Source organism: Malaclemys terrapin, chromosome 2 (assembly GCF_027887155.1).
Source record: "Malaclemys terrapin pileata isolate rMalTer1 chromosome 2, rMalTer1.hap1, whole genome shotgun sequence".
NCBI classification, from domain to species: Eukaryota; Metazoa; Chordata; order Testudines; family Emydidae; genus Malaclemys; species Malaclemys terrapin.
Genome location: NC_071506.1, coordinates 24,958,794 through 25,030,882, shown reverse-complemented (window position 1 = coordinate 25,030,882; position 72,089 = coordinate 24,958,794). Strand labels below are relative to the sequence as shown.

At 42.0% G+C, this 72,089-nt stretch overlaps 1 protein-coding gene across 1 annotated transcript; it reads left to right on the top strand.

The window, feature by feature from the left end:
- The first annotated feature begins 35,276 nt into the window (after window positions 1-35,276).
- On the top strand, window positions 35,277-65,973 carry COLEC10 (collectin subfamily member 10). The gene is made up of 6 exons (XM_054020319.1): window positions 35,277-35,576; window positions 50,772-50,843; window positions 53,642-53,713; window positions 58,686-58,739; window positions 60,192-60,287; window positions 61,876-65,973. Exons 1-6 carry the CDS (start codon window positions 35,429-35,431, stop codon window positions 62,262-62,264), a joined length of 831 nt encoding a protein of 276 aa, XP_053876294.1. The 5' UTR covers window positions 35,277-35,428; the 3' UTR covers window positions 62,265-65,973.
- The last annotated feature ends 6,116 nt before the right edge of the window (window positions 65,974-72,089 follow it).

Genomic DNA, 72,089 nt, shown 5'->3' with positions numbered 1-72,089 from the left:
GAGCCCCCATGCAAGACCCAAACAGTCTTATTTATACAGATAAAAGGGCGTGAACTAAACAAAGGAACAAAGAGAGCAAAACTGTAAAATTTACCTGGGGCACAACATGCATATCTTACTTCCTTACTAACTCTTATCAATCTAAGGCTAATACTTCACCAATCGCCCTTACGTGGAGCAATTGTTCTATCTTAATGTCTGCTTTCCTGACAACTGGATCGCAGCATTTCTTATTTCTACTTAAAGGCACATACAGCATTCTTTAATTCATTCTATTTCTTTAATATAATTCATTTCACTTTCACAATCACCATCACTGTTAAAAATGTGTGGCTTATTTCTAATGTGAATTTGTCAGGCTTTAACTTCCAGACATTTGTTTTTGTTATCGCTTTGTGGACCGAACATTTCCATTCATTTCATAGATTTAGGATCTCCCCACAGGTACTGCTTATGAGGCTTTTTAATTGGAATCTAAGCATTTGTTCTACGAAATGGTCTTTCTTGTTATTGGTTGTGAATATAGTGCATCACAATGTACTTGCTGTTCTCTTGTGGGGCATGCGAACAGATGAAACAGTTGCACTAAGAGAGGAGCTCCCCTCACTCTCTGTCATTAAGGATGTGACTAATCCACTTTTTAAAATCGTGTCAACGCTGTACCAAATATTAGGCTGTACGTTTTGTTGGATGCTATATATGAATCTGAATAACACTGATCACATTTTAAAAATGCCTGGTTAATGGCTAGCTTATAACCTTATAAGGCACAGGCCAGTGAACAAACCATAACTGAGTGACACAGTGCATTCCCCCTGGCTTCAGGAAGGAAAGCAGTCTATGACTTTCCTTGGTCAGCAAGGCAATTCCCCTTCAGCACAGGCTAAACTTCACAATGGGGCGCCATTTCAGATTTTGGTTGTGGGGAGCAATTTTAACCGTATTCCTGGGGCTACTTAGGCACTTGAAAACTCTAGATTTTTGGCAGATAATTTAGCAATTAGCTGACAGGAGCCCTATATCTAATTCCTTTATAAAAGAAAGAAAATTAAATAAATACTAGACCCACTCAGCTCTAATAACAACATGTTCTGACATCTTGTGGCAAGTCACTTAAGGGACAATGGTTAGGTTTAAAATTTTAATCTATATTATTACTTTGTTACTAACTCTGTGGAGATAGAGACCCTGTCAGGACTCCTGGGTTATATCTCAGCTCCGAGAGGAGAGCGGGGTCTAGTGGGTTACAGAGGGGAGAGGATACATCTGGATTCTATATAAGAACATCAAAATGGCTATACTGGGTCAGACCAATGGTCCATCTAGCCCAGTATCCTGTCTTCCAACAGTGGCCAATGCCAGGTGCTCCAGAGGGAAAGAACAGAACAGGCAATCATCAAATGATTCATCCCTGTTGCCCATTCCCCACCTCTGGCAAACAGAGGTGAGGGACATGAAGAACATGGTGTCCCCCATGAATTTATCTAGTTCTGTTATTACTTTGCATTTATCAACATTGAATTTCTTCTGCCATTGTGTTGCCCAATCACCCAGTTTTGTGAGTTCTTTTTTTAACTCTTCGCAGTCTGCTTTGAACTTAACTTTCTTGAGTAATTTTGTATCATCTGCAAATTTTGCCACCTCACTGTGTACTCCTTTTTCCAGATCATTTATTAATATGTTGACTAGGACTGGTCCCAGTACAGATGGTTGAGGGATACCACTATTTACCTCTCTCCATTCTCACCTTTTATTCCTACCCCTTTGTTTCCTATCTTTTATCTGAAGTGCCTGACAATGCTTTCAGGATCATCTACAGATCCTTAATTTACTTTAATGATAAGTCTTTTGTTATCTTAATCACCCTGCCTCCATTTGTAAACAAACTCCCTGCCCCAAAGACTGTGCTGCTCCCAGCTTCCAAACTCATCACATATCACACTCAAGCTGTTGCAATTAAGAGCTCCATATGGGGCTAAGGTGAGTAGACCTCCCCTCTGAAACTTGGGGGGAGGGGACAGAGCCCTCCCCTGCCCCCCTAAATGGCACCCCACTGACCAGTGCATTACAGGAAGGGAGATTCAAGGCTCCCCACACATTCCTCAACCCTGCCTGCCTATCAGCCTGGTGGGGGAGTAGTGGCCCCCCAGGGCCTGCTCCTCTTTCAACACTACGTCCGGTGATAAATGTCAAAATCAATCTACAATTCAATTTCCAAGTCACTTCCCTTCTCCTCAGCCAGGTTTTGTGAGACTTCCTTGAGCCAGACATTGGACAGTCTCACTTAAAGATAGCCTGGGAGCTGCCCCATATGGCTTCCTGAAGCCATGGCATCAGATAAAATATGGTAAGAAAAGTTCACGCTTTCTAGTATTGCTTCATAGGCAAACAACATACACACCTGCTATGCAAGGATATGATTGTTACTTGCTCAGGAAGCTCATGGTTCATACCTCTTTGATGCCCTTCAGAGGCATGCATCAAATACGAATCAGGCAAAATTGCTAGTTAATTAACAAATAAATTCTACTTCAGGGAAGAATCACCAAAAATCTACCACCCATTTCAGTGGGATGCTAGCTGAAGTCACTAATCGGAAAGGAGCGTGTGCAGGAATAATGCAGCACATGTGGGGTGTGCAGATATTGAATATTCTATTATGTATGCGTGAAAGTGCTTTTGCTTTGTTCACTGTCGGTTTAAAAAGGCTAGAAGCTGATCCTGGAAGATGTTGAGCTTCTTTAACTCCCTTGGGTTAACCCAATGCCTCCAAAGCCTTTCCATTGACTTCAGTGGGAATCTTTCCATTGACTCTTGTGGACATTCAGTGAAGCCTCTTGAGGCTAATGGAAGTTGAGGCTGCACAGCACCTACCTGAAGCTCCACCACCTAACTCAGCTATGATGATTTCAGCTATGGTTTAGTGGTTGGGTAGGATGGACCTCCTATGTCACCCCTCTAAACTCCGATGGTCCCAAACTAGAGACCGTTTTGCCCCCAGCTTTAGTGGGAGCTGGATCAAGCTCCAACATGGTGAAATGCAGGAATTTTGATAAAACATCAGTGGAAGGAGTTTGGTTTAATAAGCCAAGAAATATTTCTGATGATGGGTTACAAGGGTATCTGGTATTGGCAAGTGTGATGGGGCTTAACCCCCATCACCTGAAGGCTAGCGAATGCACCCAATTAGTCATGCTTTGCAAGTGGGGAGGTGGCTTGCTAACTGGCTCCTGGCCAGAGGGGGCAGAGATAAGCCATAATTGGTAGACTGAAGGAGCTCAGTTGAGAGAGACAAGAGAGGAGATAGGTCTCTGTGGCTGAGAGAAGCCCACGATTACGGTACACAGACAGAGACATGGGAGCAGTGCACTACAGGGGCAATGTAGGCTCCTGCCAGGGAAGCCCTAAGATAGGGTTTGTAAAGATTTCAGCAGCCCAAGAGCATAGGTGAGCTATTCAGTTTCATTTGGATTTTTGTTAGGACTTGTTTGTGATACCCTGGAAGGAGTCTGAGTTTAGTTGACTTGGCCAGAGGGCTGAGACACAGAGGACATGGCACCAGAGGCAGGTGGCTGGCAGGAGATGCTGGAGATGAAGGTAGCAGCAATACCCCTAACCAACACAAGGGGGCGCTCTGAGGGTAAGTTAGCCTGGCCGCAGGAAGTCAAAAATAAAACATATCTGCAGAAATTCCAAAGATTTGAGGGAAAAATCCTCACCAATTTCTGTTTTCTCATGGCTATATGTTGGTGTAACCAGTGCTGTGACTCATTCTTATTACCAACAGGGCCATTTTGTTAGTAGTAGTATCTACTTAGAACCTTACAAAATGTTTTACTAAGAGATGGATGCAGTGAAATTTGAACAGAATAGATTTTTCCTATTGCAGGGAAAATGCCTATAAGCAAGAATACTACTGTTTTTAGTGATGTTTGTCAAAAATAGCTTGGTGTTTTGACTTTCCCATTCTGCCAGTAAATTCTATTTCTTTCCCTCCACGGATAGTCTAAATACAGTCACAGAACATATTGTACCTGTTACATAAGATGCAACATAAAATAGATTTTAAGCTGAAAAACTCTTTATACTTTCCATCATGCACCTTCAGAGTCTTATCCAGTGAAATGATCGCCAAATATCTGTATTCACACCAGTGAAATCTCTAAACCTAACACTATTGAAGGCATTTTAGGAAGACACCATGCAACAATGGTAAATCACATGTAAGGCTGTGGTCTGATGCTCTAGAAGGTAAGGAGCTCTCTGTTGGTGACTAGGAGGAAGAATGGCCAGGGAACTGCTTAATTTGCATAAGCGTTTTAGCCACAATTCCTCCAATGCGACTTTGGAAGTCACCATAACTGTACTCAAACTCAGAATTGGCTAGGTAGTGGAACTAAACAGCACAGACAAAGGGATCCAACTTCATAGGACTTTTTTAAGGGTCCTAGCTGCTGCGGGTTTTTTGTTTCCTGAGTATTCTGTGCTATTGAGAGGGCTTCATGATGAGAGCTAGCACAGCATGGCTCAATGCAATGCAATGCAATGCAATGCAATGCAAAGAGCATTCTTCAGTGAAGCTGCAGAGAGAAGTAGCAGAGCTGAGTGAAATCTGGTGAGGCCCTTCCTAACTAAAGCTGAAGTCACCTAAAGCTGGGTTAGGTGGTGGAACCTCAGGACAGGGACAAGCAGCACTTCACAAGAGACTGGAGAAAGGCCTGCCACAGTACACCTCTCAATTCTGGAACTGTGCCATTCACTGACACCAAACCATGAGTGAGGTTTAGTGGATGGTGAAGAGGGAAGTGACCTTGTGAACTGATATTTGCCTACTGGACATTTACACCATCAGTTGGGGAACAGAGTTAATGAACTGCCAGAATAAATGGACTGTTGCCATGGGGAAGTGTTTTATTACCATTCATATCGATATTATTATTGTTTTCCCAAGTTGATCCCTTTCCCCCCAAAAAGTTTTTCCTAGTTTCATACAAACTCATTGCTTATGAGTGGGGCAGCATTGCACGCTAAGGGTACCCAGAGAAGGTATTTAGTGATCTCAGTAATTCTAGGCGGGAGTTAGAGCTGTTGGTGTTTGTTCGTTTTTAAGTGGGATCTCTAGCTCTTTGAACCCAGGCCTTGCTGCTGCTGACAACACCTGGCATAAGGGTTTCACACAGAAAGTCACTTTCTTCCACCATTGAACGGACCTGTATTAGAATACAGAAAGCTCTCACTCTCCTTGCTTCTCTGCAGAACGTCTTCCTAAAATCTTCCCTAGCGACCTTGCCACTGATGCCTGGCTTTCTATAACAGATTTAGAGAAACAATACACACTGTCACAGAAGACATGCTGTATTGCTTAACTAGATATGGGATCAAGCCGCAAAATTCAGCTCGGGGTTCATATTTCAAATAACTCCAAGTTTGGGGATGTTTAGAGTCAGTGAATTACAAAGAGGTTTATTGCAAACTTTCAGAGGTATCAGAATCTGGATTTTCAACATATCCAAAGTTCAGGGGAGTTCATTGGAGATTTTTGTTTGGGATCCATCTCTAAATAGAACCAAAAATCTCCATTGCACTGACCCAAATCCACATCTTTGGAATCACAACCTCTTTATTACAGCACTGGACAGTGGAACAAAAACTAAAAGATAAACAGAAACAAAGAATCTGAACCTGTATTTCATGCTAGAGTGTAAATGGCACTTACTGGTGTACTGAAATGTACTAGTATGTGGTCTTTCTGATACTGTGTGTAATAAAAGCTAATGTGGATCAACTTACTCCCCTAACACCCTGCCATAATGTGTTATTGCTAATTCCCAAGGATTATAGCAGTCCCTGGAACTCCCTAGATGGCCCTGAATGTGTGCCAGAAAACAAACAAATAAATCTTAATTGTGCTCTGTGGTGATCCCTTCCTAGAATGGCCATGTGTCTGCACTGGATGTACTACAACTTCTCAGCCAATGGTTGCGCACCTAAGGCTATGTCTACACTATGGGCCTTGCAGCGGCACAGCTGTACTGCTGCAGCTGTGCCACTGTAAGGTCTCCTGTGTAGCCGCTCTATGTCAAGAGGAGAGAGATCTCCTGCCAGCGTAATTAAAACCCCCAGTGAGCAGTGATAGCTGTGTCGGCGGGAGACGCTCTCCTGCTGACATAGCACTGTCCACACCGTCACTTTTGTCTGTGAAACTTTTGTTGGTCAGGGGTGTGCTTTTTCAACCCCCTGACCAACAAAAGTTTTAACGACAAAAGTGCTAGTATAGACCAAGCCTAAGAAAACGGTATTGCGTGGAGGAGGAACTTCTGAGAAAACATCTTTCTAGCTTTTTTAGATTTGCTATGAGCTAGGTGAAACCTTATTAGTAGGTTAAGACCTCATTGAGATTGATAGGTGTGAACTCACCCTCCGATTAACACCTGTAAGGATATGCTTCATCCTAGGACAAAAGAAATATATGAACATGCCCAGGAGTTTGTTGCTAAGTAGTGCGGGGTGGGAGAGTGAGTGAGAGAGAGGCAAAAAGCAAGAAAGCCAAGCAGTAGCCTTAGAGCACAGTGTGAATCTAGAAAAAGCTAGAGAGAGATTTTGAAGAAACTGCTCTTTTTGTTCTTGGTTCCTCCTGCATTCAGACTTGGACTTGGTACATTCCTTATAAATAGGTGAGATTGTTTCAAAAAATAATACCTGACTGTCACCAATTTCAGCTACCAGCTGGAACATCCCCAGGGCCCCGAACTTTGACTGGCCACTCGGGATGAAAAGAGACAACACATTCAATATGGCCATGTCACAAATAGCAAGTTAAGTATTAAGGAAATTAGGGCTTGAGCTGGAGAAGATCTAATGATGTCTATTTTAAGGGGCTGGGAATTTGTCCTATAGTAAAAACACTGATCAAGGCATCTTGTGTTTGCCACTTAGCACATAACTTCAACACCAATTCAAATTTACCCAACAGTGGAATCATACTGATCCATAACCATACTGGTCTAGATAATTAGTCCTGCCTTGAGTGCAGGGGACTGGATTAGATGACCTCTCGAGGTCCCTTCCAGTTCTATGATTCTATAATCACTTTCTTCATGTACTGGCCAAAGCACTGATCCTGTTTGGATCCTCAGCGTTCTTTTGCAGAGGACTCCCTCAATAGGGATTCTGTTTACAGTTAAATTCCATCACATGAGACATAAATAAATCTCCTGTGCTTTATTGAAATTTAACAGTTGCTTTTTAAGGCAACCTCAGGCACAAGTTCCCACCTTTTCTAATTTTCTCCTTAATATTTCCTTACTGAAAAAGCGTCATTGTTGCCTTGGATTCAGATTTGTTTATGCTTGTTCTTTTTCCTATGTACTAGAGGGGAAAAAAAAAACAATTTTCAAAGTTCTTTTAGCATTTAGATTCCAGATGTTATTACTTCTGTGAGATCATTGCACATCCCCAGCCTTTTCACTTTGATGATATTCTTGTACATTATAATAAAGTCAACATGTATTTTGCAGAATGCACCAGTTCCAAACCCTGAAGGTTATAACAGTTCATGCTCTGGTTTGTATTTTACATCTGTTTTCTAAGAACTTTAGACAGAGTTGGGAAATGACACACGAGGCTATGTGGCGTGTTGACTATTTTTTTTAAATGACAGAAGAAGGTTCCAAATGAGACTTGACAGGTGTGAGAATTACTGTGAGTAGAATTCAGTACCTGAAAACAGTGGCTATATATTTTTGTATTGAATTTCCATTTCATTTTATTAAAAAGAAATGGCTGAAAAGAGAAATCACTGAGCCTAATTATTGTGGCTTAAGATGCATATATAAACAAAGACATTATTATATGTTAGATATAAAATGTGAATAATTTAGCCAACATAACCGATAGAGTTGAGCACATAAGTCACAGCATATAATTTACTCAAAGTAATGTTGTTTAAGGCGCTGTAGAAGTGCAAAGCGTTACATCACATTCCATTTGAGATACCTCACTATTCTGGAAAAATACTTAATCAGGACATCTCCACAGGAATTTAAGCCCAGTGTAATTTAGTAGTTGATTAATGGGAACGGTTTATTTCTTTAGCTACCATAGTCCAACCTCATGGTCTTACTCTTATGCTGTTGATCTATTGATCACAGCTATCTCTCACTTATTTGTTGTGATTAGAACTGGGGGAACTTTTTGCAATGAACAGTGTATTCAAGAAATTCGGGACCCTTTTGTTTTCATGAATGATCTGCAAACTGACTTTGATTTTCATTCACTTGTTTATTCAGCATTATTTGATGAATGGGTTGAGAGAACATATTTCACAGCCACTATTGCTTTGAGGGTTTACTATTCATGATGGATGAAATCTTGGCCCCATTTAAGTCATTGGGAGTTTTACCATTGACTTCAGTGGGGCCAGCATTTCACCCAATGTGCTTTACACAGTGTGTGATTGGTTAGATGATATTATTTCTGCTTCCTGATTGGATGATTCCAAAGCCCACATAGCTTTTAATGAGAACTATCTTAATGTAACGCTGACAGATCCTGGTCATCGGTGGGCAGGATCGAACCTGCGACCTCTGGAGCTTAGTGCATGAGCTAAAAGCCATATGGCTGTTAGCTAAGGCTGTAGTGTAGACTCATTAATCTCTCTCTCTAAGTGGTGTCAGTGCCACTAGATGGGACAGAAAACCACACACAGGAAGTGTGTGGGTTACATATTTCCCCTAGCTGAGGAAGCGCATCCAGAGCTTCAGAGACTTTCCAGTTGAAATCCCAGATGAGCTCCCACTTGTAACACCAACAGACACCGGTCGTCGGCGGGCAGGATAGAACCTGGGATCTTTAGAGCGTAGTGCATGAGCCTCTACTGCATGGGCGAAAAGCTGTTTGGCCGTTAGCTATCGCTGTGGAGCAGACTCCTTAATCTCTCTCTCTAAGGGCACATCTTCACTGGCAACGCTTGTGTAGTCGCAGCACAGTGCTGGGAGAGCTCTCCACGAGGGGCGTGGCTCCCAGTGCTGGTGCACGGTCTACACTGGCATTTTACAGCGCTGAAACTTGCTGCGTTCAGGGGGGGTGTTTTTTCACACCCCTGAGTAGGAAAGTTGCAGTGCTGTAAAGTGCCAGTGTAGACAAGCCCTTAGTGGTGTCTGCCACTAGATGGGAGAGAGCACCAGACCCAGGAAGTGTGTGGGTTACATTAACACCTCCGGCATAAGCAATCAGACCCTACACAGAGGTGCACACATAATGAATTTGCAACAGTTCCCTTTTCCGCTATTTGTGGGCTCCTCCTCTGGCTCCACTATTGAAAAAGGTGCCATTGCTACCACTTCTTCCCATTTTCTCCCTAGCCATGCGGTGGTTATGGTCTTGGACTGGGACTCAGGAGATTTGGATTCTGCTATAAGCTTCCTGTGTAGCTTGGGCAAGTCAAAGAGGTGTTAAATAAACTATGATTCCCCCCACCCTGGGGGCAACAAAGTAAGTAACTTTAAATGACACGAGGATGAGGGCTCACTAAAGGCTTGTTTTCCCATATAGTCTTTAATGACGACTGTACTATGCCGACAGGAGAGCTTCTCCCATCAGTGTAGTTAATCCACCTCCCCGAGAAGCAGTAGCTATGTCACCAGGAGAAATAAATATAAATTAAAAATTAAATAAATTAAAGAAACAACATAGTTATACTGATATAGCTCTGTAGTGTACACCTGGCCCAGGACAGGAAACATCTTGGATGCAGGGCTAGGGTCGTTTTAAAAAAAAGTTCTATTTTAGGAGAAAAATTTTAATTTGTATACACAATGGATTACAAAAATCTCGACTGTTTAAAAAAAGAAAGCCTCTCCAATCAAAGCGCAACATTGTGGGGACTCATTTACAAAAAAGTTTATGATACCCTAATTGCTGGAGCATTTATTTCTCCAACAATTTGGCTGACAGACTGTAGTCTTTCTATTATGATCCTGTCGTGCCAAAGTCAGAGGGCAGAGTCCTTGGGACAAGGGGGTTCACACGCACACACGCAGAGCCCATTATTAAATATTGGTTCCCCACATAGATATTTATAGACCGTAAGCAAGTCATTCTTTAACCTTCTCTTTGTTAAGCTAAATAGATTGAACTCTTTGAGTGCATCACTATAAGGCAGGTTTTCTAATCTTTTAATCATTCTTGTGGCTCTTCTCTGAACCATCGCCAATTTACCAACATCCTTCTTGAATTGTAGGCACCAGAATTGGACACAGTATTCCAGCAGCAGTCACACCAGTGCCAAATCCAGAGGTAAAATAACCTCCGTACTCCTATTAAAGATTCTCATTTATGAATCCAATTGTCCCATTAGCTTTTTTGGCCACAGCATCACAGTAGGCGCACATGTCCAGCTGATTATCCACCCCATGCCCAATAGGGCATCTAGAGTACTTAACTTATTGCTCATTCAGGGAAAGAATGTAAAATTTAGGCATAGCGTAAACTTTAGGAGAATGATTAATGTGCTTTGTTTTGCTTTCAGATGGTTACATTTTTGGAAGGTAGGTGGTGGAGTGAAGCCGCAGACAGCTTCCTTTCAGCAGCTAGGAAGAGAGAAAACCTAAAAAGCAGTAAGTAGTATGCCAAGCACACTCCAAGGCTTTTGGTGCACTGTAGCAGTGACATTAGCATGTGGCAGCCAGCGTGCTGAAGATTCACGCCCTAGCTTGCAGAGCAGTAACTTGCTGTGTAGATATGCCCTTGGCAGCAAAGTATCCATCCCAACAGGACCCAGGTATAGTAAACATGGGATTCTTCTTTTGGGTTTCTGAACATATACAGACATAGTAGCTCCCTGGATCTCTAACCTACAAAGGGTAAAATTTGCCCCAGTGCAGAGAATCCCATGCACTACTTACATCCTCATAATAGGTCTTAGGTGGGACTGAAGTTCTGCATAATCTTGTGCTGGCCTCCTGAGCAGGTGTGAATACACTCAGACTGAGGTACACTGGGTCTCCTTAACTCCTGGCAGACATAGATTGGGTTGCCGACTACTCTACAACAAATGGGAATTACAAACTACTGCAGTACAACCAACTTCCCTCCATACCCTGCTTGGAATCTGTATTCTCCTGTAGTTTGGCACTCATTCACCGTCTTACTATCCCATCACATGATTTTTGTGAAAATAATACCATTTCCATTACTGGGATCCAGTGACCAAGAGTATAAATTTAACAATCAGGCAGTTATTCCCTCTTTCATTATGGGATTTTCCCAGATTGTCTCAGCTATATTTAGTATTTATGTGTAATGAGTCACAGTGTCCACCTGTGGTGTCCATAAACAGAATTTGTAAATAGCACTGACTGATGTGACTCAAGTATTTAAAAAAATGAAAAAGTCCAGTTTTAGCATGAATTCAAATATTGTTGGCAGTTCCAAGAACCCTGTGTGTTTCGGGCTCCGGGTCTAAGGGGGTGGAATACTGGAAAACGCATGCTTTGGCCTGACTCTCAGTTCCGTCTGTGCTGGTGGCAGTAGTGATGATTATTTCATAATAGGGCAAACCCCTTTTTCAGAGGATATTGCAGTCTGTTTAATGTGTAACATGTGGATGAGGTCCTAGTGCACACACTCTGTTTTGATTAAATCTTATCTACACTCAAGTTATTCCTCTCAAGTCAGGGCAGCTGCACTGTGAAATAACACTTGAGTTGCTGTGTTCTTACGAGTGCTGCACTCACTCATGTGTGGTGCTACGTCTGCTGAGGGCATACCCCAGGGTTCTTTGTGCTGCAGTAAGATAAGCCACTCTATGAATTCTTTCCCAGTGAACTGTGGGAAAACTTGTCTTTTCTTTCAGGAGCACATGGGGGAAATTGTGAGAAAGCGACAAGCAGTACTTGAGCCTGCATTCACACAACAGAGTGGTCATTTTAGAAGCTGACAAGGTGTGCTGCCTCAGAGGTGTGTTAACTCCAGCTTAGCCTGTACCCCTTGATATCCAGCAATTCAGGTTAAAAGCACGACCACCCTCGAGTTAAGGGGCACCATGGCAGGTATAACTCAGGTTAATTTTGCATTGAAAACAAGCCCAAAGCAACTTCTGAAACCTGGATTTAGGCTCTTAAGTCACTTAGGCACTTTAAAATGTTTTATTCTTTGCTTATACCCCCTCTTGTAATCTTTGCCGAAAGTCAGCAAATAAACAACTGTCCCATATCTGCAAATGGGAATGAACATGGACCATTTATTCAGATACATGTGTTAGGAGAATCCATTTAAGCATATGGGTCCATATGTTAGAAGGATGTATTTGCACAACCAAAAATCATTACGGGAATAAGGTAAGGGGATATACTTGTTGAGAGCATAGAGCTTCTAGTGACAGTAATGGGAGTTCAGGCAAAGATTCAGGGAAGAATATGCCCCTTAATAAATGAAACTATATGAAATTTTCCTGATAATGCCAAAACTCACATGAAACTTGTTGGGTTTTGTGGTTAGTAACAAATTCAAAACTCAGATCATGTGTATCAGAAGATCTGCTCAGACTCACAAACCTTTTGAACCCATTCCAGTTTCAAGCAAATATGACACAGTGTGGGCTGGGGGGGTGGGAGGGAGGAGGGGCGAATAATTGCATCAAAATTCTGTAAAATGTACCAGAACTACATGTTTTCATTATGAAGCTAGAGGAAATGTGATGCTCTTGAAGCACTTTTACATTTTTTGGATTCACTTGAACCTGAAACTCAAAGCACAAACATCGGGAGGTGCAAAACAAACATAGATCAGGACCAAAAATAAACACGAAGTAATTTGCCTGAATCTCTGTGAGCTGAAACCACAAGTTTCACACAGGTCAAGGAGGGCCTGATTCTGCAAGGTGCTGAGTGCCCTCAGCTCTTAGAAGTCAATAGAACCAAGTCAAGAGGCACTTGACACTCACCAAGATCAGATCCGTAATGAATATCAGTAAGAGGGTGTTTCCCGTGAAACACTTTGATTAGGAGTAGAAACCAAAACGCCTACTCGCAGATAGTGACATTAAAAAAATCCCCAAGGAACTAGCAATTTGTAACACCATAATGAATGCAATGCAGGCAGCTGAGCTAGCCAATAACATGAGGCATATTAATCTGAAATTATAGCAGCATCTGATAGCACAGCAATAGCTATGGGTCCATCAACATTTCCATTATAAACAGCCATAAAACTCTGCTGAAGAGACAGATTTGGTGTACAGTTTCTCAGACTCAAAGTAGTTTTAAAACTTGCACTGAATTAATTTTTCATTTAAAAAAAATGTCTTTGTGGCATTAAGGAAAAAATTAAATCCAAGTTTATCAGAACAAATGTTGAATGTCTTTTAAAAAAAACCCATAACAAACGTTGCTTTTTTAAAAGAAAGTTGCAATGCTTATTATTCCATAATGGAAACCTAGAATCGTCTTATTTCAAAAATAACTTGCCAAGTATAGAATCATTGCTCATTCCTGATGAGAGCATTTGCTGAGAGCTCCTCTTCCAAACATATGTGGCTGATAATTTGCTGGAAATGTTAAAACAATACTTTAAAATTAAAATATAGTGATTGGCCTAAGTTAAGACATGTAGAGGTCTTGTCTGTTCTCTCTGCTGGATGAAGAATGAAAGTTCACGGGGTACTTTATTTGTAATCCTTACTGTGCGTGATATGTAACAAAAATTATTTGTATTGATTGGCATAGCAGAAACCTCAGAAGCTTTATCGACTGTTACTATTATGATAAGGCTGACAATGGGCTGGACGTTTTCCAAACACAAAAGGTGGCACAGTCCTTATCTAAATGAGCTTGAAAACTAACAGATACAACATATAGGAGTCACTTTATCAGCCATTAAAATGCAGCCAGACATCTCTGGGATCAAGCGGAGCCAGCCACCTCTAGAAACACAGCAGCTATTGTAACTATGCCAGCCACACAAATTGAGGGGAAGGAAGTAAAGAAGAAAGTGCCTTAGCCAATTAAAGCAACAAGAGGATGTATGCAATTATCCAGATGTAATATGGCCAGACATTGCTCTTCTTGTGAAATGTGACAGCTGATCTTTTATGATCAGATGGTAGTTAAGTCTCTGAACCTCAGTGTTAGGATTTACCTGGGAGGCACAACTCCGGAAGCACAGCAGGATATTATTTCACTACTGACTCAGTGAGTGAAGATGGTCACCTCTTCAGTCACCAATACCACTTCCTGCAACACTTAGTTTTTCCTTCCAGGGTTCCTGTGCATGTCTGATACTATGTAGATTATAGAGGGTCCTGTGGCACCTTTAAGACTAACAGATGTATTGTAGCATAAGCTTTCGTGGGTGAATGCCCACTTCATTCACCCACGAAAGCTTATGCTCCAATACATCTGTTAGTCTTAAAGGTGCCACAGGACCCTCTGTTGCTTTTTACAGATCCAGACTAACACAGCTACCCCTCTGATACGTAGATTATGAAATTCTAGGGAATCGAAGTATATCTAACATCTTGGTCCAAATTCATCCCTGGTGGAGCGTATTTGACTTTAGTAGATTTACAGCAGGGATGGATTTGGACTGTTTTATTTACTCTGATCCAAATAGAGCAAGCAATTATATAGAGCTCATTTGAAAATATTCTTCATTTTTGTTTGGTTATGTTAAAGTGATGTTGGTAGTGCCACAATCATTTAAGGGACGGTCAGTGCATTACGACCTTCTCTTTCAGAGGTTTATAATTCTGCTGTGTTTACTGTGCTAAGGTCTCAGCTCTAGAGCACATTCTTGGTATCAAATTTGGGGAACAATTGGGTCAACATTTGTTATATGGAAGGTTAAGGACATAAAGAAAAAGGAGTTAAGCCCTACACATATGCTTAATTTTCAGCAGTTGTGTATTTCTGTTGATTTCAATAGGATTACTCATATGCTTAAAATTAAGCAGGACCAGGCCTCAGTGGTTAATGGAGGTAGTTTCTACCTTATAAAGTCTCATACAATAATTTACATGGACATGGAATATATGCATGGAAGCCAGGCTGACAATGGACTCAGTGGCTATCTTAAAGAAGCTATTAAGACCCTAATTTCTTAGGTATCACAATGTAATAGCACTTCACACTTCCATAGAACCATTTGGGTGTTGAGATGTTTCCTAGATATCATTTAAATGAGCGTCCTTCTGCAAGGCACATGTTTTTGTCCATTGTTAAGATCAGGTGTAGAACGCTTCAAATTTTCTGTATCATTTATTTTTTTAAAATATTGGTTTGTGTCATGACTTGCAGAGGCAATTAGCATCCACACCTGTTGTTCAGTCTAATTATGGGAGCTGCAGGTGTGCAGCACCTCTGAAGTCAAGCTGCTAAGAGCTGATACCAGGATTAGCTCCTGCTTTTGCAAGGAGATGCAGTTACAAGGCACAATGATTCAGGGTAAGGACAGAGATTTGGAGTAAACCCTGAAATTATTGTCTATTGACACTTAAAGCTAGTTACTAAAGTAGTTTTTTTCAGTGAGAATAGTATGCTGTGAGCTATGTTCTTACTCATCAAAATTGTTTAAATCACCTCAGCAATTGTTGTAATATTGATCTTTACAGTAGATGTACAGTGTTACATATTGCTTGTATCTCAAGTGATTGTAGAGATTTTGGTACCTCAGTGTATAACTACTGGGGAGAGGACACAACTTTATAGGAGACTTCAGGATGAAACTGTCCAAGGAAAGGAGGGGAAAGCAGTTATCTATTGTGGTTATTGCTGAAGTACAAAACACCTCCCATTTAAAATTGTGTTACTAGTTTGCAATATCTTAACTATAAAGGGAAACTTGTGTGAGAGAATGATGGGGAAATGGAGGGGAAGACAATGAAGAAAAGATCTGCTGACATCTTGAATCTATTTGTCAGTGTTTACGTCGCCTTGACTGCAAATACCAAAACCCCACATCAAATATTCAAAGAAACTGCCTTACTCCAACAGATCCAGTAAGTTGTCTGCCAATGGAAAGCAAAGGGCAATATTTTTTCACAAGCAAGTGTGCCAACATTTTATCATTTCATCTACTGGGCTGTAAGCACTGGTAAACAATGGCTGTCATATTAAAAGGAGAGTTTATTTTCTATATCACATTCACAAGACCACATTTTGGCATTTGTCTGTACACTGAGTGGTCCATTTTCCCACAGCAATATCCAGAGTACAACCACCCCATGACTATTCATCCCACAAATATTTTCAACACACTATAAACTACCTATTTAGATGGTTTTAATATTTACTTCCTGAGTGGAATGGAGAAAACTTGATATGGAAAAGTCTGATCATTCAAGCCCTCTCAGAATGGAACATCCACCATTTCTGTGTTCAGAGGTGCTGGAACAATTTGTATAGTGGGGGTGCTGAGAGCCATGGAACCAAAATGTAAACCCTGTATATGATGGAAACCACTTCAAGCCAGGGGGTGCAGCAGCACCCCCAGCACCACTAGTTCCAGCACCTATGTCTGTGTCATGTTTTGAACTCACTGCATGGATGATTTTTACAGGTTTTAGTTATTATGCAGAACTGTTACATAAACGTGGCATGTGGAAACCTACTAAGAATAAAGAACAAATAGCAAGAGACGTGTCAGTTCCTCAAATACTGGTACAAAAAACTCTTATGGGGAAATTGCCCAACCAACAATCACTTTGACTTTCAGCAGGCTTTGGATCAAACCCTCAAGTGATAAAATCCTCCCCTGAAATGGTATCTAGTGCTCTCTCTCATGTCTGGCATGAGAAATTGGAAGTACCACCAGAATTATTAACAGAAATTCTTGGCAGATAATTTGAAGAAAAACAAACTGATTCAAGAAAATCAAACTTTTTGTGGACATAAAAGGCTGAATGTGTTGAATAAAATATTCACTATTAATAATTAAGTCTGCTGCCATGGTAAGGCTTGTAGGGACACATTATGTAAAAATGTTGAGCACAATCAGATGTTGACCTACATTTTTTTGTTTAAAACAAATGTTAAATGGCTGGGACTCTTATTGAAAACAGTTATTCTCAACAAAAGATTGACCTGTCACTAATATCATCATCAGTATCATCGATGGGTACAGTAGATATTAAAGGAAGAGTCATAAGGACTATGGGTGAATTTTTTCCTTCAGTAATGCACACACCAGTCCCATTGATGTCAATGGAAGAGCCATGTGTGTAATCAGTGGAAGAATTTGGGGTCCCTAGATATCAATGAGAGACTTGTTAGTCTTGCATACTCAGACCAATTTGATCTTAAGTGTGTTTTCAACTCCTCTTTTCTTTCATCCAATCCCTGGTGTTCTGGATGGAGAGAAGAGAGCATGCAAGAGGGAGTTCTTGGGACTGGCCCAGTAATTCACAGCAAAACACCTGAAAATTCTTCAGAGGTAGCCATAGGTGCTGGAACTAGGGGTGCTGGCTTGAAGTGGTTTCCATCATATACAGGGTTTATAGTTCAGTTCAATGCTCTCAGCACCCCCACTGTACAAATTTTTCCAGCACCCTGCAGGTAACTCTCCAAGAAAGGAAAGGCCATCCCAATACCAACTCCGTTATTATCAGCTAAATAAAGTGACTATTTCTGTTCAGGAAATGTCAAGAAAAGACATTAAGACAGAACAAATTGCGAATGGAAGGTTGTGGATTCATATTTGCTGTTGATATTCTACAGTTTGTGTAAGGAAGAGATAATAAAATCAGTCCAGATATGATATCAAGAGATGTGACCAGATTAAACATTAAAGGTCCCTGTTTCCTGGGGTTTCCACGGTGCCCTAAACAGGGCAGGTTAGAAAGTGTGTCCATGAATCCATCTTCCCCTGCATTCCATCAGGAGCAAGCTTCATTCTGCAAGAGGTGTAGCAGTGAGCAGGCAGAGGCTTTGCGCTCACAACCCCAGGAAGTATTATGGCACTGGGGCTCCTTTTATTATGGGCTATCAGCAATTTGCATAGTCTCTCCCTAAGACTGTAAACTCATCCAGGTAAGGACAGTATCTGCCCTCATCCTTTTCACAAGCTTTCTCTGTGTTGGAGCTAAGAAAGCCACCATGAAGCAGTGAAAATAAAGCCTCACTGTCTGGCCCCTTTATTATCTATTTCCCTTAGAAAGCAGAATCACAGTGGTTTCATGCCTTCCACACCCCCTCAAGAAGGCAGGATTTGTTTCAGAACCATACACCGCCCTGGAAATGTATCTTCTTGGGGTGAACCAAGAGAAGAAAGATCCGACAAGCTCACCAGGGATCGGTCAGACAAAGGCACTTGAGTGAACACAATAATCCCTAACTAATTTTGCCCCCACTTTTTTATTATTATTATCATTAGTAGATTAAGTTTCCAAAGCACTTGTCACCATAGTATCTAAGTATGCATATTTTCTCAAGCAACATGAGGCTGACAAGAGGGATACATTTTACAGCAATATCTTGTCAGGTCTCAAAGTCAGTTTTAAACAAACACTATTAGTTGTGAATGTGAGAAGTCCATATGCCTTTGGGCATTGTGTCAAAAAGCTTTTACTGATAAAGTCTGAATATACTCAGATCTAGTGAATGCAAAAAGTATTTTTATATTTACCCAGTTTTTGTACACTGATCAAGAGCAGGGCCTTTTCTCAACTATTTTACTGGGTCTTTTAACCTCTACTGATGCTGTAGTAATCATAGAATCATAGGACTGGAAGAGTCCTTGAGAGATCTTCTAGTCCAGTCCCCTGTACTCATGGCAGGACTAAGTATTATCTAGACCATCCCTGACAGGTGTTTGCCTAACCTGCTCTTTAAAATCTCCAATGATGGAGATTTCACAAGCCCTCTAGGCAATTTATTCCTGTGCTTAACCACCCTGACAGTTAGGAAGTTTTTCTGTAATGTCCAACCTAAACCTCCCTTGCTGCAATTTAAGCCCATTGCGTCTTTTCCTAGCCTCAGAGGTTTAGGAGAACAATTTTTCTCCTTCCTCCTTGTAAAAACCTTTTAGGTACTTGAAACCTGTTATCATGTCCCCTCTTAGTCTTCTCTTTTCCAGACTAAACAAACCAATGTTTTCAAGCTTCCCTCATAGGTCATGTTTTCTAGACCTTTAATCATTTTTGTTGATCTTCTCTAGACTTTCTCCAATTTGGCAACATCTTTCCTGAAATGGGACACCAGAACTGGATACAATATTCTAGTTGAGGTTTAATCAGCATGGAGAAGAGCGGAAGAATTACTTCTCGTGTCTTGCTTACAACACTCTTGCTAATACAGCCCCGAATTATGTTTGCTTTTTTTGCAACAGTGTTACACTGTTGACTCATATTTCGCTTGTGATCCACTATGACCCCCAGATCCCTTTCTGTAGTACTCCTTCCTAGGCAGTCATTTCCCATGTTGTATGTGTGCAACTGATTGTTCCTTCCTAAGTGGAGTACTTTGCATTTGTCCTTATTGAATTTCATCCTATTTACTTCAGACCATTTCTCCAGTTTGTCCAGATCATTTTGAATTTTAATCCTATCCTCCAAAGTACTTGCAGCCCCTCTCAGCTTGGTATTGTCCACAAACTTTATAAGTGTACTCTCTATGCCATTATTTAAATCATTGATGAAGATATTGAACCACACTGAGATCTGATCTCTGTGAGACTCCACTCGTTATGCCCTTCCAGCTTGACTGTGAACCACTAATAACTACTCTTTGGAAATGGTTTTCCAACCAGCTATGCACCTACCTTCTACATTGTATTTCTCTAGTTTATTGATGAGAAGGACATGCGAGACAGTATCAAAAGCCTTACAAAAGTCAAGATATACCACATCTACCCCTTTCTCCCTATCCACAAGGCTTGTTACCTTGTCAAAGAAAGCTATTAGGTTGGTATGACATGATTTGTTCTTGATAAATCCATGTTGACTATTACTTATCACCTTATTATCTTATCTAATTATCTTTGGAATCTCACCTGTCTTCCATGACTTTTCGAAGATAATCACTAATGGTTCAGATATCTCCTCAGTCAGCTCCTTGAGTATTCTAGAATGTATTTCATCAGGCCCTGGTGACTTTAAAACTTCTAACTTGTCAAAGTAATTTTTAACTTGTTCTTTCCCTATTTTAGCCTCTAATCCTACCTAATTTTCACTGGCATTCATTTAGGTAATTGCTACTAAAATGTTTTGGTGAAAACTGAAACAAAAATGTCATTTAACACTGCTGCCATTTCCACATTTTCTGTTATTGTTTCCCAACCCCCCACTGAGTAATAGGCCTACCCTGTCCTTGGTCTTCCTCTTGCTTCTAATATATTTGTAGAATGTTTTCCTGTTATCCTTTATGTCTCTAGTTAGTTTAATCTTGTTGTGTGCCTTGGCCTTTCTAATTTCGCCCCTGCATACTTGTGTTGTTCGTTTATATTCATCCTTTGTAATTTGACCTAGTTTCCACTTATTTCAGGATTCTTTTTTGAATTTCAGATAATTGAAGATGTCCTGGCTAAGCCAGGTGGCATCTTGCCATACTTCCTATGCAAACTACACAGTGGCATAGTTTGCTCTTTTGCCCTTAATAAAGTCTCTTTGAAAAACTGCGAACTCTCTTGAACTGTTTTTCCCTTTAGACTTGCTTCCCAAGGGATCTTACCTACCAACACCCTGAGTTTGCTAAAGTCTGCCTCTCTGAAATCCATTTTCTTTATTGTGCTGTTTTCCCTCCTATCATTCCTTAGAATCATGAAGTCTATCATTTCATGATCACTTTCACCCAAGCTGCCTTCCACTTTCAAATTCTCAACCAGTTCCTCCCTATTTGTCAAAATTAAATCTAGATCAGCCTCTCCCCTAGTGGCTTTCTCCACCTTCTGAAATAAAAAAAATTCTCCAATGCATTCCATGTGCTGGGCCCAAGAAGGTGGTGTAAGGAAGCCTGACCTCCCCCAAACCCCTACCCCACTGCTGCTCTTCCAGCAGCTATCAGCCTGATGCTTTGGTGGTAGCATGGGCCCAACCTTAGAATATCTGTGTTCAGTTGCTACATTGGCAGGCTGCCAACATTTTCCTGAGCAGTACAAGTGAGATGGGAAATTGTGATTTTCAGTGTTGTATGTCAGCAAAACCTTAGCAGAATTCATAGGACCAAAAAAAAAAAAAAAAAGGCACTTCTCTAACTCAAGGCCTACTAACAACAACAGAGGTGTTCAAGATTATCAAAAAAATCACAAGAATTTTTTATAATTGTAACTCTTTTGCCCATCTGAGTTGGCAGCAACAAGGGCCGGGTTCAGTATCTAGGGGTTCCATTTCAATAACACAAAAACCGGCTCGAGCCCCCACCCAGTGACCTGGGACAATTATATACCACCCCTCTGGTGCCTCTAAGCAGCAGTACTTCCCCTCTCGCAAGCACGGAGTCTGAGTGTAGAAAAATCCTTTTAATAAAAGAGGGAAACAATAGACAGCAGGTTTAAAAGAAACAAAAGGAAGTATTTCTTCACATAACGCACAGTCAACCTGTGGAACTCTTTGCCAAAGGATGTTGTGAAGGCCAAGACTATAACAGGGTTCAAAAAAGAACTAGAGAAGTTCATGGAGGATAGGTCCATCAATGGCTATTAGCCAGAATGGACAAGGATTCAAAACCATGCTCTGAAGTGTCCCTAGCTTCTGTTTGCCAGAAGCTGGAAATGGGTGACAGGGATTAGATCAATTGATGATTACCTGTTCTGTTCATTCCCTCTGAGGCACCTGGCATTGCCCACTGTCAGAAGACAGGATACTGGGCTAGATGGACTTTGGTGTGACCCAGTATGGCCGTTCTTATGTTCTTCCTGTTAACGCTACCATATTAGCATAAAGGTGGAATGGGGAAGTCACTTCTAGTCCAGTTAAAGTCAATAAGAGTTTTACTGTTGACTTCAATGTGAAAAAAATTCGGGAGCCCTGATCATCTTGGATATCTGGCCTCCCTGTATGAATCAGGATATTAGATATACAGTGGAAAGGCTGAATATCTGCCATGAATATTCCTAGAAAAAAGATCCTTATCCTCAACAATTGCCACACATTCTCTCTCAATGAGCTCTGATGAGGAAACATCCTTTCAAAATAAATGATTTTTCTTACTTGGTTCATCTTTGGGGATTACCAGACCTACGTCTCTCTTGACTCAACAGACCACCAAAAAGTTCAGAGAAGGGACCTTCCACATGACTCTTCTGCAAAAGATTTGGATTTTCCAAATGGCAGCTTACAGTTACACATTTCTTCCTTTTTCAGTCAGTCAGTACTGCAAAAATAATAGCAGAGAAAACAAGAGATTATGTTAATAGTTCCCAAATGACTACAAAGAACACATAGATGCAGATGACAACAGATTTTCTTATGAAGCCAAGAAGAGGTGCATTTTGATTTAGGAGAAAAACGTTTGTAACATTCCCATTTATAAAGATATATTGAAAAGTTTGTGTTCAAATAATTCTCTTTCAATTACTGGCAAAATTCATCAAGGCATCCAGCATAGAACATCTGATACAGGTTAGAGGGAATTTGCCTTGTGGAATTGGCTCAGAAGTTTAAAATCCTTTCAAGGAAACACATCTACATAACTATTGTTTCTTGTAAGATTAAAACAAACCAGACTGATGCTCTTCAACCATTCAAGAACATCTGTATAGTCAGCACTGACATTTTCCTTTCTGTGACAGAATTATTAGAATCCTTGCTTTTACTGACCACTTTAAAGTATAACCAAATCCATAAATATCACTCTCACTGACCAATTTTTGCTGGTCTTCAACAGGTTTCATCACATAATCAAATGCACAGGGCTATATTCCTGCTAAGACAATGATGGAACCAACTATATCTGCTCCCTTATTTGGGATGTTGCTAACATATAATGTGAGTTTTAATATTAAACACAACAGCTGCTCCTTGTGATTTCTCCCTAAGAAACTGGCTTCACTCCTGTGTTTCACATGGGCCTCAAGAGCTTCTGAACTAGACTTAACTCAGATTGATGAGCCATGTCAGAAGGAAAGCCCTGAAGGACAAAATCCTGTTGCCTGGCAAAAAAGTGTAGAACAGTCTTCATGAGAAACAATTCCAGATGATTCTCAGGATTTTTATTACATTATTTGCTATTTGTATTCAGTTTATTTCCAAAAACAAAATGAAAAATCATATCTAGGGCTTAACATTCACAAAGTGTTGTACAAATATTAATTAAGCTAATGATATCTTGGTGAATTTCATACATAATTATTATTTCCGTTAAACATATGGGGAAATTGACCCTTATTAAACTCTATAGGAATGTTCCATAGATATTAAACCAATTGGAATCTATAGAAATTGAAGTGAGTTCTATAGCTGTTAGTCTAAAAACATATCGAATTTAGCTGAGAACTACTGTCTTTTAACAGTATTTTTGCACTATCCTACAGAAATCTGTAGCAGGGGTATAATTTTCTATTATGTTTTATGTTTTAAAACACCCTTGGAAAAGTTAGCCTTTTCTATTAAATTCTATACAATTTTTTCCATTAGGGGAAATTCAAACACTGAGTTGCTCAAGGTCATAAAGCAATGTAAAGGAACCCCAGACCCAAGCACCCTGAAACTTTGAAAAAGTACAAATTCAGATGCAGATTCATAGATATTAAGGCTAGGTGGGACTATTGTTATCATCTAGTCTGACCTCCTGTATAACATAGGCCATAGAACTTCCCTGAATTAATTCCTGTTTGAACTAGAGCATATGTTTTAGAAAAGGATCCAACCTTGATTTAAAAATTTCCAGCGATGGAGAATCCACCACAACCTTGGTAAAAAGGTCCAATTGTTAATTACCTTCACTGTTAAAAATGTACACCTTATTTCTAATCTGAATTTGTCTAGCTTCAACTTCCAGCCACTGGATTTTGTTATACCTCTATCTCCTAGATTAAAGAGCTCTATTAATCAAATTTCTGTAGGTATTTATAAAGTATGATCACGTCACCTCTGAACCTTCTCTTTGATAAATTAAATAGACTGAGCTCCTTATGTTGCTCACCACTCCTTTACTCATTCTCTTGGCTCTTCTCTGAACCCTCTTCCAATTCATCAGCATCCTTCTTGAATGGACACAAACTGGACACAGTATTCAAGTAGCAGTTGCACCAGTGCCAAAAACAGAAGTTAAATAATCTCCTTACTCCTACGCAATATTCCCATGTTTATTCATCCAAATAGTTCATTACTCCTTTCAACCACAGCATTGCTCTGGGAGCTCATGTTCAGTCAGTTATCCACCATAACCCCCAAGTCCTTTTCAGAGTCACTGCTTCTCATTATAGAGAAGACCATCCTTGTAATCTCATCAAAAAATAATAGCAAGTCAAAAAATTATATCAAAGATCTCAAGATCTCGATCCAGCCCTTTTAACTGAGTCTCCTTGACTAAAAAGCAAAGGTGACTCAAATAAGAACAACCAAGGTCACTAAAGACAGCCAGACCCCATCTTGGCAGTCTCTTCACATTAAAGGTAATACCAAAGACACCAATACAGACAGTTGTGGAGTTGTCAAGTGCGCTATCTACTGCAGTGAACAAAATCTTTGGACCTCCGGACTATTATGCCAAGAGAAGTAGTAAGCAGAGATGGGTCACAATATGTTAGGGCAAGACCTTCCCCATCACAACACATTTTGATTTAGCTAGCAGTATAAAAATATCCTCTCTTTGAGGAAATGTGTCTGTGTAAGAATTGAATTTTTAAGTTTAAAGGGCAAAAAATATTTCATTCTTATTGACGAACAACCTGTGCCATCTTTCTGTGAGCATGTGGTGTGACCGGCTTCTAATACTCTATGGTTAAATTGCCCTCTGCCTCCCTAAAGACCCTCTACTTACTTATTACATTGATTTATATAGCACCAGCATATTCTAGCTAGTTTGCAGACAAACATGAAGACAATATGCTGGCCCTGAGAAGCTCACAGTCTAAATTCAGTTTAAGACCATGATCCTGCAAAATGATCCACACAGGTAGACCCCTGCACCTGCCTGGATTTGGGATTATATGATCATCATCTTCACCTCCTATCCTATATTGTTGTGTATTGTTGATGTGAACTGGTAAACAATGTGCTTTCCACCCCAGAGCTGGCTGGTGAGTAGTGCTTTGGGATCCTTGAGGATGAAAAGTGATGTATATGTTGTAATTGAGATATTATTCTGTATGGACTAATGGCACTTTGCAATTGGCCCTAAAATTATTGATAAAAAGCTGATTACCACTAAGAATGCCATTGATTCATTTATGTATTCATGCACACACACACATTATATATATATTTATACAGGATCCAATGACAGAGAGCTGAAGCTAGATAAATTCAAATTAGAAATAAGGCACATTTTATTTATTTCTTTATGAATACAATGAGGGTAAATAATCATTGGAACAATTTATCTAGGGATGTGACATGTTCTCCATCACTGGACGTCTTTAAATCAAGATGGGATGTTAAAATACCTTACAGCTCAACCAGAAGTTATGGGTTTGATGCAGGAATGATTTGGTGAAATTCTATGGTCTACGTTACACAGCAGGTCAGGCTAGATGATAATAATGATCCCTTCTTTCTTTAAAAAAAATCTATTAATATTTTCTGTAATTCCAGTAATGAATTTAGGCACCCCCCTGGCATTTTTTTTTTTTTACAATGCTTCTATTTGGCTGTGTGTGTCATTTGAAAGAACTAGTTGCAGACAATAATGGTTTATTGAAAGCAGGGAATTACTATTTGGAACAAAGTTTGTTTCTAAAAAGCGTGCCATATAGGTCTATATTCTTTGGAAACACAGAAGCTGTTCCCTGTGACACATACTATTTGCTGAAAATTTACGGTAGACTGACTCATGCAGGTTTATATTGTGCTCCATTTAAATACTATTTTTTGGTTAAGTGGTAGCTATTTCAGTGGTTACCTTTTGGTTTGATGGTTTGTTTTTTTACAGGGTAGAGAAAGTTTTCCCAAATTATAAGCCACTGCCAGTACTGCCTGAGGGAAAATGTCATCTTGACATTGATTTCTTTAGGGAATGAATCATGCAGCCATATAACTTAGCAGCACTGTCTGTCTAGATTTGTGATGGTTTTTTGTTTCTGTTAATACAAAGTTTGTCACTTGAAAATATGTGTGATGTCTGGTCTTATGTGTATTTATAGTTTACCCCATGTTTACTAACAATTCTACTATGTGTGTCATTCATGTCTGGTATATGCATCGTCAGTAGTTCCATTTCAATATAGAAACCCATAATTTCATTTGATATTTTGTCCATATGCATCATTTTTGTGGCTGCACTTTGTCTATGATGAGGTATTATAAGAATGCATGCTTAATCACGGAAACCATAATATGTTCCATATATAGTACTACATGGTTATTGTAAACTGTGTTTGACACACATTTATGATTTAGATCATTAATGGCTGTCTGCATCACCGATATGACCCATTGCATCACTTTTTAAGAAACCAATGACACTTCTTTACAGATTCCCTTTAGCTCAGCTAATTCAAGGAAAATCAGAAAACCAAATCTTTAATCAGGACAAATTCACATTCTAAATTGTGAATAGGATTTAAAGGATTTCTTGAGGCCAGAATCTGCTACCTTGAACTACCACTTAGGTGGCTGTTACTCTTAGGAGTAAGAGTTGTACAATCAGACCAGCATTAAACTCAGCATAACATATGTTTCTAGTCTATGTTTTAATCCTTTGCAATTGACTAATAGATGGATTGCGTCTTCTATTTATTTCTTTTAGATCAGTTGGTTTCTTTGTTTCCCCTCTTTGTTCTTAATTGCTTGTTTTTGTTCATCGTTATATAGAGAGTGCTTGGTGCTGTACAGACATATAGGAGATCAGCATGTGTTTGCAATCTCAGTTTAGGACTCTATTCAGCCAATCACATCTCATGCCCGTCACCCCTTAAAGCTCAGGATTCAATGACTTTCTCTGGTGCTGGCATGGTGTAGAATGTCAAGACACACTATCCCCACACCTGTGTATGAAAGAGGTCCATTCTAATGACCTCAGAGGGAGTCAGCCCAGGGTGGTACTGAGGGCACATTGACACTCATATTCAGGGAAAGTCTCTCAGGGATAAATGACTCATTCCACATCCTCCGTAAAGTGAAACACGTGCTTTCTGTGAATCCCTTTTGGTTTCACTCATTCCTTAGTTTAGAAATTGTTGTCATAGAGAAGAGACTGATTGCAGCAGAGGAGCTGGCACTAGCAGCATTAAGCAGGATGTTAATCTAAGTCCATCTTCAGTGTCCATCTGTGCCCTAGTGAAATTGGCTTACCACTTCTGAGTAGGCACTACGCCATCCTACCACATGGGTATTAGAATGGGTAGCCAAGCGATCATGTGCATACATTGACTGTGGGCAACAAGGGCAGGATTCCAAGCCCAGGAATGTGGACACAGCTGTATGTCTTGCTCATGTGGACATATTCAGTAGTTAATGAGCCATGTCAACAACACAGATAGATTCAGCCAAACTGCCTCCACCGCTGTACAAAGTGAGTTTTTTGCATCTCAGGGACCAGAATGTGTGTTGCACAAGGACTGGGGAGGAGAGGGAGAACAACAATCAGAGATTTCATGGTATTGCTTTACTCATTTTGTCACTTTCTGCCCCTGTGAATCACCATAATTCTTTGTGTGGGAAATAAGCATTTTAAAGGGAACATACCAGCTATGTGATGCAGCATTGTGTGTGCTTTTTATGGCACATACCTGCTATGCGCTGTGGATGGGAACTGGTTAATATTAGAAATGATCTATCATCAAGAACCCAGACCAAGGGTAGGCAACCTATGGCACGTGCACCAAAGGCGGCACTCAAGCTGATTTTCAGTGGCCCTCACACTGCCCGGGTCCTGGCCACCAGTCCAGAGGGCTCTGCATTTTAATTTAATTTTAAATGAAGCTTCTTAAACATTTTAAAAACCTTATTTACTTTATATACAACAATAGTTTAGTTATATATTAAAGACTTATAGAAAGAGCCCTTCTAAAAACATTAAAATGTATTACTGGCACGTGAAACCTTAAGTTAGCATGAATAAATGAAGACTCGGCACACCACTTCTGAAAGGTTGCCGACCCCTGACCCAGACCCTTGGAAGAATTCAGATCCTAATCTAGCTTTGAACTATGCAGCTCATGCCAAGTTCTAGTTACTACCCAGGGCTTCAGGTCTCTCCACCAGAAACAAGGAATTAAAATATATCTAAGTTAGGATAAAAACACATTAGCATGCAGTGCTTTGGATTAGGCAATATTGGTAAGATAGGTATAATTCCTAATGTAAAGTCCTAGGAGTGTGCCATGTTCTGGACCTTGAACTGAAAAAGAATGCGGCTCATATTAATAAAACATTGTTCCAGCTGGAGCTAGATAAGAAACATTTGAAGAAATTAAGATGTTGGATAAGATTTTACTTACGCTATCTCTCTCTGGAACTGATTTAATGTTATTTCTAAATACAAATTCCATTACCCATCAGCTTAGAATTTGAATAATTAAACAATGCCAAAGGGCAAAATCTGGAGATGGTTGAAATACTTCTGTGATTTATGAACATTTCTTTTATACCCAGGACTAAATCTGTAAGTGCAGGCAGGGGATTACTTGTAGAGCAAAGCACTTAAATGTATATCATTTAAAACATGAGGGGGAAATAGCTTGTAGTTTTGGTTATCCTATCCCAAGAACATCTTCTGAAAACACCTGCTATTTGTTTTACACTGGTACATTCCAATGGCAAAATTACTAATCAGAAGTACTTTAATGAGCCCCGGAGATAAAATTTATTTCTGTCACAGATGGCTGGACAATGTCTAGAGAGGTGTGAACTTCTCCAGAAGCAGAGAAATCACTACATACTAGTACTGAATTGTACACAGGTGTGTTATGCAAGGTGACATTATAACAAATCCATGTAGTACAAACAACAACGATAGTATAAATCAGACACACACATGAAACTGGGACTAGAACCTGGTCTTTCAGATCCAAAATCACAGGCCTCTACCACTTAAGACAAAGGAGAATTGTATCGACTGCTAGTAGTAAGTCCCTTAGCTTCTGTGTGCCAGCCACTAGATGGCTGTATAAGACACTCATAAAACATGCACAGAGTTGTAAGGGGGTTTGTGTTACAGAGCCAATATATTACACAGTACCCCCACGCTGCACAGTGCTGTGACCCAAGAAGCGAAGAAACCTTCAGCTAGGACACAGACTGTGTCAGATCTAGACTATGCTGGAGTTGGAACTGTGTTATCTAGAAGTCTATTTAAACAAATATTTTACCAGCAGGATAACAACAGTGTCATAGGCCATATTTTGCCAAACTGTGCTTCCAGGAGCTGCTGCCACCCTGGAGCCACTCCGGGTAAGCGATGCCGGGCCAGAGCCTGCACCCCAAACCCCTCCTGCACCCCAATCCCCTGCCCTGAGCCCCCTCCTGCACTCCAACTCCCTGCCCTGAGCCCCCTTGTACACCCCACACCCCTCCTGCATCCCAACCCCTTGCCCTGAGCCCCTTCCTGCACACTGCACCCCCTCCCACACCCCGCACCCCAACCCCCTGCCCCAGGCCTATATTCATGGCCCTGCATGCAATTTCCCTACGTAGATGTGGTCCTCCAGCCAAAAAGTTTGCCCACCCCTGAAAAAAGAGAAATAACTAAGTGTGTGTGTGTTATGTTCCCAGCATGCATACGCGCACACACACACACACACACACACACACACACACACACACGTTACATAAAATCATAAATTACTCTTGCTGAAAGGTCACAATGTAACACTGCTTTATTTCTTAGAATTCAGAATAATAACACAAAAGAACCCAAAACAGAAAGCACAACCCACTCCACCTGACTCTAGCCTGGCTCTCTGACCATGGACTCTGCTGGGCCCACATCCCTTGCTTCCTTACAAAGCCCTCTAGTCTGCAAGCAGGACCAGAAATAACCCCTGAGCATTTAAAGTAATAGTTTACAATTTTAACACTGTTTATAATACACCACTATGTGTTTGGTTGCAACATTTAAAACAAAGGGGGATAAGGCAGGACACTGCAGCCAGAATTCTGGAAGAAGGAGAGAGGGACAGACATGGCTTGAGAATCTGATGGCTAACAGTGCTCAGTACTATCACTGCAGTCCTGGAAGTGAAACTTTCGTCGAGGAGCTTTGCTGTTGGTTTTGCCAATATTGTTTGAGGTAAACAGGACTTGTGTACATGATGGGTGAAATTTGGCCCTATGTAGAGAGGCAGCACAAAGCTTAGATGTTAGGATGAAATTCAGCCCTGAGCAGTGAACCAGCATAAGGTCTATGCCTTGTTTGGCTCTCTTCATAAGGCCAAATTTCACCCTCTGTCAATAATTTCTCTCCCAGCAATGAACCAACCTTCTCCAAAGTCCCAAACACCACCTATCCCTCAGTGGAGGGGACAACAGTGTGGTAGGGTGTATACCATACTGACTTCTTGGCATTCCCCCCTCCTCCTCCCCCCAAGATCTTTGGCCTGACTCTGCTTTAATATATTAAAATAGATGTTGTCACCCTACACTTAGCTTTTGTGGAAAAGAGGAAAATGCTCACTCTCTCAGGGGGATTCTCAGTTCCAATCTTTTGTGCATGATTCCCTTCCTCCCCCTGCCAATACAAGGTATCAAGCACTGAGAGATGATACTTAATGATACCAGGTTAATTCCATTTAGGTTGGAAGCAGTGCATTTCCTGCTATAAATGGAGGGCTGTTTCCAGCTATAAAAGTTTTGAGAGTTCTATCCTGTAATTGTTTTGTTCCTTGTACATAGTGTTTAGAGATGGGTCTCAAACCAGAACCGTGCACTCGCGGGGAAGCTCAGATTCAGGTCTGGATTCTGCGTCTGGCCCCTATGTTAACAACGTGATATACTAGAATGCCAAACCACCTTTGGAATGTTCAAATCGCAGATCTGGATCCTAATCCTGTGACTCGGGCCCACTATTCGATTTCTGAAGGGAGAAAGATAGGTGAAGGGGGAAAAAAAAAAGACATCTGAGATAGGGCTCCTCTCTCAAGTGTAAATAGAGTTAAATTTGTGTCACGAAGCAGTGGGCTTAGTTTTCTAAAGGAGGCATGGTTCCCAGAAGGAATTACATAAATATTTATGAAAATGAAGCAGGAAATATTTTCCCAGGGTAGGACACTTATTCAGTGCTACATCAGGTCAGCAAAAGCTAGAGGCTATTTGGTAAGTCATTCACTGGAACTGAATCACTGCCTGCTTGTTTGCTGGGTTCTGTTCTGACACAGGAACAGGCTGCACTCTGACTAACACAAATTATGAAACAATTGCAGCTTTTCCCTTTATATTTTATATATATTCATATCTAACGGAACTTGGAATTCCCTTTTTTTTTTAAACAACCCCAATGTTTGGCAGTATCTATATGTGTTTCCATGGAAAACCATAATGGTGGCATTAGTTAATTTCAGGCCTTTCATGGAGTCTCATGAGAGTATTATTGTAGCCAACAGTCATTTTCAGTAACAGGAAGTGCTCTGTGGCCAATTGCTCGAACTGACAATAGGGATGAAATTAACCTAGAGACGTCCCTGTTAATGTGGTGTGATTCCTGGGAAATGTGAATAAGCGCGAAAAGGGCCTGGTGCTGCATATTTTATATACCCCACTGAAGTGGGCTTTAAGTAAGAACATACCATATGTTATCTTCAGGCCACATGTTTGAAGAGCTAATAAATGTAAGCTTTGATCTTGCAAATCCTTGCACGCTGCATAACTAGGGACACAAGGCTGTGGTGTCCCAGTGCAAGTGTGAGCAGAGGCTACATGTAGCTTGGATATGTTTGAACAATGCAACATAAGTGGACCCCTCCAAACAACATGCGGGGCCAGAATGGATGTTAGGCCATTGTCACCAAGACTGCTGGGTCATGTGTAGCCATCATGTTGGAAGTTATGTAAGACTATTGCAGACTATCTTAAAATCTCTATTTAATTGATTGTACAGGCAACAAGACTTTGGAGGAATTCTTGTCATTAGCTGTAAAGTGCAGTTCTTTTTGGAAGCTGTTTGCCGACACTCATAAAGCATTGGTCACTGCCTGGGTCTCTGACTAGAATAATGTAGTGTAGAGCTCCTGTTTACAGACTACAGCCACATAAAGCAAATGTTACAAAATATGACATGGTGTCAGAACACACAGGGTCAGATTTTGAATGAGAAATCAATGAGAATTAGGCACCTAAATCCCAATCTGGGCCTAAAAGCTTTAAAATACCTTCCCCCTGCCCCGTCCCTCGTGTGCCATATCATACTATTCTATTTCTCTCTATTCTTTCCTTCTCTAATCAGTTCCAAGCTTTGACAGTATTGGAATTAACTCAGTATCCGACATGGCAGGTGGGACAGTCCTGACCTCAGATACTGTGGTAGTAGGGGCCATATAAGTACCATCGGCAGACATTTTGCCTTTGAACACCTCCAGATCCCAGTAGTTGATCAGTACAGGTATAGGGAAGCTCCCTGAACTATTGAAGTCTTGGGCTAGAGCTGCTGCAGGTGGACCCTGAGCACTCCAATCTGAGTTTTACCTATGGTATAGGCAGGATGTGTGAACAGTTGAGTCCAGTTATAGTATGTGGGACTGTGCTAATCAGTCAAGTTGGCACTAGCATCTGGCCACCTATTGGTAAACTTTACAACTACCTGAGCAGGTTGTTGTTTGTACTGTATGCAGCATATTGACTTTTGATGGTTAACATCGGGGGATATTAAGGTAAAGGTAACACTCAGCTCCTGAGGGAAAGGCTTAGATTCTAAAAAGGTAACATGTGACATAATGGTGACTTGTGTACAGCTGATGGCAAATCTACAGAACACTTCATGATTTTCTTTTGACTATTCTCAGCGGTTTCTGGTAAAACATTCTTGCTGCAGGAAACACAAACGCTGGTTTGTTCATTTTTTTCTTGCCTACAGACATCTCTCTTTGCCTGATTCAATGAGAATTAAAATGCACAATGGCTGATGTACCTCATTACATCTCAGTCACCACTGAATTCTCCGAGCAAATGTTTGCCTGCATCACTTCCCCTATCACTGTTTACTGCTGAGGAATATCAAACAATTGCTGGAAGATTTCTCAGTACTGCTGAGCAGATTCTGCCATTCACATTGGTTTGCCAGCATGCCATCCTCAGAACCAACTACACTACTTTCCTGCTTCTACACCAGGGGCGTCTTGCGCTTAAATGGACTTTATGCTCACAAAATGGAAGTGAAGTGTCAGAAAAAGGGAAAGGATAAATAACATGAATTTACAACTTACAAAGTGATAGGCAAATTCACAATGCAAATCACAGTCAAATTTATTCCTGTGGGAACTCCATCGACCCACAATCCCAAATTCTTATTCTTCCTGCATGCCCCTCTAGCTATGGTATATTTGTTTTCCTGCCTTCCATCTTATTTAGATTGCATGCTCTTTGGGACAAGGATCTGTCTTCTTATATTTCTGAAAAGCACAGTGCACACCACAATAATAAAGAGAGGGAGTATTTTGAAACAGCATGGCAACCCATGACAAGCCTGGCTATCAGAGGTGAAATCTTCACTCTGCTGAATCAGTGGGAATTTTCCAATGTGGCCAAGATTTCCATCCCCACCTCCTCCCCCCCCCCCCCCCACGTGCTTGAGATCAAAGGCCTCCAGCCATCAAAAAAGAGTAAGTACCTTGTGTAACTGCACACTTCTGTATGGGTATACTTGCTGCTATGTTATCTGTCTGTCAAAGCCTGTAGGGCTATAAAATTAATTTCTCTTTAAATAATGAGAATAAAGCATCTGAAAAGCTATTTCTCCTCTTTAATATGTTTTCGCTTAGGATGGGCACAAACAAACGTGTGTGTAACCAGCAATAAATTACTCAGCTCCAACAAATTAGCCCCCCTTCAAGAGCAGCTCTCCCCTTATTGAGCTAAATTCATCCAGAATGTAATGGGACAAAAGTTAGTAGAGTCCCACCAGAGATTAATATGAGCATCCATCTGCCTTTGCTCCCTACCTGCCATGATTCATTGACATTGTTACTATATTTTTTATCTAATTAAGACCTAGAGTCTGCCTTTTTCAAGTAGGGTTGCTCTGCGAAAAAGTGCAGTGGGACCACACAATAAACAGAGGCCCCAGGAAGAATTCTTATGACTGCCAGAATTCCTCCAGGGAATCACACACTAGTTCCTCTACTCAGGGGGTTTTACGCCCCTTTGTCTGTGTGTTTGAGCTTCAAACCCACAAACTCAGAGCAAAACTCGGAGAACCATGTCACATAAATCAAAACCAGCACTAACTGAAAACCTCTTTTGCAGTGCAGCTGAGAAAACAAAGACTGAATGGGCCTGGAGCTGAACTACTCCATTGCCTATAGAGGTCATCTCTCCTGTCTGGCAATGGGATGCGTGGGCTAAAGGCGGGGTGGAGAATTTTGCACTGCTATTGCTTAAACTTTAAGCCTCTTCTGTGGCTTCAGTCCTCAAGGTTGTCCTTCTGGATCTTGTCTGTCAACAAAGCCAGGGAGGCCACAGAGCAACCACTACAACAGTCTCCAGGTGCTAATAGCAGCCATGGCCTGTGGATTCTGGCTGGCAGATCAGCTTGGTTCAGAGATCCCCTGCTCATACCCATCTCTCACCCTTCCACCATGCTGCATGGAGCCACCAGAAAATCTACAGCATGGCATGCAGGAGGTGTGAAGTCCCATTCTATGACTTCTCCTTGAAGCAGAGCTGCAACCATTCCATTGCTTTTGGGGGATTTGGCGGGCTCTTGCTGGCATATGTCCCTTACCTGTTATAATGAGCGTAAATTAATTTCCTTACATAACACAGAACAAGCATCTTATAATTAATTGACATTCATTTGGATAGAAAATCAAAGTCTTTCTCTTCTGAATGATGGAGTGTTGGATTTCCCCATTATAAGTGTAAAAAGAAAAGGCTAACAAAAACAGAGAGAGCCTCATATATCCAAGACATTTCCTCTGGCCAACGCAGCTAAATATTTCACAACTAAAAGATAAATTAGAATAAACAGCTGTCACTGTTAAATAAATATTCTGGACAATGTATCATCTGTGCAGGATACAAAAAACTAACACATCAGTGACCTCCTTTTCCCCACTTTATTTAGTTTTTTTTTCAAGTGTAAGCTTCCAAGTCTTTGCTCTGCCTCATTTAGTGAAACATTTATTTTAGAATCAACTTGTATTTTTCAAAACTGAAACAACGAAAGGCATTTCCTGAGGAACTGCAAGGATGAGCAGCATGAAAGGACAACAGTGGAGGACATGTGGAACTTTAGTAGTGCTCTTTATTTTTCAAGTTCAGATTTTTGGTTTCGATGTTGACAATCAACCTGCAACAGATGTTTGCTCGACACACACCATTTTACCTGGACCAAAAGGTGAGCTAGTTAATACCAAAGCTGATCAGAGTTGAAATTCTGAGCAAGGAAGGGATTTGTGGTGTGGGATGTGCATCACCAGTGGGCTGGAGATGAAGGATCTGAAGCATTGCAGCTCTAGCCAAATGAAATTTGTAGGGGAAGATGGAGGGGAAGGGAAAAGAAGGGCTGCAGTGAGGAGACTTGAGAATTGTGGAATTTTAAAAAAATGTTACTGGAACCAACTCCTGCACTTTCATATAAAGTGTTTTCAAACTGGGGTATGCATACCCCTCATCTGGGGGCTCTCGTCTGGGGTACGTTGGAAAAATTCTGTAATGGAGGACAACACCTTTTATTTAGTAAGTCTTGGCAATTTAATCAACATTTAATCTCCTTTCAATTAAAATTGCAGCCGCTGTGCAACTCAGAATCAGAGGTATTTTAAACTCTGAGGCATGCCCCCCTACGGGGCACGGAGGAATGTTTGGAGGGGCTCGGGCCAGCCCTGCAAGGCAGGACTCAGAGAGGGAGCACCACCACCACGCCCTGACTCGCCCCTGCAGGCCACCCTGCCTGTCTGGGTTGGAGGGGGGGCGTGCAGGGCCGTCCTTGGGCATATGCAGGATACGCGGCTGTGTAGAGTACCCGAAAATTTGGGGCACCGTTCCCCTGGAATCCTCTCTTCTCCAGACCCTCCCCCGTGCTGGGCCGGCGGGCTTCTCCCCGCCCCCAACCCCACCTGTTCCCTCACTTGCTCCTCAGCCAGGCGGCTGAGGGCTCTAGGCTCCATTTCTGCTGCCCCAGCCCCGGGGAATCCAGAGCAGTGTGGCCAGTCACTGGCAGTCCCTCCCTGGACCCTGCTTGCCTGCGCTGCTCGGTCTCCAGCAGGGGCCGGGCCCGGGCCCAGGCCAGGACAGGAGAAGCGAAACTTCCACGTGAGTCAGTGGGGTGGAGGGCCTAAACTGACAGTGCGCTCACTGTCTCTCACACTTCCCTAACACACACACTCTCACACCCACATACACTCTGCCTCTCACGAGTCATAGTCCCCCAATACAGATTGTCACGCGCACACACAGTCTCACACTCCCCAACACACACTCTGTGACACAGTCCCCCAACACACAGTCACACACACACAGGCTCCCTCTGTCTCTCTCAGATGCACGGTCTCTCTCTCACACACACATACACACATTCTGTCGCGTGCACACACACACACACTTGTATTATTGTTGTTATTACTGCTTGGTACTTCCTGTCAAAATGCTCCTCGTGAGCCAGGAGTGGCTAGGGGCTGCAGGAGGGCCGGGGGCTCTGGCAAGATGCAGCCCCCCCCATGAGACAGCGCGAAGCCTGCCTTGAGCCGCTGCGTACAAAGCTCAGTGTGTGTCAGCAATGTGGGGGAGGTTCTGGGGGTCTGCGGGCGGGAGTGGTGGCTGTGTCCCCTTGACACACTGGGGTCAGTCAGCAGCACTGGCTGGGGACCGCCTTCAGTGGAGCATAGGGGCACCAGTTTAATAATGCTGCATAGGGCCCCATAAATCCTAAGGATGGCTCGGGGGGGCAGTGGCGCACAACCAAAAATTGTATCACACATGGGGGGTTCAGCTCAAAAAGTTCAAACTCAAGTCAGTGCTCGCCCCCCTGAATGTTCCTCCATGCCCCCTAGGGGTCACGCCCCACAGTTTGAAAACCTCTAGAAGCTGTTGCTAAATGGAAGGCAGAAATCTGCGGGGGGCACATGACCCTATGTGCCAATCCCACACATCACCTCTACCTATCTTAGAAGGGGATACATGGTAAGCTACATTATTTGAACACCACTAATATAAACTTAATATCTTGTCCAAATTGTTTCAGCTAAATTAGATCGCTCCTGTTCAACAATAACACCGCGACTTCCCTTAAAAGCAAGCATTAACCAAGTGACAGCTGATGGTTGCACTCGTTGTTTCTACACTTAAGGGAAGAATACCATCATGTTCTCATTGTTTATAAATGCCTACTTATAGATAATGATCACTGCAGCACATATCAGACTTGAGCTAGGAGCTTCTGTTGAAGTCAATAGGGGCTTCACCATTGACTTCCGTGGGATCTCGATCAGCTCTTTAGCATATCATTCTTTCACCTCCAAGACATTTTACAAATATCTGAGGCCAAATTCCATGCATCATCAGCTTACACAACTGAACCCATGTAGCCTAACTGAAGTCAGTGGAATTGCCTGGGGTGTAAATCAGCCAAGAACTTAGCCCATAACAAAGAGCTATATCTTGCAGTGGCAGTTCTAAAACATTTATTCCAGGCAATGTCTATTGAAGCTCAGACTGCTTCCTTATTAGTAATTTGTTATATTTCTCCGTAGGCTACAGAATTGGGGAACAACCGCAAGTGATTTATAGTTTAAACAGAAAAGAGACTTTATCAACATAAAACCATTGCTGCAGACTCATTTGTTTTTATGATGGATTATTCAAATGAATGCTGCTTAAAGAACCATTTTTAATCACCACATTCATTTCTTTAAGATTGAAATCTAATGTTTAACCTTTGCTGAGGCAGTGTAAACTCTGGAAGACACAATGAAACCAGAGGGAGTGGTACAAGTTTGTTTAGTTTCTATCTGAATAATGGAAGCGTACATGCTTGGAAGAGAGAGTTTGGCTGACAATAAACTTCGCAATTAAAATATGCCTGAGTGGGCTATGTCTACACTAGAGACCTTACAGCAGCACAGCTGTACTGATGCAGCTGTGCCGCTGTGCGATTGCTCATGTAGCTGGTCTATGACATAATTACCACCTCCAACAAGAGGCGGTATCTGTGTTGGCAGGACAAGCTCTCCTGCCAACCTAGTGCTGTGCACACTACCACTTAGGCCAATATGTTGCTCAGGGACATGGTTTCTTTTAAGTTTTGCCAACATAAGTGGTAGTGTAGACATGGCTTAGTGACACCACATCATGAATAGAGCTAGGATATAAGTCCAGGTCTCAGACTTGTTCCTTTGGTCTCATCCAGCAGGGACTAGGAGCACTTAGTGTAACCCAAGCCTGGTAATGAGCGAATCCAGCAATTGTGATGTTCGGTCTCTGTTGCTTCTTGGCCTGAATAATGGGTTGGCATGATGACACCAGGGGAGGGGAAGAATAAAAGGAGCATATTGAGGGGATGCTTAATGCTCCTCAGAACTAGAATATTACTATTTTCAAAGGGCTGAATGGTTCAAGACTAGTAATTGGACATGAAGCTCCTCACCTTTAAGTCACTGCTTCAAATCTCCTGTCAAACAGGTGACAAGTGACCATCTGACAGCATTCTACACTATGGGAGATGAATCTGTGGCCTCACTCCAGTTCCTAGTGGACAAGAGCCCATGTTAGAAAAGTCACAGCTGGCTTTTACTGGCATGACAGCCTCATCTGCAGTCCAAATGAGAATCTAAATACTGAATGGAACAATATATGAACTACCCCCTTTCCTGTAGAGAAGTCTCTCAAGGTCAGTGATGAGGCACATTGGCCAAAGAGGGCATGAGAAAGTTTGCAGTACTGCTGCCCACACCGTACCTGTCCTGTGACTAGAGGACTCCAGACACCAGGTGTTCTAGCTGTTAACAGCACTAAATCCACCAACAAAACTTTCCTACTGTATTTCTAACTGTAGTATCTCAAATGAAGGCTTCTGTTGCTTTTAGCACCATCATTATTTTTCTTTTTAAAATGCTGCATCTGTGGTGCAGCCTGTTTTCCAGTCTTCAGAAAATAGGCAACTCTCCAGCTTCTTAGTCAGTTTGCCCACATTTAATCCCTCTACCATCTCCTTTCCTCTGCTAGTGGCAGGCATCATAGCATAGTTTATTCTGCTGAGAGATCACACAATATGCTGGGCAATCACTTTGTAGCTGTGCCACTCACAGGCTTTGTGCTTCTCCTGTGACATAATCTACCTTCACCGTAAGAGGCCTGTAGGTTCACTGACTGCCTCAGACCCTATGGCTCCACATTAAATTGAAGTTGTACTGTGCACTTGCAATAGTTTAAAGTCCACATTTCCTACAGGAAATAGCAGCAAGAACTTACATTTTTTCATGTGCTCTCTGTGGAAACCATCTTTGTTCAAAAAGGACCAATTTTCACCCAAAAATTATTTGCTCAAAACGTTGGTAACTTTTTTTACACTCAGAACAAGAGATGTCAAATTAATTACTTAGGTAGCACAAGGGGATATGAGTAATGTGATGAAAATAAGTGAGGGGAAAGTTAGGCTGAATATCAGAAAAAAGCCTTCACGACACAGAGCTATTAGGCTCACAGGGAAGTGACGCAAAACGGAGCCTTGAAAAGTTGACTGGACAAAGCGCTAGACAATGTACTGAAGGAATGATTCTGCCCTGGGCAGTAGGGACGGACTAGGGAGCCTAATAAGTCTTTACCATCTTTAATTTCTATGATAAAGCCCTAGAAGTTAGTATCTATTAGAAATGTTTGTTATTAATAACTTAATAGACATTAAAGTCTGACCTCTAGTGGTCATGAATTATATCTACAATGCATGTTTTAGTGACTGACTAATTTAGTATTCCTATTTGTTTTCTCCATCTTTCTGTTCACACACCCTTTTTTCTACTGTTGGTGCAGACAGATCAGTTATAATTTTTAAAAGCACTATATGAGCAGATGACCAATCTTTGCATGCATGTTAACACACACACACACATACACACACACACACACACACGAAGAAGCAGGCAAACGTCAACTGGTTTCCAGTTTCCTCTCCAATCTAAAACTCAGCTCAGGTTTGCAAAGAAGGCTACTAATTCTTTTGTTGAACTTGGGCCTAATGTTACTGCAGTCTGCTCCCACCTTTCTGAGAAGGTTTCATCCCTGATAAATTCTAATAGGGTTCTATAAAATTTCTTCAGAATAAGCTTATAGAATGTCATCAAGATTGATGGCCTCTCTAGAGAATCTGTAAACTCACCAATAAAATTTAACAGCAGATTATAACCTTACTACAGAATTCTGTATTTTGGGCCAAAATTTCTATAAGAATTTGAAAACTTAGATTAATAAAGTGATTAGTGATTTTGGGTGCCCAACTTGGGAGACATCAAAGGGATCTGATTTTTAGAAGGGCTAAGCAAACACTCTCTGAAAATCAGGTTAAGGTGCCACACATTGTACCCCACAAAAATTCCCATATCCAACATAGCTAGCCAGTTTTGAAAATTTAGGCTATTATTCAGGATTAAAAATTATAAAACAAGGACCAATTCCTGGATTCAATTGATCCCCTGAAGGGGGAAGACTACCCTAACCATACACACAGTAGGCAACTTAAGTGAAAAAGTCCTTTGGAGGAAAAACTGAACCTCGCGTATAGTCTCAGGCAGAAGCAATGCAAACCCTGCTGACTCTCACTTGGTTTCACTGAAGATGTCAGCCCAAAGCAAAGCCCAATGGATGCAAACCCATACAAAAAGAAGCCAGGATAAAATTTGCACAAACCTCTGAATTAAACAACCCAAATTTCATCCAGTTAGAGCAAGAGCCTCTGAACTGGACGTTGTGATCAGTACTGTTATTAGTGGAATGTGGTTTCCAGATTGATGTGGTTGTTTATGCATCATCAGTAAAAATTACACAGAAAAAACGTTTTGCATGAGTACATTGTACAGAGAGGTTCCTTAAAGCACATATTACAGCCAGGGTGCACCAGGTCACTTTATTACCCTCCTGGCATCTCTATCTGATGAGATAAAGTAACTGACATTTCCCAGACAGTATCTGTATTAATCAAGTCTAAACTATTATGAAACATTGAGCCAAAAAATTCCACAGAAACCTTCTGGGATGGCTTCTGCTGCTTCTTTCTTTCACAATAGCCTGTTCTCTCACACTCCACATCATCACCAAGGGATGTTTAGGGAACTTTAAGCCTCCACAGTTTTCACAATCCTGATCTCTCTTGGTTCTCTTGTGTCTGATGATTCCTTCAATGTTCCCTCCCCTCTCCTAGGCAGGACCAGCTTAACAAGCAGGTACTTGGGGCGGCCAAGGGAGAGGGGTGGCACCTGCGGCAATACAGGGGTGGCAGGTCCCTCACTCCCTCTAGGAGCGAAGGACCTGCCACTGAACTGCCGCCGCCGATCGTGGCTTTTTTTTTTCCCCAATTGCCGCCGCCGCCGATCGCAATCGCAGCTTTTTTTTTTTTGCTTGGGGCAGCAGAAATGCTGGAGCCGGCCCTGGGCTCCAGGCACCAGTAAACCAAGCACGTGCTTGGGGCGGCACATTTTCAGGGGCGGCATTCCAGCCAGCTTTTTTTTTTTTTTTGCTTGGGGCGGCAAAAGCCTAGAGCCAGCCCTGGCAGCAGCAGCGCGTCCTGCACGGGGGGCGCCCTGGGGCTGCTGTGGTTCGCGTCGGGGAGCAGCGCCCACACCTTATGGGCGGGCTCTGAGCGCAGGACACTCGGGCTGGGGGCTGCCCCATGGGGTGCACAGAGCCGCCTGCAGGTGCCGCAGGGCGACCGCCCCCCAGCGCCGCAGCCGGGGTTGGGCGAAGCGACCTGAGCCACCCAGGGACTGCAGCAGGGCGGCCAGGAGCAGGAGCAGCAGCAGCAGCGGGGCCCTAGTGGGGACCGGTGCTCAGGGCGCTGCCGTGTGGGGCCCGCATCCCGCTCTCCGGGGCTCCGCTCCCTCTGGGGCTGCCCTGCCCCAGCTCCTCAGCTCTCTGCTGGGTTGTCCCTGGCTCTGCCCTCCTGCTGCTTACCCTGACCCTGTCAGTGCCAGGCCGGATGGAGGTGAGAGGGGAGCGGGCAGAGTCAGCACTGGTATGGGGGAGCCCAGTGCTGGGGCAGCAGGGAGTGTGGGTGCGGGGGAGAGCCCAGGGCTGGGGTGGCAGGAGGTGCGGTTGGGGGGGAGAGCCCAGGGCTGAGGGGGCAGAGAGGTGCGGGGGGAGCCTAGGGCTGGGGTGGGGGACAGCCAAAAATTTTTTTGCTTGGGGCGGCAAAAAACCTAGAGCTGGCCCTGCTCCTAGGCAGTCTCACAAATTTCTATCCTTGGCCTCTTTCTCTTCTTCCTGCACCCCCTCTCAGGGTGATACCATCCTTTCATACAGCTTGAGCTACCATCTATGAACTGAGGCCCCATAAATCTTGCTCCCCATTTCTGGGATGTCTGACTCTATCTAGTCCCATATCTCAGTCTGAATGTCACACCATCAACTTAAACCTAACCTAGCCAAAACTGAACTCCTGAACTTTCTTTGAAACCCTCCTTTCCATTCCCCTCATTCTCTGTCACTGTTAAACACATCATGATACCAAAGGTAATCTCCTTCCTTTCCCATGCCTTGCATCCAAATCCTATCACTTCTTCCTCAAAGACCTGATCTTTTCTTTTTGTCCAGACTGTTAGGACTCTCACCCAGGCCCTTATACTCTCCCATCTTGATGTTCATAAGCTTTTCTCTGTATCTTCTGACCCCTACAGTGCCCTCCTCTAATACATATAAAATTAGGCCACTAAAATCATATTTTGTGCCAATCTGATTATATCAACTCCTCTTTGAACCACCTATTAGTTCCCCTTTTCCAGCACATCAGGTGCAAGTTTCTTCTCCTGGCCTTTATAACCCTACTTCTACTACTTACCCAACTTTGTCTCTTATCACCTCAGTAGGACAGCGGGAGGCCTGGTTTCTGACAGAGACTGAGACTTTCCAGAAACAGAACTGTATAAACACAATTACTCAGGATGAACTGGGCAGCAGTACTAGAGACCACCATAAACCGCACTGTTGGCTGCTCTTACTGTACAGAAACACATAACGATATAGACCTGCCAAGGTATCTTATTTCTAAAGCACCTTGTCACCTGGTATCTGGGCAAAAACTAACATGTTAATGTCAGTGTTTTAATGTAGCAAATCATTTTTAAATAATATGTCACATTTCTCTAGAGCTTTTCATTAGAGGATCTCTAAACTCTTTACAAAGTTAAAGATTATCAGCATTGTACACCCAGGGTAGCTGGGGCAGTAAGGGCCAAATTCAGAACTCGATGACTGCCCCATTGCAAATGAGGCCAGAATCTGGCCAGGAGAGTTGACCAAGATCAAATAGTGATTCAGGGTTAAATCAGAAATAGAACCTAGAACTTTTGACTTAAAATGTATGTCTACACTGCCAGGTCTCTAGGACCTGGGCTTGTCGACGTAGTGTTTCCAAACCCATGCTTGAGCGTCCACCCTGCATTGTAAACATAGGTTACTGGACCTTGGTCTCACAGCTGTGCTAATGCATCCATACTGCACTAAGCAGACCTTTGGACTCAGGTCTGTGGCTTAAGCTGTGTCCACACTGCAAAATGACAGGGCTTGGTCCTGAGTCACAGAGGGACGTGAGCTCTGACCCAGCCCCCTAGCAGGGTCCTAGGACCCAGATCCTGAGTCAGACTATTTAAACAACAAGGAGTCTGGTGGCACCTTAAAGACTAACAGATTTATTTGGGCATAAGCTTTCGTGGGTAAAAACCTCACTTCTGCAGATGCAGAGAGTGAAAGTTACAGATGCAGGCATTATATACTGACACATCCCTGCTCTCCATGTGTCAGTATATAATGCCTGCATCTGTAACTTTCACTCTATGCATCTGCAGAAGTGAGGTTTTTTCCCACGAAAGCTTATGCCCAAATAAATCCGTTAGTCTTTAAGGTGCCACCAGACTCCTTGTTGTTTTTGTAGATACAGACTAACATGGCTACCCCCTGATACTTGATAGTCAGACTATTTGTTTGTGGACAGAAGAGGCGGTTGGGCTCAAACCTGAGTCAGAGCCTGGGGTTAGTGTGCAGTACCCCCAGTCTCACTCTATAAGCACTGGGGGCCTGATTTTTCAAAAGTGCACTGCCCAGCTGCTATTGACTTCTTTTGGAGGTGGACGTGCTCAGTATTTCTGCAGACCTGGCCCTAGACCATGCCAGCTCCCTAAGGTCTCAATCCAAGTCCCATAAAGTCCATGGTAGTTTTTCCCAGAACTTCAAAGGGAGTTGGATTGGGCCCAGGATGAGAATCTTGACTGGACTGAAATCTGAAGAAGGATACAGGGAGTTTCCCTGTTGCAATGTTTGTTTGTTTTTTAAAATGTTTTCCTTTAATTATTCTGACAAATGTTCCTGGTAAACTCTCTGACATGGGTCAGTGCTTCAAAGTAACATTTACTGTGGTCTCCAGTACTGCTGTCCATCTCTCAGCCTTACTAACTGAGTTTACACAATTCTCTTTCTGGAAAATCTCAAACTCTGACAGAAACCGACCTGCCACTGTCCACTTTTCCTGCTGAATATATAAACGACTTTACCACATCCCACAGGCTGTCCTAAGCCATAACCAGTGTTCCCTGTCAGCACCTCAGATGTTTGATAAAAAAATCCTGTCATTTCAAAAGTTACTTTCATCCAATTTCTTACGTATTTGGAATGTTGAGAGCTCTCTTTCTCTCTGGCGTACTCCGCATGTAGTATATGTGCATTCTTTTTACAGAATATCTACCTGAGCGAGGTGATATAGATAAACTCAGAACATGAAGGGCTGGATTCTCTTATCACTTACACTGGTTTTACATCAGTGTAACAACATTAGTTTGACTCCCCATTCAGACTAATGTAAATCATGAGTCCATGGAGTAACATCATGAGGGCAGTGACAGGAGAATTAGGCCAAGAGTTACACCTGTGTGAAACACATGTAAATAGAAGGAGAATTGGGCCCAATGTATAAATGTTTTTTCTATTATTTACCAAAAAATCTCACCCAGAGGCCCAGGTTCTCAGCATAGCTCTATTAAAGTCAACACTAGCCAAGGATCCTCATGGAAATCAGGAGTACAACTGGTCAGGAATTTTTCATTGGAAAATACCAATTTGTTGAAACAGGTTTTTCCAGGTGGAACCAAAGAGCCAGAGATGGGAATAGCCCAGTTAGAGCCCTCACTTGGCATGTGGGAGACCTAGCACCTAATTTGGAGCCAGATCTTCATCCTGGGTCTCCCACATTGCAGGTAAGTGCCCCATCCACAGGGCTATTGAGTCGATCTCTCCTGTTGGAGCTGTGCCATTTGTATAGATAATTAAATATTGGGGGGGATAGGGTGAAAGAGAGCAAAAGTGATACCTACACTATAGCCCAGGGGCTCAGACACTCATCTATGCTGTGGGAAACCCAAGTTCCAGTCTCTACAGCCCTATGGGATGTAATCATGTATTCAAAATAAACAGCTCCAACCTGAGAAACATAGATGGTATAACCTGGGGGGCTAGAGACTTGAAGTGAGTTATTGGCTATTCTAGAAATGGAGGGGGTGTTTTTCTTTTTTGTGTGCAATGTTTTTTTGGGGGGGGGGAAGGGGTGTTCTCACCTCCTCACACACATTTCCTGCTGTGTCAGTTTCATCCTAATGTGGAACAAACAACCAAAACTTCCTGAAACTTTGAAATTCTTTGCAAACTAGGATGATTGTTTTCCAGCCAGTCCTAATCAGCAGTAACTGTACTGAAGTCAATGGGTATACGAAGTTCTTTAAACTTTGAATGGATATAATCGGTCTTCTAGCTACCTACACTATAGCCCAGGGGCTCAGTTACTCATCTATGCTGTGAGAAACCTAGGTTCCAGTCTCTACAGCCCCATGGGATATAATCATGTATTCAAAATGAACAGCCCCAACCGGGGAAACATAGATGGTATAACCTGGGGGGCTAGCTTGCCTGGGATGAAAGCAGAGACTTGAAGTGAGTTATTGGCTATTCTAAAAATGGAGGGGGTGTTTCTCTTTTTTTTGTGCAATGGTGTCCCAGGTATCACTGGGAATGGGATAGGAGAGAGAGGAGAACAATAAAATGATATTTATTTCTTTTTAACTGTTATTTCTGTATTGGGAATTTAAATTGCACAAAGGTTCTACTGATTGGGAGTGCTCAAGCCACTTTCTTGGAACTTTTTTTTTTTTTTTTTAACCTCATTCCTTGTCAGTTACAAGTAGAAGTGATCTGGTGGCTGTTAAAGGTCTAAATGCTTGTAGCTTTTGCTCTCCTGGCTCACACAAATGCAAGAAGGCTGAGCAACTTCCTGTTCAGTATGTGCATTTTAATAGCTTGGTATTTTAAATTAGTGACACATGGCAAGTGGATCAATTTGATGGAATACTAAAAAGGTGCAGAAGACAACCATGCTTCAGCTTGATGCACTGACATGCCAACACATAGGGGTAGAAGTAAGTCACCTCTGGGCAACAATAGTTTAAAGGATACAATCTGTTAATTGGGATAAAATTGAACCAACCACACAGCCACCATTGCCTCGATCCCTGAATACCACCAAGAGCAGATCAGAATGTAGGCCAGGCCTTAGACTGTAAGCTTCTCAGGGCAAGGACTCAGTCTTCTTTTTCTGTAAAGCAACATGTACACTGATGAAAAAAGAAGAACAGGAGTACTTGTGGCACCTTAGAGACTAACAAATTTATTAGAGCATAAGCTTTCGTGGACTACAGCCCACTTCTTCGGATGCATCCGAAGAAGTGGGCTGTAGTTCACGAAAGCTTATGCTCTAATAAATTTGTTAGTCTCTAAGGTGCCACAAGTACTCCTGTTCTTCTTTTTGCGGATACAGACTAACACGGCTGTTACTCTGAAACATGTACACTGATGGTGCTATACAAAGAAAAACAGTAGGATGTTCTGTTCCCAATCCAGAGTTGTGATTCAAGCCCCTCTCTGATGTGAACATAAATACCATTTTCAATGGACAGGCTGGAATAAGGCAAGTGGATAAAAAGATACAGGTGGCCTGTACATATTAAATCACAAGAGATGATGAGGGACTTGCTCATTTAAAGAAATGCATCGATCCTAGTCCTTCCAACACAGTAGCAAACCACAAGAGGGCAGCATCATTTAAGACTTCACATTTCAAACGGAAACCTGCACAATACTTTCAAAAGAGGATGGGCGGGGAAGCAGGGGACTTAAATTCATAACTCTGCTAGATACTAGAAACCATGGACTGAACAGAGACACTGGATTTATGGCTTAGTACAACAATCTGTAACCCACTAAGCCCCTTGTTTTGACCTATGACTGCAGAGCTGCTCTACATTGAATGGTCCCTTACAATATGTGCTAACTACTTATGCTATACAATCTGTTCGACCTTGCATTTTGCTGTGATGCTGGGAGTTCCTTTCCCAGACCTGAAGAACAGCTCTGTGTGGTTCAAAAACTTCTCTCTCTCTCCAACAGAAGTTGGTCCAATAAAAGATATTACCTCACCCTGCTTGTCCTTACTTCCTAGTCCAAGCCTTCCTTGCTTCACAACAGCCCATCTACAAGTTAATTAACAGGGGGAATGGTATGGAAAGTAATCAGAATTAACATTCAACCATTATAATCTCAAAGCTCTTTACAAAGGCAGGCAAGTATCATTTCCCCATATTCTAGAGTGGGAAACTGAGGCACAGTTTAGTGAACTGACTCTCAGTCAAGTGCTCCATACACCAGATCACGGTTAAACCCTTGACAGCCCAGAACTCTGAATGCATGCTGCTCATTAGGTACTCTGATACAGAAGGAACCATTGCAGCTTTTAAGAACGAGGAGTACTTGTGGCACCTTAGAGACTAACACATTTATTTGAGCATAAGCGTTCATGGGCTAAAACCCACTTCATCGGATGCATGCAGTGGAAAATACAGTAGGAAGATATATATACACAGAGGACGTGAAAAAATGGGTGTTGCCATACTAACTATAATGAGAGTAATCGGTTAAGGTGGGCTATAATCAGCAGGAGAAAAAAAACTTTTGTAGTGATAATCAGGATGGCCCATTTCCAACAGTTGACAAGAAGGTGTGAGTAACAGTAGGGGAAAAAATTAGCATGGGGAAATAGGTTTTACTTTGTGTAATGACCCATCCACTCCCAGTCTTTATTCAAGCCTAATTTAATGGTGTCCGGTTTGCAAATTAATTCCAATTCTGCAGTTTCTCATTGGAGTCTGTTTTTGAAGTTTTTTTGTTGGAGTATTGCGACTTTGAGGTCTGTAATCGAGTGACCAGGGAAGCTGAAGTGTTCTCTGACTGGTTTTTGAATGTTATGATTCTTGACGTCTGATTTGTGTCCATTTATTCTTTTGAGTAGAGACTGTCCGGTTTGGCCAATGTACACTCTTTGGGAGGACTGGGGGAAAGTACCTGACAATGACAAGCATTCTATGGAGCAGCCACCATCTTTTATTATGCGTGCACAGTGGCTAGTGCAGTAGGGCCCTGATTCTTGACTGATGGCCCCTAGACACTGCTGCAATACATGTAATGCCAACATTCCCACTAACTCCAGGACTGGACCCAAAGGCTGATCTGGATTTTTAAAGGGCCTAGCTTCCAGATATGTATCTGTATTGGCTTTATGAAGCACCTTTGAGGAATCACTGCAGAGATCTTCAAGATAAAGGTTCTTCAATGGTCCCTTATTAGCTAATTGAAGGCCATGGTGTTTCTGTATTTGTTTTGTGACAACTGGTTTTAAATATCCAAAACAATGTTTATGTAAATGAGCATAATCCCCATCCAGCTCCCCACCCAGCATATGCATGGCAGGCTCTTATGCACAGCCACCCTTAGGGGTGAGTTGGGGTTTGTCTTTATTCTGCTACCTAAGCAATTAATTAACTTAAACAAATCCATGGGCACGGACTGTACTTACTGACTGCACTCACTGACAGTTTAGCACGTTCCTCAGCCATATTTTCTCCCAGGCTGTTTATCCCCAGGAGTTCCTGTCCCTCCCTCTAGCAGATGTTCTCGCTTTAATCTCAGCTTGACACTCAACCTTTTATTTTCCTCATTTTGAGCTAATGAGCCCTGCTCTGGCTGCCAGCATAAGTCACCAAAGTCCCAAAGCTTGACATCCATCTTGTCAAAGCTGGTCTTAACCACATATCACTAGTTTATTCACAGAACCAAATTGAAAAGCCTGCCTCATATAAAGGAAGTACAAACTTCATTTATCTTTTGGCACCATCAGGTGTAATTCAGAAACAAATGATGTGAGATCAGAGCAGGGCCCAACTTCCCAGCTTGTTTCCCACATTTTCATATGGCTTACTTGCTGTTTGTATTATTGACCTCCCAATCAATAACAAGACAGTCTCCATTTTTTCTATTAGCTGCCATATGTAGCTGTGTACGTCAGAGGAGAAGTTTTTGGTTGTTTTAGTTTTGGGGTTTTTTTTGGTTTGTTTGTTTTTTGCTGCTCCTGACTGAGCCTCAGGAAATCTGGGTTCAAGGCCTACTTCTGCCCCAGACTTTCTATGTGACCTTGAGCAACTCAATTATCTGGTGTCTCCAGTTTCCATCTGTAAAATGAGATTATTTCTGCCACCATTTGTCCGCCTTGTCCCTTTAGAGTGTAAACGCTTTCCTGCAAGGCTCTCTCTTACTATTATATGTACAGCACCCTGTGTGCAATGGGGCCTTTGTCTTACTTGGGGTATCAATGTGCTACGGAAGTAAAGTTCAAGGAACTTACTGCCGTGGACTTTCCCTGCAGGCAAAGTTCACAGTCATGTGTGGGAGTATATGTAAAATCCAAATTTTATATTCAGATACACATTCAGCCGTGCCAAGGGTTGATGGGTTGACTTGCTGGGATTTATGGTTTGTTCCATTCCAATTTCTACAGCTATCAATCTATCTACCTTAAGGTTTTATACTGCTGTCCATCATCACAGTATCTGAATGCCTTCCACATAAAATCACTAGAAAGAGCAAAAGCCCTAGTGCACTCTGTGGTATTTCTCCCTTTTTGGAGTCACAGCTCTGCTTGGGATAGGCCTTTATTTTGTTTTTTTTTTTTTTGTGTGGTGAGGGTTTAGAGGCAGAAGGGAATGTCAATGTCAATGTCATTGTTATGGTGGGAAGGTTTTGTCAAAGCAGAATGTATTGCCGTATTTCCTGAAGCTGGTCAGACACTGGCTGGACCTGCTCTCCTCTGAAGTTTGTCCCATATATACCCACTGTACCTTCAGAATGACAACTAAAGAAGGCAGTCGTGTCAGCCAGTCAATTTTACTTTTGGAGAAACACATGGTAATGTTTATTGGACTGTATGAGCTGGAGCATGATGTTTTATTTTATGCTTTTTAAGGGGATGACGGTGAAAAAGGAGATCAAGGGGAGGTCGGAAAACATGGAAAAGTAGGCCCCAAAGGACCAAAAGGTACGTGTGGTAGTTTTGATAGTATTGATATAGGGATATTAATACAAATAAAACAGAACAATATGTCAATTGCTAGTCATGATAATACCTTGGACTAATGCTGTACCAAGAGATCTCATAATATTTTCTAAACATGAATTGATTAAGGCTAACAACATGCCAGAATTACTATTAATATGGGTATTACTATTACTCTTAGGGCTGGTCTACACTTAGTCCAGACTTCGGACTAAGGTACGCAAATTCAGCTACGTTAATAACGTAGCTGAATTTGAAGTACCTTACTCCGGACTTACCGCGGTCCAGACGCGGCCGGAAGTCTCCCCCCGTCGACGCCGCGTACTCCTCTCGGCGAGCTGGAGTACCGGCGTCGATTGTGAGCACTTCCGGGATCGATCCGGGATCGATTTATCGCGTCTTAACCAGACGCGATAAATCGATCCCAGAACATCGATGGCGTGCCTCCGGACCAGCCGGTAAGTGAAGACTAGGCCTTATATACCATAAGAAAGTCACAACTTATGAATGACTGCCAACAGTCGTGTGACAGGCCAATTAGTTTCTATTGCTGACTTCCTTCTATTGCTGCAGTTCATCGTGACTGAGGCATGTGGAAGATTGTTAGCTGATCAGATCACATATGCACCTCCTGGCCTCACGGCTAGTTCATCAAAAATAACCTGGACCCTAATTTCATCTCCTCTTCAGAATATGAACGAGAGGAAAAACTGCAACATGTCTGGAATTATATGGCTATAATGGAGGGATTTCCATTTAGCTCTGATTAGGAACATTCAAAGCCACATGTAACAATACATAGCCTGACTTCATATTTCAACATAAATCAAGGTTTTATTGTCCCTTGAGTCAAATACCTCCTTAGGTGAAACCTAGGCTAAGAGTTACCTCTAGGTCAATAAATCTTGACATTTATCTCAACAGAAGCCAATATCTGTGGAATTTTCAAATTTACAGATAAGCAAACTGGTGCATAGAGGCCCAGATCTCAACAGTATTTAGGCTGTTCCCATCCATTGAAATCAATGGACGGTAGGAGCCTAAATATCTGTAAGGATCTGGGCCAGAGAGACTAGGTGAATTACCTACGGTCAAACAGCAAGTCGCTGTCTAAATTGGGACTAGAGCCAAGGACTCTCAGCACTCTGCTCTATTAGACACACCCCCTCCTTGGATAATGAACAGTACAACAGCATTCTGAGGCAGAGAAAAGTGCTGCTAATTACAGAGTTCAGAGTAAAGCTTATTTGGGTGTCCCAACTCATAGTTTAACCAGCTGTTTTTGCAATACTGATACATACACATGTTCATTCTCCCATTTGGCAATGGGCTAAGTATTTCAGGATGCTAATCCGTAGCATTGTTTTACATTTTATAGCTAGAATATTTTTTAAAATTCTATTTACTAGCTGTTATAATTAATACATCCTCTAATTCTGTATATACATCGGCTACATAGGACCACGTGTGACATTGTTTCAAATCATAAAATAGTGACTGGAGCAGATCAGAGGGAAAGGGATCAGTTAACATGTGTTTATTAAATGTTTTTGTGGCATTAAAGTCATATGTGCAGATGGAGAGCCCACAAAACTAGGATCTCATAATTTAGCCAGCCAATTTGCAACATAAAACAATGGCAAGTATAAAGGTGTGTATTACCATCAGACTCTGTGCACCAGAAAAATCCTGTAGTGACATGCAGCAAAAACACTGGGCCACATTTGGCAATCCTGACTTTTACCACAAGTAAGAACTTCAGAATTTGGTCCGGTAAAAGAAATCAAAGAAATACTTGATGGGGTTCTCGAACTTCATTGCACTTTGACCCCCTTCTGACATGACCCCAGGAAGGGGGACTGAAGCCTGAGCCCACCTGAGGCCCATCACCCCAGGCAGGGGGGCTGAAGCCGAAGCCTGAGGACTTCAGCCCCAGGCAGGGGGCCAGAGGCCTGAGCCCAGCCGCGGGCTTCAGCCCCAGGCACTAGGACTCAAGCTTCAGCATTGGCCCCGGACCCCAGCAAGTCTAATGCCAGCCCTGGTGACCCCATTAAAACGGGGTCATGATCCACTTTGGGGTCCCGACCCATAGTTTGAGAACCACTGAGCTATTGGCTATGGATTTGCTGTGTAGCATAATTAATATATGAATAACTAAAATGGGTTTTAATCTGTATTTTCAGTATAAAGGATGATGGCTCCGGGCATGTCAGTTGAGAGTTTTAATAGAACAAGAAGTTCTGAAATGTCATGCTGTTTATTCCATAGTACAGGAGGTCAGAACCATCCATTAGTATCGTCCTAATACCTCCAGACACATAGGCCTTGCAATGCTGAGCAGACAAATCCCTAAATACAGTTAAAATTCTGGGCCAGGAAGACTGAGCAGGAGGGGAAAAGATAGGCGATCCTCTGCATAAAATCAATGGGAATCTTGTTTAAATCTTTTTTTTCAGCATGAAAGTTACATTTCTGATGTCTGCTAAGAACTTGTCAATTACAGAGATTGGCAAGAAGGATAGAGAGCCCAATTTTTGGCCAACACATTGGGGACCTCCAGAGCTAACAGCATGAGCTGCTATGGAGCTAAAGAGCCAAAGCTCTCTAAGTGGGGATGTCACAGACTCATATCCCCTGTGGATCGGCCCAGAAGAGGACCCGTAACACACATTGTTTCATTGCACTTGCACACCTTAAAGTAACAAATCCTCTAAAGAATGAAACTGTGTCCTGCGAATGGGTAAAACCATTCACCTTCTTTTCATTGCTTTCCTTTTCAGGAAACAAAGGAGCTGTGGGGGATAGTGGGGATCAGGGAATGATTGGAAAAATTGGCCCAATCGGTGGAAAAGGTAATTTATGTGTTTCATGTTACCTTTTTTTTTGAAGGTACATATTCAATTATGACATGATTTGTATGTTTTTAAGAATTACAGCTATTAAGTACAAATATTTCAGATTTAAATAATGTCTGATTTATGTTCCCCAAATATATTTACACAGGCTAATTGGGGATCATGATACAGTTTGGTGTGTGTATGTTCTAGCTAAGCTAAGAAAGCTGATCTCTTTTAGATTACAAAATAAAAAGCATAGGGTGAAATCCTGGCTCCAATATGGCAAAACTCCCATCGACTACAATGAGGCCAGGATTTTACCAGGGCCGCCCAGAGGGGGGTGGGCAAGTGGGGCAATTTGCCCCGGGCCCTGCAGGAGCCCCTACAAGAGTTTTCAGGGGCCCCCATGAGAGTTTTTGGCGGGTCTTCGGCGGCAGGTCCTTCAGTGCCGCCGAATACACTCAGATCGAGTGAAGGACCCGCTGCCGAAGACCCGAAGCTTCTTCCACTCCGGGTCTTCGGCGGCGAGGGCTCCTTCCGCTCTGGGTTTTGGGCGGCAGTTCGGTGGCGGGTCCTTCACTTGTTCCAGGACCCGCCGCCGAAGTGCCCCAAAGACCCAGAGCTGAAGGACCCCTGCCGCCAAAGACTCCAAGCCCCCTGAATCCTCTGGGCAGCCCTGGATTTTACCCGCTTGCTTTCAAAGCCGAGGATCATAAGTCAATATTCTGCTGCTTATTATTCATGCCAAATGTCTGGACCTGGCTAACCACCTTGGTGTGCAATGGGCCAGCTCCTTGCAGGAGACCTAGATTTGGCAGTGATTTTAGGACTCATGTTCTGACACTAATTATTCTGAGAGCTGTCCCTTATATATCAAGGTAGAATATAACTACACCTGTCTGACCTGTCAGAAGAGGCCCTCAGTTTTCAAACTATACAGATACAATTATAAGTTACTGCATAAATACATCAAATAAACATGCATGTGCCCTCTTTATTCATATTGTTTGGTTTAATTTCCACTTAGGCAGGAGGGAAAGGAACGACACTTTTATTACCCCTGGTTACAGCGGAATGGAAATTTGATACAGCTACATGACTGTCTGATGTGCTCTGAGGTTTAATTTTTACTATGGCTTGTAACAACCAATCATAAAGTGCAACACCTGTGTACTCAGCTTTATTAGTGTGTGGTTCCTGGGCACTAGCATTGTTTGTGTTTGTTTTTAAGACAAAACTGTAACGATGCTGCCTCTGGCGGGACACAACTGAGAGTACCAATTCAGGACAAATTGCTTAGAGCAGGGCAGTTACAGCCCAAGGCTGAGGTTTCTCCACCTTTAAGGCACATCCAACCAGCCAGACAGAGAGGACTTTGGTTTTACCCCACTGGCTAACCATAAGTCATACAAGCAATTGCCTTAGACACTCCAGTTTCCCAGTATTACCACCAGTGCCACTCATTATGGGGACGAATGGTTATGAAAATCAATGCCCCAGTAAAAGAAAAAAGAGGTTCTCCTGATCCCAAAGGACCAAGCCCCAGGCCCAGGTCAATATACAAATCAGATCTTACCCACAAATCACGCTGTTGCCAATCTTTTAGAATCTAAAATCTAAAGGTTTATTCATAAAAAGAAAGAAATATAGATGAGAGCTAAAACTGGTTAAATGGAATCAATTACATACAGGAATGGCGAAGTTCTTGCTTTATGGCTTGTAGCAGTGATGGAATAAACTGCAGGTTCAATTCAAGTCTCTGGAGTACATCCAGATGGGATGGGTCATTCAGTCTTTTGTTCAGAGCTTCAGTTTGTATCAAGGTTCCTCCAGAAGTAAGAAGCAGGAGTGAAGACAAAATGGAAATGAGGCAGCTGTCCAGGTGGAAGGACACCTTTTTGTTCTTACTGTGGAAAATTACATCAGTAAGATGGAGCTTGGAGTCACATGGGCAAGTCACATGTCCATGCATGACTCAGTTTGCCGGCCGATGCCATTGTTTACATGTTAGTTTGAATGTTCCCAGGAAAGCTCAGATGTGGATTGGCATCTCCCAAAGTCCATTGTCAGTTAAATGTTTCTTGATTGGGCACTTACTGAGAATAGTCCCTTCTCAAGAAGCTGACCAGATGCTTCACTGAGGCTACTTAGAATCAAACCACATTGATATACAAGTACATAGCCAATATTCATAACTTCAACTGCAAAAATGATACACACATGCAGATAGCATAATCATAATCAGCAAATCACAACTTACACGACAACCTTTGCACAACATTTACTGCAAATATATAACAGCGTTTGCAACAATGATCTATACGGTCACACGTTATGTCAATAACATCACAAAAACACCCAAACATTTGTTTAAATAATCTGAAAGAACTATATGGACTTTGCAAGCAAATAAGAAAAAAAGGCAAGTCTAACTTTTGGCTTTGCATTACTGAGTCTCAACCTACAGCCTTTTCTAACATCAGTTCCTATTGGCTTCAATGGGAGACATGGCTGAATAAAGATAGTTGTACAAAGGGAATGGAGAGCTGCTTTAGACGTCTGCTGGGGATTTCCCTGACACAGGGGGAATACCCAGTTGGAGTAAAACTAGTGTATGCTCCCAAGAGTAGGAGCAGGCTGGAGATGGGTAGAAGTTGGAGTGGTCCATAGCTGACTGCTGTAGCCCATGTAATTGAGAACAGCTGGCCCTTAGACTCCCAGACAAGATCAAGGGAGCAGCAAAGTAGCTTAGATCTCCCCCATCCCATTGACTTCAGTGGAATTACTCCAGATTTATACAGCATTTGCAGAATTTGACCCCAAGGGACAGATTTTCAAAGACATTTAGGCACCTAACGATGCAAGTTGGCATCTAGTCAGATTTTCAAAAGCACCTAAATATATAAGGTGCCTAACTCCCATTGATTTCAATAACTTGCCAAGGAGCTTTTGAAAATCCCACTAGGTGCCTACTTGCATCCTTAAATATCTACATATCTTTTAAAATCTGACCCCAACTTTTTAACTCAATCCAGCTCTTTGTCTAGCATAGTGACTGTTACATTTACACCACCTCTGATGGTCAAGAAAGAATTATACAATCAGTTTGGAAGAAAATGAGGAAACAAACAATTAAAAATGTGTTTCTGTTTCCAGAAGCAAAGGTTGTTCAAGCTAGATGGAAGAAATTGCTGCTGGTATTAGGGTTCAGTTTATTGCTTTAGGTGTTCCCAGGTGTTTCCTGTCACAAAATTGAGGTTATACCCAAACCAAGAAATGAATGTATTTTATCATGCTAACTTACTATATGTCTGTGATGAGGGCGGACAGTGAAAAAGAATTTTTGGCATCCCAAATTAAAAATAGAAAAGGTCATTCTGAAAATGGGGGAACTGGCTCTGATGCCAAAGTATCCCATTCTTTATTACCAACATTTGTAAAGAATTTGCCCACAGCAAGTGATTCTTTAATACGGCTCCTTATGCCATTACAAACAACAGCCAAGATCTTCAAAACAGTGACTGGTGTTTTTGCATGCCTCAGTTTTTACTGACTAATCGGAGACACTTTAAAGGGGCCTGATTCTAATGAACATCCGCCCTCTGCAAATTAAGCCCCTTTAAGGTGCATCATTAAGACACCCGAGAATTGTGGTACCCAAAATCACTAGTCACTTTTTGAAAATGTTGGCCACTGTCTATTATTGATTTCCATGAGATAAGAAGTCAGTAGTGTTATTATGTATTTACATTGGTGTAATTTTGGGCTTCTTCATGGCACATTACTGTGAGAATCTACAGAACACTGGAAGTCATTGAATGTGGCTTAGTGTACTATGCTTTCAAGTAGTAATAATCAGTCGGGACTTTCACTACAGTGCAGCCATGTCCACACAGGGATGTTGATGTACAGCAAGCTGGTGCACTGCCAATTCACACCCTGGCTTGCCCAAGAGCACTAATTGGCCCATAGAATTTAGCTTTTGCTAGATATATTAATATTCTTCAGTATATGAACAGAAGACCCAAACCCATTCATGGTTTAACGCTATAGAGTATTAGGTGCTTTAATGAAATTTTCCAGAATTTTCATCTGTCTGTACAAAAGGGAGTCAGTTATCTTTAATTAAAATGTCCATAAGCTCCTGATGTCTTCCACACAAAAAAAATACAACTATATTAAGGAAAAGAAATAATGTAAAAATACATGGTGTGAAACTACAAGATAGAATGAATATTAAGCAGGGTTTGATCTCTGAACTAAAGGTGCTATTTAATCTACCAGAGAGAGCTTAAATGAATTTTAAATAAAGTCAGACAATTTTCTGATTCAAACAATTATGAGTGGCTTTGAAATAAAGCTGCTCACTCATCTTTTTGTATTAGTACATCTACTTAGATATGGATCATTGGAATGATTTTCAAAATATGAGAAACACAATAAAAATAAAAAACATAACACCTCTATGGATTTATTCTGAAATGAAATGAGGTCCCCTACCTACCTCAGCTAGAGAGCCATTTGTCAGCTGTGTGCATTGCTAAATGCATCCATGGAAATTCACTGGGTTCTGTCAAACCAGCCTTATCCTGTATCTTAATTTTACATGATGTAATCCAGTGCCATATGGACTCAGTCCTGCAAGATGCTGAGAGAATTCCCACTGACTTGCTGAGGGCTTTCAGCATCTCATGATCCAGCTATATAAAGGGCATTGTGCAGCTCCCCCTTAAATTGAGTGGGTACCAGGCACCAGCCACCCACAAGAGGCCTGAGCTATCAATGGGTGAGCTATTAAAGTTTTCTCCTTCTTTTCATTCACCAGAATTAATCATGGATTGTTTGATTTGGCATATCTGCTAGAACAGCACATCAGGGTCCTTCTGCCAAATGCACACAGCTAATACATTACTAAATAAATTTCCAACATGTTTTTCAAACACGCTCTCCTGAGATATGGGAACGTATTTTTTTTTTCTTCATTCAGGTGACAGAGGAATCAAAGGTTTATCTGGGGTGTCTGGAGGGAAGGGAAAAGCAGGTACAGTATGTTAGTTACCACTACATTTCCTGAGCTGTGTCTTTCTACTAAGGACGGTTGAACCTGCTGGGGTGCCGGGGTTTCCTGACATTTTGTAAGTTTGGGGTTTCACAGAATAATTGAGATCCATGAAATGGTTTCCACCCTTAATTTAAACCCTGTTTCTTTAGCAAAACTTTTTTTTAAAACAAAATATAGATTTTTAACTAAATGGCAGCTTAGGCTGTGCAAACCATAAAGATTCTTGTGAGAAATTAACTGCATCCCTCCCCTTCCTGGGAGTAGCAGAAGAATGAAATAAAATATATAGAACCCCAGAGGGCATATTTTATCAGGCCCAAACACAACCCAAACTTCAATGGTTTCAAGTTGTCATGGTTGTTAATTATTTACTGCACCATAAGTGCACAAGAGAGTGTATTGACATAGGCCTAGTCTTCACTTACCAGCTGGTCCGGCGGCACGCCATCAATGTTCTGGGATCGATTTATCGCATCTGGTTAAGACGCGATAAATCGATCCCGGATCGATCCCGGAAGTGCTCACAGTCGGCGCCGGTACTCCAGCTCGCCGAGAGGAGTACGCGGCGTCGACGGGGGGAGACTTCCGGCCGCGTCTGGACCGCGGTAAGTCCGGACTAAGGTACTTCGAATTCAGCTACGTTATTAACGTAGCTGAATTTGCGTACCTTAGTCCGAAGTCCGGACTAAGTGGGGACCAGCCCATAGTCCCCCCTCCAAAAAGTTTCCAGTTTAAGGGCTCAATGCTCTTTTCCATGTCCCTGGTAGAGAAGAGTCTATGCCGGAAAAGGGGGCGTGTTCTATGTCTGTAGCATGTTCATCCCTTTCTCTGACCTAATTGAAGTTCCTCAGCCCAACTCTCTGGAGCAAGAGTAGGGTGGGCTGGGAAGCCAGCTGGTCTCCTCTGGATATCCCCAACCCACAAGGGACGCCAGTGGCATTAATGGATCCCAAGGCTGTGTTAACTTACCCTGCTTTTACTTCTCTGCCAAAGGGAGATAAAATGATAGCGACAGCTGTGATAGGCGAAGTCCCGGCTGGTGGATCAGAGGAGCAGAGGATATGGCGATTAAGGGGGTGAAACCTCCTACATCTAGGATGGGCCTCCCCTACCCCAGGAAAGAATTGTTCTTTTTCAAGATCAGAGATATCTAAGTGGGTGAGAAAAATCTAAACCGAAACATCAATGAAAAGTTACAGTCACATGAAAAGTTACAGTCACATGTTAAGGAGGCACCGTCCAGCTCCCAGTTAGGTCAATCAGAGTGTTATCATCAGTGGGTGCAGCACTGGGGATAAAGAGATGCTAGCTTGCCACAAGTCAGCAGTAAGTCTTCTAGAAGGTCTGAGAGCAGATTGGCAGGTCAGGCAGTACCATGCACTCACCCTTCATTCCCAGCTGGTGAATCAGGTGTTTTCTGTGTTGCATCAGGCACGGTCTGTGACTGTGGGAGATACCGCAAAGTTGTTGGACAACTGGATATTAATGTTGCTCGACTCAAGACATCCATGAAATTTGTCAAAAATGGTAAGCTTCATCATCCTTTATTTTACCATCCCCACCTTTTTATTAATGATTATTATTGTTATATTAAGGTAGTGCCTAGAGAGTGTGGAAATATATATAAAGAGACATCCCAGCCTCACAGAGCTTCCTATCTAAGTGTAAGATTATAGACAACAGGGAGATACAAACAAAGAGGTAAAGGATGCACCAGGGACCAAGGAGATGATAGGTACTAGCACAATTGGCACTGGGCACAGCACACCAACTGCCCAATCATTGTTGAGTTTATAGCAGGCATCGCAGCAGAGAAGAGCTAAGGAGGGATTTGAAGGAGGACAGTGAGATGACTGTAGATATTTACTAGGAGCTGCGCCCAAGCTTGCAGGGTGGCCAGGGAGAAAGCACAAAGTTGCTTGTTGGAAAATGTTAAAAAATATAATTAAAGGCTGTCAGCTCTGATTCTCCACTGCCTGCCACCTGGCTAGTCACTTCCACATGGGCAGCAATCAGAATGGTAGCACTTTATAGCCACTTTGACTACCCTGACTATACAAGGAACAAGTGTGTGCCAGTCTGCTCCATGGTGTGCAAGGGAAAAGGAGGACACAAGAAATCGCCTGCCCCTTCCAGCCCTGCACAGTAGCTGGGTGTAATTGGAGTCCCAATGTTCACTCTTTCCTCGTGCCCCTGAGGAGTCAGACACCCAAAAGGGGATAAGCATGGATAACGAGGAAGCACGCTTGTGGTCAGAGTTGCCCAAGCATGCAGTTGGGGAATGTGCTGTGCACCTTGAAGAGACAGAAGAATGGCTACTCGGCCCCAGCACACCTGGGAGGTCTGGGTAGGACTCCACACTATGCACAGTGCAGGCTAGTGCTTGTCTGGCATGACTGAACCCTCAGAGGCCCGGTTATCAGAGATAACATATCAGATGATGCTGAGCACCCACAGCACCCTTTGTAGTCAATGGATATTGTAGAGACTCAGCAGTTATGAAAATCAGTCCAAATTCAAAGGCCTAGCTTGAGCCACCCAAGAACACTGGCCTCCACTTACACTGAGAGGGCCCTAAGGCTGTTCGCGTTCTCACTTTTGCTTTCTGGAGCGCTATGCTGGCATCTGTATTAAGTCACAAGTAGGGTGACCAGATAGCAACTGTGAAAAAACAGGACAGGGGTGGGGGGTAATAGGCACCTATATAAGAAAAGGTCCCAAAAAACAGGACTGTCCCTTTAAAAATGGGACAGCTGGTCAGCCTAGTCACAAGTGAAGTGAATGTGGTGATCTCATCTACTTGCCCAGACTCGTTTGTCCATCTGGCAGGACATGATCTGAGAACCACGGCTGCAGAGAGGCCCAGAACTGAAATGCCAAGGGAGATGCTGAGCAGTCAGGACTGAGAAGCACTATGCCTTGCCCTCACTTGTATAAGAAGCATATCACCCTCGTTAATATCATTCCCTGTTCACGCCTTCATCATTATAATCAGAAACTCAGTTGTGGGAAATCCATTTCCCAGCTTTATGGGCTATTTCGACTGTTGTTCTGTTTAAGGAGAGACTTGTGTACGTTTTGAGAGACCGTTAATAGGATGTTTTTCTTTCTACAGTAATAGCAGGAATCAGGGAAACAGATGAGAAATTCTATTACATTGTCCAAGAAGAAAAGAGCTATAAGGAGGCAGTGACCCACTGCAGGATCAGAGGGGGGATGCTGGCAATGCCGAAGGATGAGGCAGCCAATGCACTGATTGCTGACTATGTCTCCAAGAGCGGCCTCTTCCGTGTGTTCATTGGGGTGAACGATATGGAAAAGGAAGGGCAGTTCATGTATGCAGACAACACCCCATTGCAAAATTACAGCAACTGGAAGGAAGGGGAGCCGAAGAACACGTCTGTGCATGAGGACTGTGTGGAAATGCTCAGCACGGGAGAGTGGAATGATTCAGAGTGCCATCTGGCTATCTACTTTGTCTGTGAATTCAAGAAGAGAAAATAAAATGCCAGAGTGCTTGCCAGGCAGCTTCTGGACCTGCAATAATTCCTCCTGATTTATCCATTAGAGGTGATGCGCTGGGCAGGGCTAGGAGGGATAGGGCCTGATGCTGCACTCACATACACTGGTGTAAAGCAGGAGTAACTATGTTTAAGTCAATGGAGTTACACTGGTGCTCGTGGAGTCAGAATCAGGCCTGCAGAGAGCTCCTAGCTTCCCAACTCATGGGGAAAATCAGTGCTTTTTATTTGGGGTTTAAAGTTCTTTGGCTAAATTTAGAACCAGCATGAATGAGTCTGCCTCCATTGATGGAGTGACAGTATGTGAATAATGGGGAAAGTAACTGGTGGAACAGCTTATTGAAATGTTGCACAAACTCCACTGAGGGAGAGTATGGCTTTTAGCCACACCAGCACTGCACTGGGGGTGGCGCACAACCACACTGCTCCACAGGCAGCACCAGATGGTAGACTGCACCAGGGAGGCACAATATTTTCTGCAGCTCCCTGGTTGTGTTAGGGAGTGGAGGAGTAGTGTGCAATGTCCCTTTAAGAGCTGCGAAAAACCTCCTCTACTGCCCCCATGGTAGCTGGATGGATATGCTGGCTGGTATGGAGCATCATTCCACCTCTCCCCAGCCTCCCCACTGCTCCCCACCTCTCCCTGGCCAGTTGCTCTGAGGTAGGGGTTACTGGGTCTGGGACTCCAGGGGGTTCTGGACCACTGCACTGTTCAGCCTTTTTCTTTCTCCAGTGATTGGCTGGCTGTGGGTTTTGTTGGTTTGATTGTTGGATTGGGTTTTTTTTCCTCAGCCACTTGGGGGATGAGAGGTGAGCACCAAAAACGTTTTCTGCCCTGGTCAGCTTACTGGCTAGGGCTGCTCCTGCTTGCATGAGCAAGTGGTCAGCAATGAAAGCAAAGGCTTTGCTATCAGATCCCAGCTATTTATTATTCTACTTTGGCATTTACCTAAGAGGCCAGATTTTGATACCCTTGCTGGTGCTTCCTCCCTGAGTACTCCTGGCGAAATCACTGGGGCTACTCCAAGACCCTCTGTAGGAAATACTCCAAAATCATTTGGATATCAGGCTTGATTTTAACCCAGATTTTAAAGGTGTGTAGGATATAACATTTTAAAAAGTGATTTAGGTGCTTAGGAGTCTAAGGCTATGTCTACACTACCACGGTAAGTCGACCTATGCTACGCAATGTACCTTAGGTCGAGTTACTGCAGGGTCTACACCACGGGGGGTTGAAACTCTCCCGTCAACTTACCTTACTCTTCTCATCGGGGGTAGAGTACAGGGATCGACTGGAGAGTGATCTGCTGTCGATTTGGTGGGTCTTCACTAGAACTGTTAAATCAACCGCCAGTGGATCGATCTCAGAGCGTCGATCCTGGCTATAGTGTAGACTTGCCCTTAGGACATGTCTACACATAAACCACTACAGTGGCACCACTGCACTGCTGTAACACTTCAATGAAGACAGTACCTACGCTGCTGAGAAGGCTTCTCCCATTGGCATAGGCAATCCACCTCTCCAAGGGACGGTAGCTAGGTCAACGGGAGAATTCTCCTGTCGACCTAGTGCTGGTCTACCCTGGGGATTAGGTCAATTTAACTGCATCTCTCAGGAGTGTGGATTTTTCACACCCTGAGAGACATAGCTATACCCAAGTAAATTCCTAGTGTAGGCCAGGCCTCAGTGTCATTGAAAGTCAATGGGACTTAGGAGCCTAGGTCACTTTAGAAAATGGGACTTAGCCATCTAAGTCATTTAGGCCTTTCAATACGGAGCAGAGCAACATCTAAATAGCTTTAGAAATCTGGGCCTTTAACTTAAGGCCAAACCCTGAGTTATGGGTGGGACATATCAAGTGGAGTAAAGAGAGAGAAAAAGAAATGGTTTCTTGCAGGGTCAAAGCATGATGCATGGGAGGCCTGACTTGGTTTACATCAATTCCATGTGAGTTCCTCATTCAAATACATGGTCAAATCAAAACAATGGTAAGAAATCGGAACAACTGCTCTTTGACTAGTGATGAGTTAAAGTAATCCAGGAGCATGCTCAGAGCTTGGGGAGAAAAGCATTAAGACAGCCTTCAGTTGCATGGCCAAGGACACAAAAAAGAGAAGTGAGCCAAGAACTAATTTGTGGGTATCTTCTATCCTCAAAGAGTGGAATGTCATTTGCCAGTATTGGCTGATTACACTGAAATCATTGTCAAATACACCTCTTTCCTCCTGTTCCAAGGCAGTAGCATTTGTGTAATCTTTTCCTTTATAGAAAAAAAAAGAGTTAAATGTAAAAATAGCCTACCTGTGCATTCGTACAACATTATGGTTAAGATTTGGTTACTAACTTTTTATTAAAGATAACAAAAATTTAGGGCAATACAATTATTTTATTAATGTATTAAAAGAAAGGTTGACAAGACAAAAAGTAGGTGAAAACAATGGAGTTGAGACTCTGAGTAGTTTAGTTACAGTACAGTGGGAACACCTAAAATGTTCATTCTGGTCCTAGAGATATTCACAATTTCACAAATATTCCCTAATTTTGGGAAATAGAAATTTAGGACAACCACTAGAACTGGAAATGTCTCTAGAACCAGAGTGAACTGTAAGTGCACCTACCGTAGATTTTTACATACACTGTCTATAATGTATATATAGTAAAACTTATACCCATGATCTTTTTATTAAAATCATTTTAGCCTGTTTGGCCCATCTTTCCTCAAACAGTTCAGCCATTAATCTCATACAGGCAATAAATTATTCCATTTCCTTTAATTCTTTTATTCTGTTCAACCATATGTTGACAGTTGGTATTTGATTTTGCAGCCATAGCAATGAAATACATTTCTTGGCTACAATCAAAAGACTTCTAAACAGGTACCCATATTTGTTTAATTTCAAATAAGATCTTAAAGGTACACAAGTCAGAAAACAGCCTTTATAACAACCACATGACATGTACTAAGACAACTAACGACACTATATTCAGTAATAAAAATAGCCCCTATGCACTGAGGGAAGTGGACAAGTTACATTTGCTTTGGAAAGCACTGGTCTGGATTTTCTGGCTTTAATGTGCTTACATTTTGCATTTAATTCATATTTAGTGTGATCAAGAATGTTGTGAAAGAAGGAATGAGCAGGTTCAAATAAGAGGCATAATATTTGTTGCTTTCTGTTTGCATAGGAAGTGAGAACAACATCTTGTAAAGGTATTTTTGAACTCTTCCTGTTTAATCACTACGTACTGTGTGCCTGACTCTGCAGTCATCCCACCTCACCCTCTGAGTTTCTCTGTGCTGATATTTCAACATACTGAGACAACATTTCACTCTAAGTTTTATTAGAAGGGTGGGGCTGATAACGTGTATGGTCCTGTCTTACAGACAACAGTGGCAAGGCAGGAGAATAGTAAAGCAAACTGAAGAGAAACCACAAGGAGGATTTGGTGGGGTGAGGGGAGCATGCATTTTCTTAGGTTCTGATTCAGCAGAGCGCTTGTACAGTGCCCAACTATAAGTGTGTGTTAAAGTCCCATTGAAGTCATGTGTGTAAGTGTTTTGCTGACCAGATGGATTTAAGCATGTGCTTAAAACAGTCTAGTGCTATTTATTCTTTTGCTCTTATTATTTAAAGTGTAGAATGATCAAATACTATTTAAAGTAGACAACAATTAAATAAATGTATCCTTTAAGGTTTCAGAAGTCATGAATCCTGTTGCGACTATTTCCTTTCACCACACAATTGAAACCTATTTTATCTTATCTACAATTCACCTCGCCTATTTCCCAGCTTCCTGAAAGCTTTAGAGCAGTGTTATTAATTTTAGTTACTTACAAAGCACCAGGGGACTGCACACTAGAGCTTTACAACACATGCAAATGGTATCGGGGCACTGCACTTCACCAAGCTGCTTGCCATCCAGATTGGATAAATATAAACCAAACAACTAAAAGGATAAAGCATGAGGTGGAAATCAAACTGAGTCATGGTTGATCAACAATGGAGGATTACGCAAAAAGCTGTGAGTCTTAAGGAAGAATTTGACTGTGGAGTTGAAGGAAGCTCAGCACATAGTTATACATGGAACAACTTCCCTCTTCTATCGAGTCAACTTCAAGGTCTCGCTCCTTATCCTGAAATCACTCAATAACCTTAACCCGGCATAGAAAGGATATGACCAAAAGCTCTGTGCTTAAGACCCTGGTTGACAACTCAGCTCCTCTGGTACAATGGAACTTTCTATACTAAGGGTAAAGCTCATCTGTGCAGGAGACCGCTTTCCTAGGGACGAGTCCAAGACTGTGAAATTAGCTCCCAGAGAAATGAAAGACCATCACAGACTTCACCATCTTTTACTACAAGAGCAAAGTGCAGTTTTTTGACTTGCCTTCTTCAATATCAACAGAGCAATATGAACATTTAATAAACATGAAATAAAAACAATAGTCCACCTAAATGAAACACTTCACTGAACACAATTATCCTCCTGGGATAGAGAGAGAGAGAGAGAGAGAATGAAACACACGTGACTGCTGTTAGTCATATCACTTAATGCATCACTCAAAGGCAATCAAATATTAGGAACTGTGGGTGTTATAAGAATCTATGTAGAATAGAATATGGAAATGTGAAAAAAGCCTGGAGTTAAGAGTGGAGGAAAAGGGAATTAAGGAAGGGAAACTAAGCAGAGCCCAATAATTTGTTTCATTTTTGCATAATTTGTATTTGGCTAAAGCATATCTTCCAGAAAGGCATCCAGTTTTGATCTGAAGACATCAAAAGATGGAGAATCCACTACTTTCATTGGTAGTTTGGTCCAGTGGCTAAGCCCCTTCACTGTTACAAAACTTGTGCCTGATTTAAGTTTGTCTGGCTTCAGATTTCAGCCATTCCTACTTGTTCTGCTTTTCTCCACTAAATTAAAAGAGATCTCTAGTACCTAGTATTTCTCCCATTGAAGGTACTTGTACACTTTAATCAAGTTACCTTTCAATCTTCTTTTTGATAAGCTAAATAGATTGAGCTCCTTAGTGAGACAAGGTTGGTGAGGTAATCTCTTTTATTGTGCCAACTTCTGTTGGTGGAAGAGACAAGCTTTCAGATTTAAAATTTTTATTAAAGCTAATGTTAAAAAAATTATATATTACATAGGTTGGGGAAAGAGTGTCTGTACATCTGGGTATAGTGCTTAGATTATCCACAAATACAAAGTTTGTTTTTAAAAGTCATATGATACACAGAGTACATAATCAGCGATAACCCAAATTTAGGTTAATAGATTTAACAATATAGTTTAGATATTAGAATCTGAATACTCAGGTACATGACTCATGAAAAGTTGTTCAGAGATTTGGTCGTAGAAAGCAAAATATATCAGTGAATGGAGATTATCAATTACTGAGGGACAATTAGGTTGGTTGTCCATTTATAAAATACAATCCATGAGGAAAGTATGTGTTACTGTGTAGCTGCAAGCCCATTTGAGAGTTTGGCAGCTGCGACACAATGCCATCCAAGATCGCCTGACCAGAGCCATCTCGCCACCCTTGGGGAAGGTTGCCATAAACTCCGCCATCCCCGGAACTGACAGCCAACTGTGACCGGACATCGTCATCACCAATGAGGACCGGAAGAAGATCATCATGGTGGACATAACAGTGCCATTCGAGAACAGGACCCCGGCCTTTCACGATGCCCAAGCTCGAAAGGTAGAGAAATATGCCCCTCTTGAGAGCTAAGGGTTACCAAGTCCAGACACATGCACTGATCATCAGAGCCTTAGGTGCATGGGACCCCAGGAACGAGCTAGTGCTGAGAACATGCAGAATCGGTCAATGCTACTCTCGGCTGATATGGCAACTCATGGTGTCAGATGCCATCAGGTGGTCAAGGGACATCTAAATAGAACACATCACTGGACATCGGCAATACCAGGTGAGATGAGCTGGAGTGCTGATGAGGAGTGCAGTCAGGAAAGTAACAAATACACAGAGCTCTACTTCAGGTCTGCAAAAAGGTATTCAGAGCATTAAAGCAACATACAAGGTGGAACAAATTGTTTAGGAGAAGTAGTTAACACATATTCTTAGGGACTATTCAAGGTGAAGTGGCCCTTTAACATCCCTGCAGTCTTAGGACAAAAAGAGAGTTAGTGGATTACAAATTGTAATAAGCCATAAATCCCGTGCCTTTATTAAGACCATGATTTTTAGTGACTAGCAAAGTTATGAATTTAAGTTCCCAGGCTCATCTTTTGAAGTTGTTGTGCAAGTTTCCTTTGAGGATGAGTACTGAGAGATCAGATATGGAGTGATCATTTCATGAAAAAAGTGCCTGCCCACATATATTTTTTTTGTCTTTTATCATTTTCCTGTGAGAATTCATTCAAAAGTGTAATGATTGTATTGTTTCACCCACATAGTTATTAGTGGGGCATTTAGGGCACAGGATGCAGTACACCACATGTTGTGATGGCGTTGTGGCAGGATCTGGTGTTGCTTTGAGTTGGTGGATCCTGGTCTGTGGGGAGCTTGCTTCTGATGATGAGCATGGCTAGGTTGTGGGGTTGTTTGAAGGCCAGAAGAGAAGGATTGGAAAAGATTTTTTTCAGGGTGTGGTCCACTGAGCTCTTTAAGCTCAGTGTAAGCATTTTCTCCAGACCTTGAATCATTTTTGTATCTCTTTTCTGTACCTTCGCCAATTTTCAACATCCTTGTTAAAATGTTGATACCAGAACTGGTTGCAGTATCCCAGTATCAGTCTCACCAATGCTATACACAGAGGTAAAATCACCTCCCTACTCCTACTCATTACCCCCCATCCATACATCCAAGGATCAGCAAATATGACCCGCTTTTATCAGAGCATGTTAAACGTGTTTGAGAATCACAAGAGAGTCAAAAGCGCATGTAAGTCCGTTATCTCTCCACATGCACACAAAATGAGTTTATTGAGCTATGTGGGTCATTCGTACAAACAACAATTCTTGATGAGATTCGAAATATGGTTATTTGATATGTTAAGATTGTAGATAGCTCAAAATTTTCAATTGAAGAAAGGTTTATTTTGTTTGATAATTTCATGAGAAAAACTGGAAAAGAAATTGCTGCTCAAGTACTAGCAATTCTAGGTTTTAAGTTAGATTTTCAAGTCTGCATTGGTCAAGCCTATGACAATGGATCTAATATGGCTGGGAAGTACAAAGGTGTACAAGCAGTCCTGCTTGAGCATAATTCAAACTGTATTTTCTCCTACTGTGGAAACCACACACTAAACCTTGTAGATGTTGACTGTGCTGAATCATACAAGGAGGCAATTATTTACTTTGGAACTGTTCAGCAAATGTACAGTCTCTTCAGTAGCAGTCCACAAAGGTGGGAAATTCTGAAGCAATATCTTCCTGAAATCTCAAAAGATCTCAGTGACGAGGTTATCGTCCTCAAACAAATATATTCCAGGAACTTTAAATTGGATTGCAAGCCAAAAGAATTGCTTCAAGAAATACTCAAACTTGGACTCTCCGGGGTGTTTCCTAATATCACAAATGCATTGCCTATTTTTGTCAGTTTGCCTGCATCAGTGGCTTCAGGTGAACGCACCTTCAACGTGTTGAAGCAGGTAAAGAACTATCACTGTTCAACTATGGGACAAGAGCATTTGAATGGGCTCACCATGCTTAATATCAACTGTGACATTGCACGAAAGCTAGATTTTTCTTCAATAATTAGTGCATTTGCACAGAAAAAGGCTAGAAAAGCATTTGTTAAATAAAAAAATATTCAAATTATGTCTCACTCCTTTTTGGTGCCTTACTTTGTTTTCATGTGTCATCATTTTTTTTTTTACTATGGCTAGGGGCCTCAAAAGCTGGAAGTGGCCCAGGCCTCTCTGGACCTCTGAGAGGGCCTGAGAGTAACAGTAAAAATATTAGTTTACCAGGGAACAAGATAATTTTTTTAATAGTATCCTCTATTTTTCTGAGCCAGATGCATTGCTATGCCCCTCATTTGATCATCTTAAGACTGACCTGGAATGTCTGGTTCTGTGGCCAGAGCAATAGCAGTATGCACTGCCGTGAACATAATTCAATCTTGATCCTGCCCCATTTCACATTCCAGGACAGTAGAGATGAGAGCAATGGTGAGGTTTCTTTTAGCTTGGGGATAAAGAAATAAGGTGGGTGGAAGAGGGGCTTTCATTCATGCTTAAGTGAGTTCAGTTTATTCTTATTCTTTTTGTTGACCGCCATAGCTCAATTCAGCTGAGATGTAATATCCAATGTTCAGTGCATTCCCACTTTTTACATAGTTTTCCAGACTGGGTTATCTGAGTCACAATGAGTTCTCTTGCCTAAGGTCAGGCAGTAAATTTAGCCCAGGGTTAGAATTTAGGTTTCTTTTGCCACTCATGAATTGGCTGGGCCAAATGGCTTTATCCTAGGTCAGGGGTCAACAATCTTTCAGAAGTGGTGTGCCGAGTCTTCATTTATTCACTCTAATTTAAGGTTTCATGTGCTAGTAATACATTTTAACGTTTTTAGAAGGTCTCTTTCTATAAGTCTATAATACATAACTAAACTATTGTTGTATGTAAAGTAAATAAGGTTTTTAAAATGTTTAAGATGCTTCATTTAGAATTAAATTAAAATGCAGAGCCCCCCGGACTGGTGGCCAGGACTCAGGCAATGTGAGTGCCACTGAAAATCAGCTCGCCGCCTTTGGCATGCATGCCATAGGTTGCCTACCCCTAGCAGCTAGGTTATATAAATAACCATATTCAATTATTTTCAGGTGGAGGATGTGACTATATGGAGAAGAGTATGAAAGCACTCAACTAGTTGCCTTTAGCAATTTACACAATATAAACATTAATTTCAGGGCAAGCAAACAAACTTCTTAAATAACAGCAATATAGGATGACTTTTTTGCTATCATGTACAATTTATGGGCCAAATTTTCAGCACATTAGTCTGCCCCCCCATCGATTTTGTACCCAAAATAATTTGTGGGTGAAACTAGAGCCATCTAAATGTGTTAGTAGGTGAGCACAGGGATTATTAGACATCTAAATGACAACCATAATTATTTGCAGGAACACAATGGAGGCCATTGTATAAAAATGTTGCCTTATATATTTTCATATAAATTCAGGCTACCCTGTTCATGAGTATTTATTTAAGGTCCAGTCCTGAGCCCCTTCCTCAGGAAGAACTCCAGTGAAGTGTGGAATTTTGCTCTGGCTCACACCTGTACGGAGGGGTGAAAATTTCATATTTGTCTATGGAAAACATCAATTGTTTCCTATCTTCAGAACCTTTACAAAGAATTTTAAAGGCAGCCACCCTGCTGCTTAGGCTACACATGCATGAAAGCATCATTATCGGCACCTGACATGGAAGCATGGGCAGGGAGAGGGAAGAGAAGAACAGAAGAGATGAAAGGGGAGACTAAAGGAATAGTAAAAGTACAGTGTGAATAAGGCTTTCCAAAAAGGAACTTAACACTTATTCCATTCAAGACACTTAAAATACATTAAATATTTTCCTAATTTTTTCCATGTAAGCAAGTGATGTGGTTGCTGTTGGTTTGTTATGGATTGTAGCTAGAAGGGGAAATGGTCCATGAAATCCTGAATGTACGTGGGGAAGTGTTGTTAAGACAATCTCTCTGTTAAGATGAGATCCATTATTAAAAAAAGGTTAGAGAAGCCACAGCCTTTTCCTCTCCAGTAATTCCTTACATATTATATGTGGTTTTTACTTCCCTGTACCAGGAGACAGACTAACAAGAATGCAGACTAACTGGTT

What these genes read in the sequence shown, in the direction of transcription:
- COLEC10 (XM_054020319.1), top strand. Translation starts at nt 35,429, where the DNA reads ATGAGCAGCATGAAAGGACAACAGTGGAGGACATGTGGAACTTTAGTA. An exon ending in CATTTTACCTGGACCAAAAG is followed by an intron (nt 35,577 to 50,771) that starts GTGAGCTAGTTA and finishes ATGCTTTTTAAG; the next exon opens with GGGATGACGGTGAAAAAGGA. An exon ending in CATGAAATTTGTCAAAAATG is followed by an intron (nt 60,288 to 61,875) that starts GTAAGCTTCATC and finishes TTCTTTCTACAG; the next exon opens with TAATAGCAGGAATCAGGGAA.